The sequence below is a fragment of the Urtica dioica genome, chromosome 8 (assembly GCF_054948205.1).
Source record: "Urtica dioica subsp. dioica isolate 48M chromosome 8, U.dioica_male_clone48M_v1_H2, whole genome shotgun sequence".
Lineage (NCBI taxonomy): Eukaryota > Viridiplantae > Streptophyta > Magnoliopsida > Rosales > Urticaceae > Urtica > Urtica dioica.
Genome location: NC_142763.1, coordinates 7,814,092 through 7,886,180, shown reverse-complemented (window position 1 = coordinate 7,886,180; position 72,089 = coordinate 7,814,092). Strand labels below are relative to the sequence as shown.

Here is a 72,089-nt window from a genome sequence, read left to right as displayed (position 1 = left end):
AAGGATTCAGATCAACTCGAGGTCGTGAACGCAGCATCAAGAGCTCTCTTCAACGATCCGATGAGTCCGTACTTCATTCATCACAGCGATAATCCAGGAGCGGTGATCGTATCTCTGCTACTCGATGGACAAAACTACGCATCTTGGAGCAGATCGATGTTAATTGCTCTTTCTGTGAAGAACAAATTGGGATTCGTTGATGGATCGATCGTCAAACCATCAGATGAGGAGATTGCGACTCTCACTGCTTGGAAAAGAAGCAACACCGTCGTGGTCGGCTGGATCATCAACGCCGTCACGAAAGAAATCGCCGCGAGTATCCAATTTGGAGATTCAGCCCATACTGTTTGGAAAGAACTCGCAGAGCGATATCAACAACGCAATGGACCTCGAATCTTTCAGACTTTACGCGATCTGGTAAATCTCTCGCAGGATCAGCGGTCAATTGCCAACCACTACACGAGAGTCAAAGCGCTTTGGGAGGAGTTTCAAAACTTCAAACCAACTTGCTCGTGTGGGGATTGCAAGTGTGGAGCGGCTAAACGATTGACGGAATTCAATGACAACGTCTATGTCATGATCTTCTTGATGGGCCTCAACGACACCTACGCCAATACTAGGAGTCAAGTCTTGCTCATGGATCCAATCCCTCCCATCACTAAGGGTATGTTTGGTTGGATGGAATCAAGCTGGAATAGAATGGAATGGAAAGACAAAAAATACATTGCATTGTTTGGTTTTCTTAATTTTATGAGAATCGTCATTCTGTAGAATGGTCATTCAGTCATTTTGATGTAATCCCTATTACCCCAGTAAGTGGGAGGAATCCCTTATTCCATCAATAAAAATTCATATTTCCCAAATTACCCAATCAGTACTTTTCAAAATAATTTTATATATCATATTCCTATACACTATTTTTCAATCTCGTTTCACTTCATTGACGACTCTTGTAAAATACCCTGTTGACTAGCAAAGTACTCCGCTTATACTCTCCGGCAACTGGAAAAGTATTCCGGTCACACATCCCGGGGAATTTCTGGGCGAGGTGGGAGTTGATAGAGGTGATGGTTTTTTTTTCTAACTTGCTTTTCAGGCCCGAACATCGACAACTCCGGCGACTGAAAAATTGCTCAGATCATGCTCTCCGGCGAACTTCCTGGAAAGGTGGGAGTTGTGGGGGATATATAATTTTTTTTTCTAACTTCCTTTTCAGGCCCGAAAAATCGGGATGAGACAACGCACTTCTTCTTTGATGCTCTTGACAAGAACTTGCAGAAAAAAAAAAGATAAAGAATTTAACCACTTTTTTTTTTTCAAATCTGCCTAAACCTATTTTTAATAAGATGTATTTACTGGACTATTTATTTTAGTTGATGTTTTGGATTACTCGATGTATTCCTTTGTTGAACAATATGATTTCGTTGAGTAACAGATTTTGATTGATTAAAATAGTTCTTTGTTGAAGAAATGGGTTTGGAATATTATCAAACGAGGAAGATGAATTATGAGGATATTTTTGTCCAAGCAAAAGTCATTCCATTCTCAGTTTTTTATCTTAAAAAAACAAACCAAACAAAAGAAAAAAGTTTACTTTCCATTCTCATTGCGATTCTCATTCTCATTCACATTCCATTCATCTTTTCATTTTTAACCAAACATGCCCTAAGGTGTTTTCTCTCATCACTCAAGAAGAGCAACACAAGACAATGGGAATGGAAGCAACACGATCGGATGGAGTCAATTCGATGGCGATGGTGGCCAAAGAAGACTCAACGAACAAGAAGACTACCAAGAAGGATCGGCCGTACTGCACTCACTGCAAAATCACGGGCCACACGGTGGATAAGTGCTACAAGATTCACGGATATCCACCAGGCTACACTCCTAAGTCCAAGATCCAGGCGAATCTGACGCAAGCAGGACAAGATCAACACTCAGGAAGATTGGATAGTCTCACACCAACCCAACTTCACCAACTGATCGACGAATTGTCCAACAGACTCGTGGCAACGTCCAACAACGCAACTGAAGTCAACCTCACCATGAGTGAAATAGGTTATAGTTGCTTCGTTGAAACCTTGAAGTCTATAAACAATCTCAATGGAGATTGGATTTTAGATTCAGGTGCTTCGAAGCACATATGCAACCAAAGCAAACTTTTCTTGCAACTCAAGAAAATAACCAATGCTACAGTGACCCTCCCAAATCACACAACCATACCAGTCAACTTCTTTGGTGATATCAAGATCAATTCTCAGTTTATATTACATGATGTTCTTTTTGTCCCTAATTTCAAATTCAACTTGATGTCAGTCAATGCATTGACATCATTGACAAATATTGAGGTCAATTTTAAAGGCTCTGGTTTTTTGATACAGGATACGAGCAAGAAGAAGATGATTGGGAAGGGTAGAAAGATAGAAGGCCTTTACGTGCTGGAGAAGGAAGCTGAAGACTCACCGTGGACTCATGTCAACCAAGTCTCAACAGCCACCTGGCACAGCAGATTAGGCCATCCATCAACTGCTAAACTCAATCACCTTAGAGAAGTTCTTCATCTCCAATCTCCTCATAACACTAGTCCTTGTTGTATTTGCCCTCTCGCTAAGCAATGCATACTCATTTTTCCCTAATTCTCATAGTCTGTCTGCTTCTGTGCTTGACCTTATTCATTGTGATATATGGGGACCTTTTCACACTGTTTCTCATTGCAACAACAGATACTTTTTTACTCCGGTTGATGATCATAGTCGATATACTTGGTTGTTCCTTATGAGACAAAAATCAGATGTCAACTTCATTATTCCTAAGTTCTGCAATATGGTTGAGAATCAATTGTCCACCACTATCAAATGTTTCAGGTCAGACAATGCAAAAGAGCTGGTTTTTTCAGACTTCTTTTGGTAAGAAAGGTATTGTGCACCAATACTCTTGCGTAGAAACACCACAACAAAATTCTGTGGTGGAACGCAAACACCAACACATTTTGAATGTAGCAAGGGCTTTATTTTTCCAATCACATTTACCTGTAAAATTCTGGAGTGATTGTGTGGTTACAGCTGTGTACCTGATCAATAGAATTCCCACTGATGTTCTAAGAAACAAGACTCCCTATGAAGTCTTGCATAACAGGCCAGCCACCTACAATCATCTCAGGAACTTTGGATGCCTAGCCTTTGCATCAACACTCAAAGCCAACCGAGATAAATTCCAGCCAAGAGCTCGCAAATGTGCCTTCATTGGGTACCCACAGGGAGTAAAAGGATACAAACTCTTAGACTTGCAAAGTCAAGAGGTTTTTCTATCAAGAGATGTGGTTTTTCATGAACATCTTTTCCCTCTTGCAAGTCAAAACAACCCTGTCCAATCCCCTGATCCTTTCCCTGACATTGTACTACCCAATATTGGTTCATACAATGAACCTGTCACACAACCACATCACACTGAACAAACCACCCCTGAATGCTCAACCTTGCCAGAAAATTCAACTCCTGCACCCCAAACTGAGCACACTGAACCAACACAAATACCTCAGCCTACCAGAAAATCAAGTAGACCACAAAAACCACCAAGTTACCTACAAGACTACCACTGTGACATAGCACAAATTACCATTGATGTCAAATATACTTCTCCACACCACCTGTCTAAAGTGATTGGATATGATTCTCTATCTGCTTCTCACAGGGCTTTTGTTCTCAATGTTTCCTCTGAATATGAACCTACTTACTACCACCAAGCTGTAAAATATGCTCACTGGCAGCAGGCTATGACCGAGGAACTTGATGCTATGGCTGCCAATCAGACATGGTCCATTGTCCCTTTACCACCTGGAAAGAAGGCAATTGGTTGCAGGTGGTTGTACAAAAACAAATACAATTCTGATGGTATTTTGGCTAGAAGAAAAGCCAGGTTGGTAGCCAAAGGCTATAACCAAAAGGAAGGTTTGGATTATCTTGATACTTTTTCACCTGTAGCGAAACTTGTTAGCTAAACTTGTTACAGCCAAGTTACTGCTTGCCTTAGCCTCATCACAGCATTGGCATTTAGCTCAACTTGATATTAACAATGCTTTTCTGAATGGGGATTTGTATGAGGAAGTGTATATGGATATTCCTATGGGGTGTGCAAAATAGGTTGATTGTTCTAAGAACAAGATGGTGTGCAAGTTACATAAGTCCATCTATGGCCTCAAACAGGCCTCAAGACAATGGAACATCAAGTTCACTGAAGTCTTACTTAGCTTTGGTTTCACTCAATCCAAGTCTGATTATTCCTTATTCACAAACGGAAAGTCTAATAATTTTGTGGCTGTTCTTCTCTATGTAGATGATATAGTTATTGCAGGGCCCTCTCAGACAGTTATTGATCAAGTCAAGGCAAGTCTCCATCTCAAGTTCAAGCTGAAAGATCTAGGAGTGCTGAAGTACTTTCTCGGGTTGGAAATTGCAAGAAGCAAGTCAGGAATTCATGTGTCTCAGCGCCAGTACACTCTCAACATGCTGGCTGACTATGGTTTCTTGGAAAGCAAAGCAGCCAAGACACTTATGGATCCACATGCCTCCTTGAAGATGGTTGATGGTGATCCCATTCCTGATCCCACTGTGTATCGAAGTCTAGTAGGACGCCTGCTTTATTTGACGATCACACGTCCAGACATCATGTTTGCCGTGCATCAATTGAGTCAATTTGTGTCGTCACCCTGCCAAGGACATCTCACAGCTGCCCACCATTTACTCCGATATCTCAAGGCTCAACCTGGTCTGGGGCTTCTCTATCCTTCTCAGTCAAATCTTCAATTGCGTGCCTTTTCAGATGCAGACTGGGCAATGTGTGGAGATACAAGGCGATCCATTACAGGATATTGTGTCTTTATTGGAGACTCTCTTATATCGTGGAAGGCAAAGAAACAGACCACTGTATCTCGTTCTTCTGCTGAAGCAGAATATCGAGCGCTGGGAGTTGTAACGTCAGAAATTCTTTGGCTCCAACAGTTGCTCAAGGACTTTGCTATAGTTGCAACTCAGCCAGCTGCTCTGTTCTGCGACAACCAAGCTGCAATGCACATTGCGAACAATCCAGTGTTTCACGAGCGTACTAAACACCTCGAGATTGACTGTCATTTTGTCAGGGAGCATCTTCGCGCAGGTGCTTTCAAACTGCTTCCGGTGAGGTCTGCTCTTCAATTGGCAGACATGTTCACAAAGCCGTTAGCTTCACCAGCTCTTCATTCACTCATGTCCAAGATGTCACTGAAGAACATCTTCCTTCCATCTTGAGGGGGCGTATTGAGCGAGTTGAGCTGAGCGAGCTGAGCTGAGGAGCGAGCTGAGCTGATGAGCGAGCTGAGGAGTTGAGCGAGCTGAGGAGCGAGCTGAGCTGAGGAGCGAGCTGAGGAAGCCTTAAGCCTTTTTTTTATATAGATAGCGTGACTTACAAGTCATGTTAATGTTTTGTTTCTTTTATGTAAAAAGGCCGTAAACAAAACGAGCGTTTTGTTCACAGCACTACTTGTTTAGGCCTACGTGGCGTTATCTTATTATATATATATATATATATATATATATATATATATATATATATATATATTTCTTTGTTTGCTATCTTTGTACTCAGAATTCTGATTTCAATGAAACAGTATTTTTCATCAAAATTCTTTTCTCTCGATCAGATCTCTCCCGTTCTCAGATCTACAGATCTCGAACCCTAGATTCAAGAATCTATTAGAGAAGGAAAACGGAGGAGAAGCTTCAGAGAGCTGCAGCGGAGCGGAAATGGGCTCGTCGGTGGCGGAGCCGTTGGTGGGCATGTAATTCGAGTCTGAGGAGGAGGCGAAGAGGTTTTACACGGAGTACGCTCGGCGGCTCGGGTTCGTGGTTTTGCGGAAGAACCCTGGCGTGCCGCCTCGGGTGCAACAAGCAGAGCTTCTCTCCCAACAACCACAAGGGCTCGGGCTCGGGCCCCGAGAAGAAGTCCAGGCCCAGCGCCCGAGACGGTTGTAATGCCACATTCTTGGTCAAGATGGAGAAATCCGGGAAGTGGGTCGTCACGAGGTTCGAGAGAGACCACAATCACCCTCTCATTCTCTCTGCCGACGGCTTCGGCACTAAGGTCAGTCTCATCAACTTCTATTTCCGCTACTGATAGAGCAATCTCAGTCTCATCTTAAATCTTTCATATTTCCAATAAAAAAGAAGAAATTTTCCAACCAGAGTTATTAACAATATTTTTCTCTAGTTTTATAATCATTGACTTTCAACTCAATTGGGTCTAGTTTTAATTTTGAAATGCTAGTTCCGATTCCTGACCATTCTGATCATTCTGATTTCTGATAAATAAGGTCTAGAAATTCCATTATTTAGACCTCTTAATTCTACTTTTAGACCCAAATATCCTAACGACGATTTTAAGATTTAAGACCGTTTAAAATCAATCAGAAATGCCAGCATAGCCGTCCGAACAAAGGTCGGACAATCCTCAGACTTACATAAACCAAAATTAAAACAAAGCATAGCCCATTGACATACATGATCAGTTTTCAAGTTAGTCTTCCTAGATGTCCCAAATAAAGGACACTGAGCTCTATTTGTTTTTGCTTGACCCAGAACTTTCTGGAGCTATAGCCAATTAGTATTACTTTCTGGAGCTATCCTCTTCAATTATTAGTATTACTTCTTGAAAATTTCTGAATTTGGTTAACAGGATCACCAAAAACTAATTAAAATCTTAAACGCGTCGCAACCCTTAGAATGAACAAAAGCCATAACTTCTCCTTGCTTCCTCTTTTTTTTTTTTTCACAAAACATTGAAAATCTACATACTTTTGTCTCCTTCCCTCAAGTTGAGGTCAAAACCATATCGACCAGACATAAATATTACAGCGGAACCGTGTACAAGAAAAGACTGGCAAAAATGAGACTCTGCACAAAATAGAAAGAAAGAGGTAATTTGAATAAATAGGAATCTTAATTCACCGGTGAAGAACAAGATTGATTCATAAGTTATAGTTGTCAAGTCCTAAATCCCATAAAGCATCGGTGGCTGCTTCCTTACAGCTCTCGTGGTTTTGCTTGGCCCTCCTTATGTGCTTCTCTATGCCGTGGTTCAACATAAGCGTCCTAATTCATAACACAAACAAACAGAGCGATTCTTTTTTTTTTCTTAGCAACGAAGCCCCAAAAGTGAGAACTTCAGTTAGAGAAGGGAATCAAAGGAAAGACTTGCCTGTTTTCGGGGTTCCTCGCCCTTTGCATGAGTTGCGCCACCGAAAACCTTTGCATTGCTTGGATCGCAAGCTCTCCGGCCCCAGCTTCTACGGCCCGTGCTGCGATTTTCGGTAATCTCAAGCACAGTACAGTGATGATTGACATGATCTGCGACGCAACGTGGAATATTAATAAACCCTAGTGAGCGAAACTCATCGAGATTCAGTAGTTTCTTCTCTACCTCTAGTATAACAGAAGGGTCATCAGAAAATCTGGCAGAGAGATTGATAAGTCTGTCGAGGCCTCTCTTCTCAACGATGATATTCTTGTTCGCATCACTTCCCGCCAACTGAAAAAATAGACCAATAAACGGAAGATTTATATACACATCTAACAGATCTCCATTTAGGTTCATATGAAATTCTGAAATCTACTCAGCTTTTAAGCGGTCAAATAAAAAACATTATTTTGTGTCATTGTGCTACGTCATAAAATTTATTAATTTTTTCAAACCTTGGAGAGTAAAGAACAGCAAACCCTAGCCACGGTTTTGTTTCCCTGCTCGCCACTTTCGTCAATGCTTCGAAGCACTGCATCAATGCCACCATTAATTGTCTGCAATGGATTTACATATTTCTTCCTGAGTAAAAATAGGCCCCGTGAAGAAGAAGGATGGTCAGGTAATAGACATTTGGTAAGAATTGATACTACTGTAATCAATCAATAGCCATTAGATCTCTTCACTTCGCTTACATTAACAGTATCAAGATTCTAGAGAGAGATTGAGAGCTCTAGAGAGGGTAATGAATTGTATTGACTGAAGTTGTAATGTGCAGTACAAACAGAGGTATTTATACTAGGCAATGAAACAGTAAAAAGAGTAAATGTATGCCACGTAGGACACGAGCATGAATCAAAGAGAATGACTATAGCGAGGTAGTAATGCCACGTCACACTGATGCCTTAACAGCCCCCCTCAAACTCAAGTCATCCAAACTGGTGACATAGAGTTTGGAACGCAGAACAGGAAAGGATGAGCTGGAGATAGCCTTGGTAAGCATGTCTGCAACTTGATCACACGCTGGAACATGTTTGACCCGAAGACTACCTTGAGTAACTTTGTCACGAACGAAATACAGATCCATCTCAACATGCTTGGTCCTGGCATGGAGCACGAGATTCACATACAGCATAACAACACTGATATTGTCACACCAGATATCAGGCACTCGAGTGCAAGGCAGTTGCAACTCGTCCAGCAATGAAGAAATCCATGTGACTTCAGAAACCATACCAGCCAGACTCCTGAACTCTGCTTCTGCCGAAGAACATGCCACAGTGTGCTGCTTCTTTGAACTCCAAGCAACCAAGTTGCCACCTAGAAACACACAGTGACCTGAGGTTGAGCGTCGATCATCTGAGTTTGCACCCCAGTCTGCATCGCTGAAGGCAGTAATATTGAAGTGAGAGGCCCTGGAAAGATGCATACCATAATCTAGCATGCCCGCTAAGTAACGAAGAATCCGTTTCACAGCACACCAGTGACTTTGAAGCGGAGAGTGCATAAACTAACAAACTTTATTCACTGAGAATGCAAGCTCAGGTCTCGTGATCGTGACATACTGAAGCCCCCTACAATGCTTCTATAAAGCTGAGCATCAGAAGCTATATCACTGCCATAGGCTGTCAATTTGAGACCACTAGTCATAGGAGTGTTACACGACCTAGCAAACTGCATTTTGGCTTTGCTCAGCAGGTCTTTGATATACTTGGTCTGACACAAAAGGATTCCAGACTCAGTTTTGAGCACCTGAATACCCAAGAAGAAATTCAGAAGACCTAAATCCTTCATTGAGAACATCAAGCTAAGCTGAGTGATGAGTTTCTCAACAGTCTTAGTGTCACTGCCTGTAACCAAGATATCATCCACATAGACCACAATGTAGACCTGAACACCTGAATCAGACCTGATGAACAAGGAATGATCAGTCTTAGAGGCATGAAACCCCAGAGAGAGGAGAGCTTGAGACAACTTCCCAAACCAAGCTCTCGGAGCTTGTTTCAAGCCATACAGTGCTTTCTTCAAACGACACATATGAGTAGGATAGTTGGGGTCTCTAAAGCCCTGAGGTTAAGCCATGTACACTTCTTCCTCTAAGTCACCATTTAAAAAGGCATTATTCACGTCTAGCTGCCTCACAGGCCAGTCACGAGAGAGAGCAACAGTCAGAATAATCCTAATGGTAACCGGCTTAGCAACTGGTGAAAAAGTTTCAGTGTAGTCAAAACCAGCTGTCTGACCATACCCCTGAGCTACAAGCCGAGCTTTGTGTCTATGCAAAGTACCATCTGCATTGTGCTTAAGCTTGAAGATCCATTTACAACCAATTGCTTTCCTATCAGCAGGTAGCTCTGTGAGATACCAGGTCTCATTCCTCATCAGTGCTAAGTACTAATCATTCATAGCAGTGTGCCAATCAGGAGATGACAATGCATCTGATACAGAGGTTGGTTCCACAGAGGCACTGAACACCTTTGGTTTATACACACCATTCTTGGCTCGAGTGACCATAGCATGAGTGTTTTCAGCAGGGATGGAAGCACCAGGAAGAGAGATCACAATATTTCCTGGACCATGCTGAATTGTAGGCACAGGTGTAGCAGGTGACCCAGCTGTAACAAAAGCTGAGGAGCCAGAACCTGCTGTCAATGGCGAGGACATAGGAGAGGAACCATAACCTGCAGGCAATGGTGAGTGCATAGGAGAGGGACCAGATTGAGCATATTGATCAGTCGCAGAGGCTGACACAGGACTGACATTGACAAGAGGAATAGACATGGATGGCAGAGTGCAAGGCTGAGACTGGGAAGAGGAGGGTGAGGACTGGAAAAGAGAAGTATAGGGAAACAAGGACTCATTGAAAATAACATCCCTGGAGAAATAGACTTTTCCAGACTTGTCAAGACACTTGTACCCTTTATGATCAGGACTCAACCCAAGGAAAACACACAATGTGGATCTGAAAGCCAATTTATGATTGTTGTAAGGGCGAGTGTTTGGATAACAAGCACAACCAAAAACTCTAAGATGGTCATACTTGGGTTGTTGATTGAAAAGAGCCTGAAATGGTGTACTGCCATGAAGGATATTTGTAGGCAATCTATTTAGTAAGAACACAGCAGTACGAAAGCCTCATCCCAGAATTTGAAGGGTATCCCGCTAAATTCACACAAACACACACACAGATATGCACGGAAATGACATGTTCTTATTGGATTTTATCCGACTCTCTCATTCCGAAGTCAGCTACATTCATTTTATTTTTTAGCATCGATATTAGATAAGCACACCGTCAGTGGCGGAGTAAGAAATTGAAGTCGGGGGTGGGGGAATCGAAAAAAAAATATAAATTTGGGCTAAAAATATAAAAATTGATAAAAAATAATAATTTAGGGTAAAATTTACCATTTTCAAAATTTCAGGGGGCGCATTTGCCCACCCTAGGCCCCACGTAGCTCCGCCTTGCATGCCGTGGATTGGAGGACTCAGTTGCAAAGTGATTCGAGGCACCAAATTGTCAACATCATGTAAGTCTTATGAACTCAGTAGAAAGTTAACTTTTAAGAGGTCTGCACTGCAAATCTGCAATGGTTTATAGATTCCATTTTGTGTCTCGTATGAATTGGCTTTGTTTACGTCATAGGAGGAGGTCTTCAAGAATGAATATATTTTTTATTTTATTTTATTATGAACAAAACTGAATCATCAACTTATCTGGCGCTATATTTCCTGTAAAGGATTATTACATTAAAGAAAATCGCCGAAGGGTTTGAGGAAGAGATCTACGCTGCAGCCACAAGCGAGGTACTTTCTCTATATTTAAATGTCACATCAACTGTTGGGATTCCCGAGTTTAGGGGAATCCCAACATGCATGACGCTTGGATTCTCGGGGTGAGGAGGCGCTGACACGTGTTAATATGCCCATTACGAGGCAACCGAAAAACAAAGATACTCGAAATATCTCGTCGAAATTTAGGAGAGTCAAACCATTCTCAACAATATGTCTATGCCTACGTTCAACCAATCCATTTTGTTCATGTGTGTGAGGGCATGGTTTTCTGTGTGTGACTCCTAGACTCTCTAAGAACTTAGTAAAAGGTCTAAACTCTCCTCCCCAATCAGATTGCACACATTTGATTTTGTGAGGAAATTGAAGTTCAACATAGGACTTGAAATTTTGAAAAACAGGAAAAGCTTCAGATTTGGCTTTTAGCATGTATATCCATGTGTACCTAGTAAAGGCATCTACAAATGTGATGTAATATTTGAAGCCATTCCTGGACTGTACAGGTGAGGGACCCCACAAATCAGTGACAATAAGCTCAAGAGGTTTGTGATATACAGTTTCTAAGGCAAAATAGGGAAATTTGTGTATTTTTCCATAACAGCAAGCAGAACAAACATCTTTGGCTGTGTTATTCAGAGATTGAGAAATGTTTAGTTTTGTCATGACATTCTGAACAACTTTACAAGCAGGATGGCCAAGCCTGTTATGCCAAAGTTGAAAAAGATCAAGTTTAGGTACACTAGCTGAAATGAAGGCTTTACAGTTTGTTATTTCCCTAGTACATGAATATGACTGAGAGACTCTAGACTTAGGTAAGGAATGGAGTGACACTTGAGCCTTGTCAAATACGTACAGTCCATCTATAAGAATTCCCTCCAAAAGTATAGTCCTGGTACTCTGGTCCTTGACAAAACATCGAGTAGAATGAAATTCAAAAAGGACATCATTATCAGTGCAAAATTTGGACACACTAAGCAGATTTTTGGTAATTTCTGGGACATGCAAGAGACTTTTTAGATCAAGTTTGTGGCTAGTAAAAGGAGACTCAAAAGATGTGTGACCATTATGCTTAATCAAGAGTCCTTTACCATCACCAATATGGAGTTGTTCACCACCATGGTACTCTGACTGTAACTCCAGGTTCTGCAGCTCAGACGTCACATGATTGGTTGTCCAAAACCACGGCCTCGTCCTCGCTAAGCACCACGAATTCCCTGTGATCCTCTGAAGTAACTGTTGTAGCCATGACTTTGTGGACCTCCTGAGAAATTGTATCCACCTCCATTGAAATACTGTTTCTGGCCTTGATAACCAGATCCTCCTCCTCTACGATCATAGTGAGAGTTCATCGACGAATAATTGGCACTGAAAGACTTAGAGCTCTTGGACTGAGGCAAATCCAGCTCAAAACTCTTCTTCTCAATTCTAGCCTCTTGAGCAAGGAGTAAAGCTTCAATTTCATCCACTGAAAACTTATCATTGCGAGTAGAGGTTGCCAATATAAACGTTTCATACTCATCAGGCAATCCATCACAAATTGCTTCCACATGATCTTTCTCTGTATAGGATTCTCCGACTAGAACTAGCAGATCAACTAGACTTCTAATCTTTAGCAGGTACTCATTCATTGTGATATCAATTTTCTTATTTCGAGAGAGTTGAGTTTTGAAAAAGTCTAATAGAATCCAATCAGAAAAAAGTCATTTTCGTGCATGTATAAAATGCAACTCAGGAGAGACAAAAAAAATACCTAAAATTCTGATTCGTTTATATTTTTCATTACTGAATCTTAATCTATTATTTTAGCGCACACAAATCGGTGCGTTCATAAACATAAGTCCTAAAAGAACTATTTCAGCATGGTGTTTAGAGTTAGACTGGATAATTGAGGCATTCCAGATGATGATAAGCTAGAATAGCTCTGAACTCCGACCGGATTCGCAATATTTTTTATCAACTCTGAACTCAATACTCTTGCACATTTTGTAAATTTAGGACAATTTCACTAAATTTAAGCAAACCTCAACTATCTTACAAATTCATTAATTTTTTTCAACTCTTTAGCTATAAACACATTTACAATCGTTTTTAACAAAACATCACCATGCGAGTAAGAACTCCTTCAGTCATTGACGAGAGAAGCCACGAGACCAACAGCTGATCTTGTCTCTCCCAAATCCGATACGCTGGAGTAACAACCTCCAGTTCTTCGTCTCCGAGCTCAGCAAACTTCACCGGTGCTCCGCCAGTGCTTGACAGAAGAAAATCTTGCAGATCATGTCCTCTCACTGTTGAGAGAACTTGTTTTCGCCAAACAAGAAAGTTATTGAGATCGAGTTTCATTCCAATTGGATTGTTGAACACAATTGGACTCACTCTCGCAGAATTGTATCCTGTTGTATCATCCACCACAGTCGTCGACTCTGTCGCCATGATTGGATCTCCCTTTCCGAAGCCGGGGTTAGGGCTCTGATACCATATCAAGATTCTAGAGAGAGATTGAGAGCTCTAGAGAGAGTAATGAATTGTATTGACTGAAGTTGTAATGTGCAGTACAAACACAGGTATTTATACTAGGCAATGAAACAGTAAAAAGAGTAAAGGTATGCCACGTAGGACAAGAGCATGAATCAAAGAGAATGACTATAGCGAGGTAGTAATGCCACGTCACACTGATGCCTTAACAAACAGAAAGTGCCCTTAAAGCAGTGCTAGCTGAAACCAAACTCGGAGAGCTAAGCTTGACCTGCAATGAACCCACGAGCGCTCCCGCTATTCGTATCTTAGCAAACTTCCTTGCATAGCCATACACCTGTAATTTAAAAAACTATCACAATCTTTCTTTTGCAGGACCAATCCATATATAATCTACCGGATCAAGAACTAAGCCTCAATAATGAAAAAAGAGCACATCTAATTCACCCTAGTTATAAGGAAAAAGTGTCTTACTTGTGAAGCCACAACACGATTATCGTCGGGCGTTAAGAGAACACGTATCGCATCATACAAGCTTTGGACGCTTCCGTTGCCGTGCGTATCAAACGCTCCCATGATTAGCACGTCTATTTTGAGCTCCACGAACGACTCTTTCAAAACCTCATTTCCGGTTGAAGCCGCAGCAACCACAGCGAAACCGGCATCGAGGATATCTATATTCTGGGCACAGTCGTTCATAATACCCACCACGATTGAAGGCCCACCACTGGCCCGGAATATTTCCGTGCTTTGGAGATCTGGAACGGGATAAGCATACATATTCAACACCAGGAACAAGCTCACACAGTCTGAGCAGCAATTTTATGCCTTCGAAATTTATATTATAAACGAACAAAAAAAAAAAAAAAAAAAAAAAACAAAGCCCCAAAACCACCTCCTATTTCCACATTCATATCTTCCATACACCTAGATCTAAGTGGTTATTTCAAACACTAGTTTACGTACATAAATATCACCATCCAAACAACTAGTTGTGAAAGAAAGAAAGGAATATTGTCCATAGACTGAATGGAAAAAGTGACGATCACATACCATGAAGCAAAACTGCCATCGCTTTTAAAGCCGAAAAAAGAGCTTTTTTATGCTCGACTCGAATCTTGCCCAAGGAACACACCAACTCCAGCGCTCCGTTCCTTGTCGCTATCGCCGCCGCGTTCCCGGATCCTTCTTCGCAACAGAGCTCGGCGAGATCAGCCAGAGATTCCTCGATCGAATCGAGACGATATCCGACATTTCGATCCTCGGAGGAGTCACAGTCCAGAATTCCTTCAAAGTCAAAGTCAAAGTCAACTACCGGCGAGACGAAGGCCCGCCACGATGCCGGCGGTTGACACGGGCCTTGCGAGCCTCGTTCCGGATCCGACGCTTCTGAGTCTCCTTTTCCATCTCTTTCACTGCGGTGACGCCGCGCCTCTTGTACATCTTGAAAGTGACCCCTCTCTCCGCGGCCATCTTCCGGACCTTCTCGGTGAGCTCGGCGGCGACGACCCTGTTGTAGAGGCTCTTATATATTATGAACCTCATTATTAACAAAAATCATTGGATATATTATTTCGAAAATATATGAAATTAGACTTTTGTCATTTTTAAGTAAAAAATGACAGTTTAAATCGTTTTTTTTTAATTATATTTTCATTCATACATTTTATATTTTTTTATCATGTGAAATATTATAAGCTTAGATTACAAATAAATTGCATATTGTTTTTGCGAGGGCTTGAATCCATGTCCTCACGCATGAGTGAGTAGACTTCACAAATAAAAGTTAGTGTCATCTAAAGTAGATGTTTGGACGTTAGTTTTTATCTTCGAAAATCATTGAAAACCATCGAAAAAAAAAATTAATCGTAAATTTAAAAGATTATAGATTTTTTTTAAAGAATTTTAGGTTTAAATACTCTCAAAATCATATATTTTTTTTATGGTAGACTCTCAAAATAATATTATTTTTTCCAAGGAAGCGGTTATTCGTGATATTTTATCAAGTATTAGGTATATTAAAATAATATTTTTTTCTCGCTGAACTATAATGACTTTAACAACTATCTCTCGAAATTTTTAAAAAATGCATTTTCCCCCTTTACGTTAGACATTAATTTCTTTTTAGTCCTTTTGTCAAGTTTAATGTTAAAATAGCCTGAAAATGGCCACGTGCTTCTAACGTGTGGCCTAAAAGTGGGTATTATGGTAAACGTATTTGCAATGTAAAATAAAGTTCTCTCTCTCTCAACGTAAAAAAATATTTTGTTTTCTCCTCCACTGGGCCCAGCAGAAGCTCCTCCCAGTGGTCGTCTATTTCCACGGCGGTGCTTTCCTCATCGAGTCGGCCTCTTCGCCGACTTACCACCCCCTCCTCAACTCCCTCGCCGCCGCCGCCCCCGCCGTCGTTGTCTCCGTCGACTACCACCTCGCCCCCGAATACCCCCTCCCTGCCGCCTACGACGATGAATGCACTCGCCGCCCTCCGCTGGCTCCCCTCCGCCGCCCTCCCCCGCGCCGCCCTCACCCGAATCTTCCTCGCCGGATACAGCGCCGGCGCCAACATCGCCCACCGCGCCACCCTGCTCTCCGGCGGCGTCGGGATCCGCGGCGCGGTGCTGGTTCACCCTTACTTCTGGGATCGGCCAAGTGGAAAACGTGATCGGACCCTCGAGACTCCAACATCTCGACCGTCCCGGCCCAGCCGCTCTTCTCCAAGGTCTCCTTGTAGAACCAACCCCTCTCCCTAAGCCCGTCCTTCTCCGCCACGCACACCAAGACCCTCTTGCACCCGAGCCTCCCCAAACTCCGGTCCTTGGCCGGATTCATCAACACATCGTCCGACCCGTCCCGACTCCCGGGGCACGCGAACCGCCATATTCCCTCCGCCATCGCCCTCTTCTCCGGCTCCATCCCGACCGCCTCCGAGCCCCAGAAATAGGGATGCACCAGCACAACTCCGGCCAAAACCACCCCCATCGCCGCCAGAGCCGCTTCTTTCCCGGCTCGGACGGCGAGGTTGTGGGCTATGTTGGCCCCGGCGCTGTCGCCGCCGAAGTAGACTCGCGAGAAGTCGGCCCAGGAGTTCAGCCACTCGTCCGGGCCGGCTCCTCCCGCGTGGGCCGCGGCCCAGAGGACCGCGGCCCACGAGTCTTCGTAGGGGATCGGGACGGGGTTCTCGGGAGCGAGGCGGTAGTCGACGGAGATCGCGACGGCGTTGGACTCGGCGACGAGGGACGTCACGGCGGAGTGGTATTTTGCACAGAACGGGGTTTCGACGCAGAATCCCCCGCCGTGGAAGTATATCACCACCGGGAGTTTCTGATTGCGATGATCTTCTCTTTTCGCGGGGAGGTAGAGCCTGGCGGAGAGGTCGGTCTCGGCGGAGATCACGGCGTCTCGGGACTCGACGCCGGTTTCGGGGTCGAGCGAGGGAGGGACGAAGTCGACGCCGACGAGCCGCTCGATGTGGCCGTCTTTGTAGATCTTCAGGAACAGAGAGAAATCGCGAGCCACTTCTTCACTGGGAGACATGGTTGTTGTTGTTGTTACTGTGGTCTTGATCTCGCTGCATGGGTAAGTTGGATATCGGAGATGTGGTTGTTATTAGAGAGTGAGCTCGGATTGAGCTTGACAGCAAATACATTATTCGTGGAGATAATTGTTTTGGTGTCACTAGTACAATTGATAGCATCAGGTGCGACAAAAGTCGCACCTGAAAGCATAAATGTCGCACCTGAAAGTATCATCAGGTGCGACTTTGGATGCGACAAAGTCGCATCTCCTGATGATATTAGGTGCGACTAGTCGCACCTGAAAGTCATCACTATCAGGTGCGACATTTTAGGTGCGACAAGTCGCACCAAACGTCGCACCTAAATATCCCTCAAAATAAGAAATTAAAGCGTGAATTATAGTATCAGATGCGACTAGTCGCATCTGATACTCTTCCCGCGAAAGTATCAGATGCGACTAGTCGCATCTGATAGTAATTCCCCGCGAAATATTTGGCGGGTGTTAGTACAATCCGATGCGACTAGTCGCATCCGATACTCTTCCCGCGGAAGTATCAGATGCGACTAGTCGCATCCGATTGTCTGTAGTATTTTTTTTTAAAATGCTGATTCTATTAGAATCAGCCATTTAAATATATAAAAATTATAATTTAAAAAATTAATTAAATAATTTTTTTTGTTATATTAAATAAATAATTTGAATAATATTAATTAGAATAAGTATATAAATAATAATATTAAATTCATAAAATTTGATAATTTACATTCAATAAATTAAAAAAATTACAATTTATTCTTTTTGTTTCCCTTTTTCATTCGAAGTCTGCCAATTCTGGAATGCACGGCCTCCTCTTCCGCCAGATCTTGCTCGTGTGCCTTGGCGGCCTGATGCGCTGCCGCTCGAACGATGTCGCTGAAATTCTACCGAACCTGGCGTCTGATCAGCATTTGGCATGGAAGCGGATGGCGGCGTCTGAACATTCGGCATTGAAGCGGATGCCGGCGTCTGAACATTCGGCATTGAAGCTGATGGCGGCGTCGTGGCAGGGTGCATCATCGCGGGGGATGTCTGCATGGGAGACGGATGCTGCTGTGTGTAGGCAAAGAACTGTCGCTGAAACGCCTCCATCTGAGCTTGTTGTGCGGCCAACGCTGCTTGTAGCTCGCTAATCACTGGATCTGGAACGCGCGTCGATGAAGAACCTGAGGACGAGCTGTCGTCCTGAGCCTGAGCCAAGAGATACGAGGATCTCGGGATCGAGGGACCTATCCCGACATACCAATCTCGACGTTGCCCGAGAACAGTATCCATCGCAAACTGCTCCGCCTGGTCTATGTCAAACATTTGGCCTGACTCCGCTGCTTGTCGCTGCATATCCTCGACTTGAGTCATAATTCGCGCCTTCAAACATATGTTAAAAAAATTATTAAGATTATCGAAACTTGATTATTAAGTAATTAACACAAGTAACTTACAAATGCTTGTTGCGCCCAAGCTGTCGTCCAATTGCCTTGATCGTCTTGATGTTTTTTCTCCCACGTGTTTAACGCCGAGGCCAAAGTCCCATCTTCCCTACTCTGCAGTTCTTATGAAAATATGAGTAATGTATTTATTGCAAAAAAAATTACAAAATTAGAATAAACTTACGTTCAAATGTCGATGAGCCAAAAAAGAAATCGACCCTTGTGTGGACTTCGCTCAAGAGATCCAAATGCTCGCTGTTATTAAAAACATTACTTCAATAGCAATATATAAAAAAGAATGAATTGAAACACATTCCCAACGATAACTTACGTCAAATATGGATCCACTTCAGGACAGTTGGTATAGATGTACCACTCCGCGTTCTCTTTCTGTTCATCGTCTAATACTATCGGTTTCATCATCCCATAAGGCACACACATCTCGGATCGAAAAACAGAGAGCTCTTGCACTTGAACTTCATCTACACTTTTTTTATCTTCAAGATACCTTGCAACGAACGTCAGAGCTTCTTCTACAACATAAGCTTCCGCAATAGATCCTTCTGGTCTAGCTCTATTTTTGACAAAATGTTTTAATGTCCCAAGGTATCTCTCAAATGGGTACATCCACCGCATATGCACCGGGCCGCCATACAACGCTTCATCTGGTAGATGAATCGCCACGTGAATCATGATCGTGAAAAAAGCTGGTGGAAATATCATCTCAAGCTTACACAAGATCTCGATGATAGACTCTTGCGCATTTTCAAGATCTTCTACTCTCAAGGTTCTCGAACTTATCAGCTTGAAAAAGTTGCAAAGCTCGGAGATCGTCTGATGTATTTCTTTTGGCACAAAAGGACGAATACCAACAGCCAACAACCTCTGCAAGATCACGTGGCAATCATGCGACTTCAAACCTGTGAGTTTTCCATCAGCAGTCACATTTTTCTTCAAATTCCCAGCAACCCCATCTGGAAATTTGACAGATTGGAGGAACTCGGTAAATCGCTGCCTCTGAACAAGGGTTAAGGTGTAAGATGCTCGCGGTTTGTACCACGAATCCCCTTGTTTTTTCAAGTGGAGAGCGGTCTTGATGCCCAAGTCCATCAAATCAAACCTCGCCTTATCTGTGTCGTAGTTCTTCTTTTCTAAGCTGAGCAAGGTTCCGAGAAGATTCTCGCACACGTTCTTCTCTATGTGCATGAAGTCCATGTTATGCTTCAACTCCAAATCTGACCAGTACGGCAACTCGTAAAAGATGCTTTTCTTGGCCCAATTTAGTTCGCACTCGGCTCGCTTTCGTTTTCTGCCCACAGAGCCAGCATGTTTGCCAGTTGTCGTGCAAGAGACACTAGCCAACTGAGCGAGTATGTCTTGCGGAGTCAACTTCTCGGGTTTACTGCGTTTCTCGTGGCGATCCTTGTAGTGATCGGTGCTTTTTCTCAATCGGTGACGCATACGCAAGAATCGACGATGGTCGTAGTAGACGATCCTGTTTCTGACTTTCAAAGACGGCGTGTCAAGGTTGCACGTCGGGCAAGCGAGATACCCTTGGCCACTCCATCCCGATAAATAGGATCGAGCTGGAAAATCGTTAATCGTCCAAAGTAGCGCGGCACGCAATCGAAACACTTCATCGTTGGCGCCATCTCGAACGCGGAATCCGGTCTCCCACAGTTCTTTCAACTCTTCGACAATTGGCTGCAAAAACACGTCCATGTCCTTTCCTGGTGAGTGAGGCCCCGGGATCAAAAGCGTCAGCATCAAGTACTCTTTCTTCATGCATAACCAAGGCGGCAAGTTGTACGCAGTTAGTACCACAGGCCACATGCTGTACGATAAACTCATTTCTCCGAACGGATTGAATCCATCCGCAGCTAGTCCAAGCCGCACGTTTCGAGGCTCTGCAGCAAAGCCTGGGTATCTCTCGTCCAGGTTTTTCCACGTCGTACCATCCGCAGGATGTCGTAGAACACCAACTTCCCTGACGCGATCTCTTTCGTGCCACTGCATCAAAAGCGACGTGTGTCGAGACGCGTACAACCGCTTCAATCGATCTTTCAGGGGAAAATATCGCAAAATCTTTTGCGGTATCATTTTCCCAGTTGGCTTCCATCTGCTCTCGTTGCATACTGGGCACACGTCGACTTCCGCGAGATCTTTTCGAAATAGGACACAATCGTTAATACACGCATCGATCATCTCGTATCCCATGCCAAAACGCTTCAGCTTCGCCTTTGCCTCGTAATGCTTCTCCGGAATTCGATTACCAGCTGGATGAGACTTCTTCAAGAGCTGCAAGAGTTCTGTAAAAGACTTGTTCGTCCAATGGTTCGTGACTTTGAGGTGCATCAACGAAACCAAGAACGACAAAGAAGAAAACTCTTTGCATCCAGGGTACAATTCTGCTTCCAACTCGGCGAAGAGGTCTTCCACTTGCTCCTCTGCACGCACCTCGCTCTGGGTCGGCTCCGTAGCATCGTCGAAATCCTCGTGATCCCTGATATCCTCCACAGCACCGTGCAATCCTCCTATTCTTCTCTGATCTGTTCCTCCGATGGAATCTTCTTCATGAGGAAGTACGACATGCTCGAGCTCGCCGTGATGATACCATTTTGTGTAGCCTGGGGTAAACCCCTTGTTCAGCAAATGATTCCTGACAACCCCGATGTCGTGCCATCTCACGTTGTTGCAAGGTTTGCAAGGACACCGATATTTGCCAATTTCGTTCGGGAATCTTCTTGCAGCGCGAATAAACTCGTTAACACCGGTTTTGTACTGCAATGTCACCCGATTATTCTCTGTGATCCAATCTCTACTTGGATTGGACATTTCGCTGAATGAGAGCGAGAAATGAAAGTTTGGAAGAGTTATTGATAAAGGACGACGGAGATCAAAATGAAAGAGAGATTATGAATTATATGTTATTTTGAGCTCGGATTGAATAAGTTGGGAGGTTTTAAACTAATTAATTCGAAACTCTACCGAAATTTCGGCAGAGTTTCCCCTATTATACTGACAAACCAAAAACCTGCAAAATTATTTAAAAACATACACAAACCATCCAGAACTATCCTATAAATTAGCTCAGCCCTAAACCGAACCTCCGTGGTTCGATCACAACATTTATAAATGAAAAATCGAAATAAACAAAATATCACAAACTATCAAACATGTCACAAACTATCAAAGCATGTCACAAAACTATTTTTCTTATTTAAATTACAATTTAATTACATGTTAAATCAACTACGTAAACTTATCACAAATTAATTAACTAATTATAAACTAAGCAACATAAATGTAATTATTAAACTAATTACAATTTCTAGGTAATAATTTACTTACAATTAATCTAAATTAATTAAAAGCAAAAAATTTAAAAATGTCACAAACTATATTTCAAAACATGTCAAAAAACAACTAAAACTTAATTTTAACCTAATATAAACTAATCACATTATTAAACTTAATTATCAAAATCAAACTTATTTTAACCATATATCATATTAATACTAACTAATTTACAATAAATTATCAAAATTAATTTTCAAATTACTAAACATGTTAAATTAATTATCAAATTAATACTAATTAAGTTACACATTATTATTAACTTACATAATTCACATTAATTAACTAACCTAACATATTATATATATACACTAACCTAACATATTATATATATACACTAACCTAACTAACTAATATATACACTAATATATATATACACTAACCTAGGACGGCCGGCCGGGGACTCGGGGACAGCGGCTCGGAGGCTGGGACTCGGGGACAGAGGCTCGGTGTGGCTGGGACTCGGAGGCAGCGGGGTCGGGGCTGAGCGCACGGTGAGGTCCGGAGGCACGAGACGACGGTTGTGAGTTTAAACCGAGTTAGAGAGAGCGAGGCAGAGAGGGAGCGAGGCAGAGAGGGAGTGAGAGAGAGAAATACTGAGTGAGAGAGAGAGTCGGTGGTGACTCGGAGGCAGCGGGGCCGGGGCTGAGCGCACGGCGAGGTCCGGAGGCACGAGACGACGTACGGCTGTGAGTTTAAACCGAGCTGTGAGAGAGCGAGGCAGAGAGGGAGCGAGGCAGAGAGGGAGTGAGAGAGATAAATACCGAGTGAGAGAGAGAGGCAGTGGTGACTGGCGAGGTCCGGTGGCCGGATGAGGCGGAGGTCCGGTGGCCGGGTACGGGTACGTGGCGTGGTGGTCGGCGAAGGAAGAGGCCGAGAAGAGAGGGACGGAGGAGATGGAGCAGCGACAGCGGCGGAGCTCGGTGTGGCTGGGACTCGGAGGCAGCGGAACTTGAGACTCGGAGGCGCAGCTCGGTGTGGCTGGGACTCGGCAGAGCTCGGTGTGGTGGTCCGGTGGTGGTCGGCGAAGTGTTCTTAGGCGAAGGATTAGTCGGAGAAGAGAGGGACGGATGAGATGGATGTGGGCTAATGAGTTTACAACCGGAGAAGAAGAGAAGTTCGCAGGGAGAGAGAGAGTTTTTTTTTTTTTACAGAGTTTGAGCGGCTGGAGAAGAAAGGATCGCGACCTGGGTTTTTAAACAAAACCCTAATAATCAGGTGCGACAGAATCGCACCTGATAATACTATCAGATGCGACTAGTCGCATCTGATTAGTTATCAGGTGCGACTAGTCGCACCTGATTATAAAAATAAAAAATAAAAATTTCATTCGCCACGTCAGACTAATGAAATAAAAGAGGGGGAGATGAGGCCCGCTCAAAATTTTCAAACTATCTGATGCGACATAGTCGCACCGGAAAGTTTCAACATATTTTCAGGTGCGACTAGTCGCATCGGATTGTCAAAATCAAAAGACAATTTGAGCGAATTTTTTCGGCTTCTGAAAGACTATCAGATGCGACTAGTCGCACCTGAAAGTCATTTAGATGCGACTTTTAGGTGCGACTAGTCGCATCTGATAGTCTTGCGCATCAGAAAATCAATTTTGTAGTAGTGTGTAATAATTAATGTGTATGTTAATCGCGTTTTTGGATTAGCACTAAGAACCGTCCGTGGTTCGATCTAGGGCCGGACCCTATGACCGCACGTAGGTTGAGTTTGGTGAAGTTCTTCTCTTCTCGTCGTGTTTGTGTTATTCGGATCTTCGGGTTTCCGAGTCCTTGAATTTTCGGATCTTGGGATCTTTCGTGTTCTTCGTTGAGTTCTTGAGTCTTCAACCCTTTGAATCTTCCACGTTCTTCGTGTTTCTCACGTGTTCGTGTTCTTCGTGTTCATCGGATCTTCTAGTGTCCGGGTCTTCGGATCTTCGAGTCTCCGGTTCTTCGAATCCTTGCACTTTCACCTAACCACAAGAAAACGTGAATCTAGAGGGACGCGGAGGGTTTTCCCTCGTAAGGCTTGATCCGTATGATTGGGTCCCGTGGAACGTGGCCTCGTAAGGCTTGATCCCGTAGGATTGGGTCCCGTGGGACGTGACCTCGTAAGGCTTGATCCCGTAGAATTGGGTCCCGTGGGACGTGGCCTCGTAAGGCTTGATCCCATAGGATTGGGTCCCGTGGGACGTGGCCTCATAAGGCTTGATCCCGTAGGATTGGGTCCCGTGGGACGTGACTTCGTAAGGCTTGATCCGTAGGATTGGGTCCCGTGGGACGTGGCCTCGTAAGGCTTGATCCCGTAGGATTGGATCCCGTGGGACGTGGCCTCGTAAGGCTTGATCCCATAGGATTAGGTCTCGTATGATGTGGCCTCGTAAGGATGACCCCGTGGGGCTGTGTCTCGTAAGACGCGACCTCGTAAGGCTGCTTATTTCTTAACTCTTTTATTTCTCTGAATGCGTAAGTTTTGAAAATTATTCAAAAGCAGCAATGTGAGCGGAAAAATATTATTTCATTGCAAAAGAGGCGTTCGCGATGCGAATTACAAAAGTCGGGCCCTCTTAAGGGTTTACAAAAGTAAAGACATAAAGAAAAATAAAAACATTTCCCAGTGGGGGTTGCGAATTCAAATTTCAAAATAGGTGATCTAGGCCATGGGATCCATATATGGCACGGATCTCTAATTTGATAGACGGCTCTTCAGTTGACGATGTTGAGAGGAGTCGGCGCTCGGTTGTTACGGCCATGTGTTTCTCCATTGGTGGTTGCAGTTTGTTGGCTTGTAGAGGCTCTGGCGTTGTTGATCATCTCAAGGACGAACTCTTACAGTTCTCCTTGCTGGATGAGGGCCTCAATTTGCCTCTTCAGATGGAAGCACTCGGAGGTTAAGTGTCCGTGATCCTTGTGGAACTCGCAATAATTTGACATGTATCTCTTACCCGGTTCCATCCTCAAAGGTTTGGGGGATCTGAATTTCTCATGAGCTAGTACTAAGATTCTTTCAGGCCTCGTGTTTAGCGGAGTGAAATTGGCCTTATCTTGGAATTTGTGCACTAGGCCACGCCTTGGGTCAGTCGGGGGGCGACCATTGGCATCATTTCTCGCATTCTTCCTTCGTTGGTCCTCAGATTCATCTTCTTCCCTTCTACGGCTTCCGTGGTCGTTAACTCTCCGGCCATGAACGAACTCCTCAAGAGTAATGTACTTTCCGGCTCGGGCAGTGAGTTCAATCATTGTTTTCGGCTCCTTCTTGATCATAGAGTCGAGGAAGCTTCCAAGTTGGAGTCCATCTACGATCGCCGAAATAGCGTCGTTGTCATCAAACCTATCAACCTTGTTTGATTCCTCAGTAAATCGCGAGAGGTATTCGCGCATAGGCTCATTCCTTCTCTGCTTGATGGTGCGGAGATGGTTCTTTCCAAGCTTTTGTTCTCTAGAGCCGCTGAAACGAGCAAGGAAGCTTTTTTGTAGCTCTTCAAGAGATTGGATGGCCCCAGGCCTCAGTTTGAGAAACCATTGATATGCGGGGCCACTCAGGGTGAGGCAGAATGCCTGACACATGATTGCCGACGAGTGTCTCCCCACCTTCATCCACATCTGGTAATGCTGGATATGAGGAAGAGGATCGGTCTTCCCGTCATAGGCTGACATGATCGGGAGGCGAAACTCACGCGCAAATTCCTCTACCAGGATTTCCGCGGTGAAAGGTGAGGCGACGTTCTCCATCATTCCGCGGATGTCGGGTGTCAAGGTTTGAGCAGCTCGTAGAACTCGCACTTCGTCCCTTAACTCTTGGAAGAGGGTCATCATGTCCGTGTTGTCGAGGGGAGTCGTTGTGGTGTCAATTCTTGTCGTGCGTCCTCTCTCATTTGACGCTTGGTCGAGAAGTGCAATGTGTAGTGGAGTCGGGTTGGCCGGGATTGGTCTCGTTCCCGCTCGGAGATTTGTTGGTTCGGGAGGGGGGAGATTTCGTGGAATCTCCCACCGAGCATTTAGTCGTTGTCTTAGGTCCTCGTCATGGCGGGGCACGGGCCATGGGTCGTGGACGCGTCTTGGTGGCGTGAATCTCCGAGCGTCGGTGCTATCTGCCATGTCTTCTCTGTGGCTTATGCGATCGAAAGCGGATTGACGCGAATGTCTTGTTCTTGACCCGGAGAAGGAGTGAAAGCTTCGCGAGATGGCTTGGTGGTTTCGTGACCTTGGATCAACTGCCGTTCGGCGAGCCTCATGCATCTCGTGATTTTGGTGACGTTCACGATTCTCTCTCGTCTCCGTGAGGACGATGTGCCTAATGTCATGAATACTCGGGTCAGGGGCGTCGTCGCTAACCTCTTGGCGGGGCTCGAGGTCTTCTTCTTTAGGGTTGTGGTCGTTGTTGGGACCTTGGTCCAAGTCTTGCATCTCGGGTCCCAATGGGATATACTCCGGCGCATCTCGCTCGTCTTGATCGTTGAAGGTGTCTTCAACGACAGTGTCGCGGCCTCCAATCCTTCCAACAATGTCGGCAAGTTGGAAGAGACTTGTCTCAATTCGCTCCATTCGTGCGTCTCGGTCGTCACGAACGGGCACGGGGTGAGCCTCGTCTCGATTGGCGTTGTTCTCTTGAGCTTGGCGGGCTCGAGCCCGAGTGTTGAGTGCAACGCCTCCCATTGGAGGGGCACCGCCCTCGGAGATGGCTAAGTGGCTAGCCATTTGTTGTCAGTGAATTTCTTGGTTTCCGCGGAGGAAGTGAATTTGCTGGTGGAGAGCCCGTGGTTGTTCTCGGGAACCCCTCCTTCTAGCGCCAAAATGTTAATCGCGTTTTGGTTCCATCTTTGGTTGAAGCATCTCTCTAATTTAGGATTATGTCTTTGTGTCAGTCGGATTGTCTTGGTCATATCTATTATGGGGTCTTGATTTCACATCTCCTCGGAATGTCTCGGTCGTCTCTGACTTTGAGTCTTTTTTACTTTGTACCCGGTCCGATCGCCTCGGTCGTATCCGTTCCAGAGTCTTGTTTTTGTATCTCGTCGAGACATCTCGGTCGTCTCTGACTTGGAGTCTTTTTGACTTTGTGCCCGGTCGGAGTGTCTCGGTCGTATTCGTTCCGGGTCTAGTTTATGTATCTCGTCGGGACATCTCGCTCATCTCCGACTTGGAGTCTTTTTTACTTTGTACCCGATTGGATCATCTCGGTCGTATCCGTTCCGGGGTCTAGTTTCTGTATCTCATCGAGACGTCTCGGTCATCTCCGACTTAGAGTCTTTTTGACTTTGTGCCCGGTCGAATCGTCTCGGTCGTATCCGTTCCGGGGTCTTGTTTCGTATCTCATCGGGGCGTCTTCGTCGCCTCCGACATGAAGTATTTTTGTTGTGTTCGAGGCAGGGGGCCATTGAATTTTGTTGAGAGAAAAGTCTCCGATCATCAAGGCGAAAGCCTTTGAGGTAAGTGTAAAGGTCGTGGTATAAAGCTCACGTGAAGAGAGCTTTGGCGTCAATCTTCATCGGATTGAAAGGTCTTCCGCGAAGGAAGTTGATTTGCTGGTGGAGAGCTCGTGGTTGTTCTCGGGAACCCCTCCTTCTAGCGCCAAAATGTTAATCGCGTTTTTGGATTAGCACTAAGAACCGTCCGTGGTTTGATCTAGGGCCGGACCCTATGACCGCACGTAGGTTGAGTTTGGTGAAGTTCTTCTCTTCTCGTCGTGTTTGTGTTATTCGGATCTTCGGGTTTTCGAGTCCTTGAATTTTCGGATCTTGGGATCTTTCGTGTTCTTCGTTGAGTTCTTGAGTCTTTGCTTCTTTGAGTCTTCAACCCTTTGAATCTTCCACGTTCTTCGTATTTCTCACGTGTTCATCGGATCTTCTAGTGTCCGGGTCTTCGGATCTTCGAGTCTCCGGTTCTTCGAATCCTTGCACTTTCACGTAACCACAAGAAAACGTGAATCTAGAGGGACGCGGACGGTTTTCCCTCGGCGCGTTCTCCGACGCTCAACATTAGTCGTGTTGTATTGTGTTCTTGGTGAACGATTTGTACTCGTCTCTATGTTTTCTAGAGAGAGAAAGAGTTGTAGTATGATTTTTGTAGAGTTTTGACAAGTTGAGAGAAACTTGTGTTGTGAATGAATGAGGTATTTATAGGGACCAAGGAGTTTGGTGAAAAGTACTTGATTAGGTGGTGGAGACGACCGGGTGGTCTTGGCCGAGTGAAGACGACCGGGTGATCTTGGCCGTGTGAAGACGACCGAGTGATTTTGGCCGAGTGAAGATAGCCGGGTGGTCTTGGCCGAGTGAAGATGACCGGGTGTGGTCTTGGCCGGGTGAAGATGACCGGGTGATATTGGCCTAATGAAGACGACCGGGTGATCTTGACCGAGTGAAGACAACCGGGTGATTTGACCGAGTAAAGATGACCGGGTGATCTTGACCGAGTGAAGATGACCGGGTGATCTTGACCGAGTGAAGACAACCGGGTGATTTTGGCCGAGTGAAGATGGCCGGATGGTCTTCTTTTTTGGCCGGCCGGGTGGTCATTTTATTTGGTCGACCGGGTGGTCATTTTTGTGGTTTTGTGTTGAAGATTTGTCAAGAAGTCTAACTTGAAAACATTCTTTGAGAGTCTTTTGAAAGACATTTCATGAGAGTTGACTCGGAGCTTGGCGCGTGAATTTGCTTGTAGGCTTGGGCCTTGTGTATGGGCTTGATGTTTCGTTTTTTTGCTCTCGGGGTGTTATTTACACCATGTGAAAATAACGGCATAACAGTGTATATATATGTATTTCGAGTGGCCGAGAAAAAAAAAACCTTGTTACGGACTAGGAAGTCGTATTGAGCTTTACTTCTGTGCAGGGATATTTACTCAATACGATCGCGCCTCAATTTCGAAGATAAACCTTACCTATCAATAAAATATAAACATGTGTTGGATCAATAATTTACACAAAATATAAGCTGATCTTCTTCGACAAAAACCTCTATAATTAAATTATAAATCAACCGAAAGTACAATATATATTAATGAGCTATATCAACACTACTTTTTATTTTTTAAAATTTTAAATCGCGACTTGTTAAATCTGTATAGTATGGTGTTATCTTGTGTCTATATTTTGTGGTAGGGCTGATAGATCAATTAAGATCAAGAGACCTCTAAAAAAAATCAAAATAATTAACGTCTAATTTTTAAATTATCAAGCAGTATCGTCGTTGCAGTTGATGAAAGCTCGGATCTTGAGCATCATTTCCGAGGCCGTATGGCACGTGGGTTTAAAGAGATGGAACACGTGACCTTCGCCTATGGTCTCGAAGACCTCCACGGTCCCGCCCCACGCGCTCCTCCCAAGCGCGTCGGCGCTCTATCCCTGAGAACGTCTTCCTCGGCCACGCACACCAAAACCCTCTCGCACCCGAGCTTCCCGAGATCCGGGTCCTTCTCGGGGTTGATCCACGGGTCGTCCATCCCCTCCGTCCCGGGCTTCGCCGCCGTCCATATCCCCTCCAAGAGCTCCGACTTCACGGCGACGTCAGAGCCCCAAAAGTAAGGGTGAATTAAGACCGCGCCGCGTGACTTGACTTCGGATATTAGTGCGGCGCGGTGGGCAATATTGGCGCCGGAGCTGTCTCCGGCGAGGAAGACTCGGGTGAGGTCGGCGCGGGGGAGAGCGGCGGAGGGGAGCCAACGGAGGGCGGCGAGGGCGTCGTCGTAGGCGGCGGGGAGGGGGTGTTCGGGGGCGAGTCGATAGTCGACTGAGATGACAACGGGGGGGACGGAGACGGCAAGGGAGTCGAGGAAGGAGTGGTAAACTGCCGAGGAAGTGGACCCCACCAAGAATCCGCCCCCGTGGAAGTACACCACGAGCGAGTGGGAGGAGCTTCTGAAAAATTAATTTACGGGGACTAAAACAATTAAGTCGGTAGTCTAACAGTCCGATTTTCTTTTGAAAAATAAATAAAAATTATTTTATTAAAAAAATAATCCGTTAAGTCGAAATAAATTAAATTAACTGTTTTAGTTCATTTAATTTATTTCGACGTGTTGGTATATTTTTTTTAATAAAATAAAATTTTTCTTAGAATATTAAATAAAAGTTAAGAGTGGCTAATTTAAACAAATTTGCATTCAAGGTAAATAAAATATTATTGAAATAGGGGTTTACATATTATTTAATAATTATTTTGCAACTAAAATTCATAATTGTTGAGAAATTTAGATCTATCAATTAATAATTTTTATTTTTCAAATTACTGAATTATAGACTTCCAGAATAAACAGACCTGTTCCTCTGTGAGCGGGGGCGAGGGGACGTAGAGGCGAACAGAGAGATGGGTTTCTCCGGCAGAGGTGATGATGACGTCAGAGGATGCGACGCCGGTGAGGGCGTCGACGGAGGGATGTCCCAGAAGAGGTTAGAGAAGATCCGACATTATCCGCGACTTACTCCGGCATTACTCCGCGGCTGACTCTCTGGCGACTTACTCCGCGGCTTCGGGGCAACTTGTTAATTTTTTCCAAATCCGACATTATCTTTGGACGGGATGTCCCAGAAGAGGTTAGAGAAGATCTTGCCTCGCGCCTCGGAGCAACTATCAAGGAGTGCCATCAACGCTATCTCGGTCTTCCTACTCTTACCGGCAAAAGGAAGGTTGAGGTGTTCGCCTATATCCGGGAGAAAGTGTGGGCGAAAATTAAATCTTGGAGGGGTATTTGGTTCTCTCAATTTGGGAGAGAAGTGCTCATCAAGTCGATCCTCCAATCCATCCCGAGCTACGCGGCGAGTTGCTTCCGTCTCCCTAAGACCCTCATTGCCGGTATCCATAAAGCGGTCGCGAAATTTTGGTGGGGTAGTAGTGGTGAGGAAAGGAAAATTCATTGGAGTAAGTGGGAAGCTCTTACAAAACATAAGAGTGAGGGGGGTCTCGGGTTTCGGGATTTGGAAAAATTTAACCAAGCCCTTGTCGCTAAAAGTGTGTGGCGCATCATTCGTAAACCGGGCAGCCTCCTTGAACGCGTGTTGCGGGAAAGCTACTAACCGAAAGGGGACCTCCTCGGAGCTACTTGTTCGTCGACCGGGTCGAATCTTTGGCGCGGGCTGGTTTGGGGGAAAGAGATCATTGCCACGGGGACGAGGTGGAGAGTGGGAGACGGGGAATCAGTCTTCGTTATCAAGGATAAATGGATCCCCCGGGCCAATAGCTTCTCTCTCATTGAGCCACCTTTTATTCCTGATAATATGCGTGTCGCCGAACTAAAAAATTATGACGGGGGGTGGAATGAAGCCTTGGTCCGAGACATGTTCGGGAGCGATGACGCGGAAGCCATTCTTGCTATCCCGACTAGTAGGGTGGGGGTGGCCGACGCTCTTAGGTGGCATTTCTCCAAAGACGGTGAGTATATGGTTAAAAGTGGATATTGGCGTGCTAGCTTGAATTCTCCGATGGCGAGTTCGTCTACCCCTTTGGCGTCCTCCAAGTGGTGGAACACCCTTTGGAAGCTCTCGGTTCCACCGAAGGTCAAGCTCTTTGTGTGGCGGGTTTGCAAAGGGTGGATCCCGGTGAATGTGTGGCTCCACCGACGCAAGATCTCCGAGGACTATCGCTGCCCGCTTTGTCATGGTGGTCCGGAAACGGTTTCGCACGCTATTTGGGGGTGTCAATGGGTCCGTAAGGTATGGAATCTCACTAGCTTCGGGGAGGCTATTAAAGATGCCCACGGGGATGACGCCATTGCCATCTTCTCCAACGTCATGGACTCCGTTGAGGTTAGTAATCTTGAATTCTTTATCGTTTTGGTTTGGGAGATTTGGAATCATAGAAATAAAACCCTCTCCGAGAATACCAAGTGGTCCCCCGACGCGCTTGTGGAATGGTCCGGAGATTTCCTCGAAGCATATAGAGCGGAAAATAGAAACCCTTCTCCCATGGGCAGCAAGAATTCTTACGATTCTTGGCCGCCTCCGAGACCCGGTGTCATGGCGGTGAACGCAGCCATCGACAACAAACGCAGCCAATATGGGACCGGGCGTGTTCTTCGGGACCATAAAGGAGTGGTGGTGGCTTCGGAGGTCTCGGCCAAGGCTCATGGTTTAGCGCCCCCTCTGGCTGAGGCTTCCGCAATTCTCCGGGGCCTCGCTCTTGCTAGAGATTATAATTGCTCACGGGTGGTGGTTCAATCCGATTGCCTTCAAGTGGTGCATGCTATAAAGAACGGAGTCTTTCCTACGACGGAACTAGGCACCATCTTGGAGGATATCAAGGCGAGTTCTCTAGATTTCCTTGAATTTAGTATTATTTTCATTCCTCGTTCTTGTAATATTGTAGCCCATAATTTGGCACGGTTTGCTCTTCATGTTAACTCGGAGGTGCGTTGGACGGGGTTTGTCCCGCCTTGCGCCATCCGGGGAGTTCTTAATGATATTCAATCGACGTAACCACGGTTTTCCTCCGCCATACGTGAGGGTTTTAATAGAGTTCATCGTGGTGCCGACCACTTTTTATATAAAAAAAAAAGAATATTCTAATTTAGAAATAATAATTACCAATGCATTTATTTACTTGTTCAATTATGAAAGAAATTTTGCTTATTAATCTTTATTTATATTTATTTTTTTTATAGGAAATAGCTTCATCAAAATTTGTTTGAGCAATTTCAATAAGATATTTTCCGCAGAAGAACCATTGTCAATGCTTCTCACTAATTAATAGTTTCCGCCTCAACCAGATAGAATTAGAAATCTCGTGTCACCAAACCTTGTTGGAATCAACGAGCTAACCAACTTTAATAAGATTGTGGATAGCTTCATGAATAGTACTAGAGCCATGAGAAATTATTTTAAATAAATTGTTGTACAACATGCTCCTAGCCACAATGAGCGTAATTTGCGCCGTGGCGAGGAGGCTTGGACGACATTTTTTAAGAACTGTCATCCAAAGTGTGTGGTCCAAACCCTAAGACCCTCATTGCCGGTATCCACAAAGCGGTCGCGAAATTTTGGTGGGGTAGTAGTGGTGAGGAAAGGAAAATTCATTGGAGTAAGTGGGAAGCTCTTACAAAACATAAGAGTGAGGGGGGTCTCGGGTTTCGGGATTTGGAAAAATTTAACCAAGCCCTTGTCGCTAAAAGTGTGTGGCGCATCATTCGTAAACCGGGCAGCCTCCTTGAACGCGTGTTGCGGGAAAGCTACTAACCGAAAGGGGACCTCCTCGGAGCTACTTGTTCGTCGACCGGGTCGAATCTTTGGCGCGGGCTGGTTTGGGGGAAAGAGATCATTGCCACGGGGACGAGGTGGAGAGTGGGAGACGGGGAATCAGTCTTCGTTATCAAGGATAAATGGATCCCCCGGGCCAATAGCTTCTCTCTCATTGAGCCACCTTTTATTCCTGATAATATGCGTGTCGCCGAACTAAAAAATTATGACGGGGGGTGGAATGAAGCCTTGGTCCGAGACATGTTCGGGAGCGATGACGCGGAAGCCATTCTTGCTATCCCGACTAGTAGGGTGGGGGTGGCCGACGCTCTTAGGTGGCATTTCTCCAAAGACGGTGAGTATATGGTTAAAGGTGGATATTGGCGTGCTAGCTTGAATTCTCCGATGGCGAGTTCGTCTACCCCTTTGGCGTCCTCCAAGTGGTGGAACACCCTTTGGAAGCTCTCGGTTCCACCGAAGGTCAAGCTCTTTGTGTGGCGGGTTTGCAAAGGGTGGATCCCGGTGAATGTGTGGCTCCACCGACGCAAGATCTCCGAGGACTATCGCTGCCCGCTTTGTCATGGTGGTCCGGAAACGGTTTCGCACGCTATTTGGGGGTGTCGATGGGTCCGTAAGGTATGGAATCTCACTAGCTTCGGGGAGGCTATTAAAGATGCCCACGGGGATGACGCCATTGCCATCTTCTCCAACGTCATGGACTCCGTTGAGGTTAGTAATCTTGAATTCTTTATCGTTTTGGTTTGGGAGATTTGGAATCATAGAAATAAAACCCTCTCCGAGAATACCAAGTGGTCCCCCGACGCGCTTGTGGAATGGTCCGGAGATTTCCTCGAAGCTTATAGAGCGGAAAATAGAAACCCTTCTCCCATGGGCAGCAAGAATTCTTACGATTCTTGGCCGCCTCCGAGACCCGGTGTCATGGCGGTGACCGTAGACGCAGCCATCGACAACAAACGCAGCCAATATGGGACCGGGCGTGTTCTTCGGGACCATAAAGGAGTGGTGGTGGCTTCGGAGGTCTCGGCCAAGGCTCATGGTTTAGCGCCCCCTCTGGCTGAGGCTTCCGCAATTCTCCAGGGCCTCGCTCTTGCTAGAGATTATAATTGCTCACGGGTGGTGGTTCAATCCGATTGCCTTCAAGTGGTGCATGCTATAAAGAACGGAGTCTTTCCTACGACGGAACTAGGCACCATCTTGGAGGATATCAAGGCGAGTTCTCTAGATTTCCTTGAATTTAGTATTATTTTCATTCCTCGTTCTTGTAATATTGTAGCCCATAATTTGGCATGGTTTGCTCTTCATGTTAACTCGGAGGTGCGTTGGACGGGGTTTGTCCCGCCTTGCGCCATCCGGGGAGTTCTTAATGATATTCAATCGATGTAACCACGGTTTTCCTCCGCCATACGTGAGGGTTTTAATAGAGTTTATCGTGGTGCCGACCACTTTTTATATAAAAAAAAAAAGAATATTCTAATTTAGAAATAATAATTACCGATGCATTTATTTACTTGTTCAATTATGAAAGAAATTTCGCTTATTAATCTTTATTTATATATATATATATATATATATATATATATTTTATAGGAAATAGCTTCATCAAAATTTGTTTGAGCAATTTCAATAAGATATTCTCCGCAGAAGAACCATTGTCAATGCTTCTCACTAATTAATAGTTTCCGCCTCAACCAGATAGAATTATAAATCTTGTGTCACCAAACCTTGTTGGAATCAACGAGCTAACCAACTTTAATAAGATTGTGGATAGCTTCATGAATAGTACTAGAGCCATGAGAAATTATTTTAAATAAATTGTTGTACAACATGCTCCTAGCCACAATGAGCGTAATTTGCACCGTGGCGAGGAGGCTTGGACGACATTTTTTAAGAACTGTCATCCAAAGTGTGTGGTCCAAACCATAGTTCGCAGTAGTGTCATGTGTTACTTCTTGTTAGCATCATTTATTGAAACTGAATGATAACTTACAGATTTTATAAAGGTCAAGGTTACTCTGCTATTTAGTTTTGAGATGAAAGCTCATAATACTTCAGACTTCTTTGTCAAATAGTATTATTAGACACCAACCAATGATAACCTGATGAGTCTAACACCTATTTGTTCCTCACAATTGATCACAATACAAAAAAATTGAACTTGATTCTGCCACTCTCCTTTGTGGGCACGTTGTAACGCTGTAAATGTTGATCTATATAATATAATAAGGCAGAATGATCGATTACTATTCATAGACTATTCACCTATATTATAACCAATACTAAACTGCCACATCACCTATAATCTACTTCTTCAATCAACCACACAAAACGTCACCTTCAAATTCAAATAGAGAGTTGGTTTTATTCACTTATTCGTAACAACGCTCATAATACATCATTCTCCTTTCTATTCTTTCTTCATCCGTGTGATCCATGTCGGTGGTTATTTACTTTTTTTTTTCTCTTTTAAAATAGGGCCTCTCCAGTGCCGCGCCGAGAAGGCTTTCCCGTGCGTCTACACCGACGCGGGTTTGCAGACCCTTGCTCTTGCGCTCTTCACCCTGGATCATCGCCGGCAATCCAGTTATATTCTCTTCTCTGATCGCTTCCAGTTTCAGCCCAACGGTGGACTCTCTGTACGTAATTCTTCCCCAATCTTAAGGAACTGATTTCTCGTCGTATATATGCCGTTTTGTATTAGATAGAACAAAGCGATCATTTTTTTTCAGAGTTTTGTTTATGTGGTAGAATTTGACCTAAATTTTCTTTCTTAGGCGATATTTGTAGATGACTCAAGACGTTGTGGATTCTTTCCTGAACAAGTTCTTTCCTCCGGGATATCCGTACAGGTGGGTTAAACTCTTGATTCTAAGTGGTTTCATTTTTTACGGAAATTTTATTGTTGATTTTTCGTTTTTGTTTTATTTTTCTCACCCTGGAAGTTTGTTGGTTTTCCATGGAAATTATATTCGGTTTCGGCTGATATTTGCCTGGGTTTCCACCGAAAACTGTGAATCTCGATGAAAATTTATCACCTCTTTGTATGGTAAATAGGGTGAGAATCAAAGTACACAAGTTTTTTTTTTAACTTTTTTTCTTTACTGTTAAATTTGTATTGAAGGACTTTCCATTTTTTAGATTTCCAAACTATTGCCCGCTTTCTCTAAAGTTTCTTTATTCCTCGCTTTGCCTACAGCTGACGCTGAAGTGCGCCCGGTTTTATATCCCTCTTTCTCGAAAATGATATTAAAATTTTTGTTTGTACAGTGATGATAAAGTGCATGCCCTTTCCGTGGAAACCAGAGCTGGTCTTTACCGGAACCTCTGTCATGATAATTAATCTGAAAACGGAAAGCTTTGCAGCAACGTGGTAACAATTAATTCCTCATTTTCCAATCAATCAATCTTTACAAAATTATGTTGAAACCATTTTAAAATTTACAAAATTCGGACTCCATTGAGAACCATGAGTATTCCTTCGTGGAAGGTTTGTTGGATGTTCTAAAGCAGGTATTATGGACTTCCTTTAAGGATTAAATAATGTGAAAGGGAGATTAAAAGACAGTATCGCAAGGTAATTTCCTTGCAATGATTGAACCAGGAAGTCTATTAATTAAGATGTTTATTTTTTGTAGTTATCACTGCTGGTTCACCCTGACAAATGCAAGCAGCCTAGAGCTAAAGAAGCATTTGGAGGTTCATAGCTCTCCCACTTTTTGCTATTTTATTTAGATATTTAAGTTCTCCATTTCCTTCTTTTGTTTTAGCTTCTCATCAGTTTTTTATCCCGTCAGAGCAGGAAAATAAAAGTATATTGATTTCGATTAAAACATAAAGCACCAGACTTGATTGAACGTCACTACAAATAGAGGATCTGATTGACCTTTACTTCCGACAGAATTCCCATACATAATTGAGATTAACAAATTTGTTGTGCAATGAAAATGGAAGAATTGCTTTGTTTGATTTTTTGAAGTGGTCAATGTTCGCATGTTCCACTTTTGAAAGAAAAATAAGATCCACGTACCTACGCACTCTTTTGTTTCTGCTTCATTGTCAGGGTCGTTGACTCTATTGACGTGTAAAAGCAATAATGGCTTTTGTAGAGTTAAAAGGGATGTCATTCATGTGATTTCTATCTTAGTTTTTTAATTGTACTAGACTATGAATTGTTCTATATTACTGGGAGACTGTCACTAAAAAAAATACAGGGAGGCTTACGGGTTAGTTATAAGAAAAAAATATGTAAGACATCTCACGAGATTCGAATGTTTCCCTTTTTGTAGCTACGATACACACAGTTTCAGGCGCTGCAACACTTCACGAGCGCAACACATTCCGTCTTATCAACTCGGGTCCGCTTCATTTTTGGGTGCTAAAAAAATTACTTAAGATACAATTGGATTTCCTCGTGTTTATTTCAGATATTTGACACTCACAAATTGGATGTGTTCTCTTTTGCAGTCACTTCTATTTTCCGCGGGTTGAGACCCACACCTCCACAAGCCACTGTAGTAAGTGGGTAAGTTGTAAATTAATAGGTAAGTTCTGATTTGAACGGTGACGATACTAATAGTCTTTTTCCGATGCAGGTCTTGAAAGACGGAATGCAACACGTGGGTAATCTCATACGTAGTATAGCATGTTTAGCAAGAATGATGTTTTTTTTTCTTTCTCTTTTGTACTATTGCAGCTGATATAATCTACGACTTCAGAACGGGCTTAGAAGTTGTTTTTCCATTATGTCCGCAATTGTTCCTCCAAATGGCTAGGCTCGGTAATTTCGCAAAGGTCGAGACCACGGAACACCCGAATCCGTATTGAAGATTTTGTCGGGATTATCGACTTAGTACGTAAATCAAAGTCTTATGTTTAAAATCAAGTTTTATCTTTTGAAATACAGGGCTTGGCAATTGTGGCCGCAAGGGCAATGAGGTTGCCTATATATTCCTCATTTGCCAAATAAGGTAATCTGAGTGATCTTTTCGCTAAAGGAGAGGCAATCTCGACACTCTTCAATGTACTCGGAATCGGACCAGGAATTCAACTGGCATCAACAGTCTGCTCAACTATGCAAGGAAAGATATCTGATCCATATGCATTACTGAATTTTTCCAGTTTCGTACGTGTGTTTGGCAAAAATGATTGAATTTATTCAGGCCAAAACTTTTAAATGCACTTGTGGTTCTGGTCTTATGCATCGACATTTGAGTGATCCTTTATGTACTGCATCTTTAAGTGTTTTCTTTGATATAGGTAGAGGAAATGTTGGTTGACTGAAGCGTCTAAAAAATATGAACTGAATTTGCTTTACTCCATGCAGTTGATTGTTGCCCTATACTTTATTTTGTACATGTATGTTGCTGATTTTGTAAAGGCCTGTTTGACATATCCACTGCTTGTGTATAATAGCGATGTTTGTTTATCGAAAAATATCATTCATATTCCTTTGCTTTATTGAAATGATCCATCATATACATTGTATATTAAAGTCGATCACAATCCTCCTCTATGTTTTCTAATTTATTGTAAAATTAACTTTATATTTTATTAGTTGTTAAAATGTATTCCATAATCGACAATTTTTTTTTATCAATCACCGCAATCCACCACTGTCACCGCCGCCAAAAATTACCAGGTAAATAATAGTCCACAAACCATCTTGAGCTTTTATAACTGGTCTTCTCATAATCAATGTTTTTTTTTTCATTTTGTTTTTGTTTGAACAAAAATAAAAGGTTCTTCCAGTAACATCATTGGATAGATCACCGGACGAAAACTGACTTCCACAACTCAAAAGCTTTACAGATGTAATCAGAGAGAATTGGAGAGTGAAAGTTGTGTCTTTCTCATTCATGGTTGCGGGTATTTATACACAAAAATAATAACGTAATTGGTAATAAAATATTCTCTAATAACTACATAATAATCTCCTACGTAATTACATAATATTCTCTAATAACTACGTAATATTCTATAACACTCCCCCTCAAGCTGGAGCAAATATGTTAATCATGCCCAGCTTGTTACAAAGATATTCGACCCGAACCCCATTAAGTGCCTTCGTGAAAATGTCTCCTATTTGATCGCCTGTTTTTACATATGAGGTGGAAATCGAGCCTTGTTGAATCTTCTCACGAACAAAGTGACAGTCGATCTCAATATGCTTTGTTCTCTCATGAAAAACTGGGTTGGATGCGATATGGATGGCAGCTTGGTTGTCGCACCATAATGTTGCTGGCAAAGTGACGTTAAAGCTTAATTCAGTCAATAGCTTATGTATCCACATTATCTCGCATGTTCCTTGGGCCATCGCTCTGTATTCTGACTCCGCACTTGATCTTGATACAACATGCTGCTTCTTGCTCTTCCATGAGACCAAGTTTCCTCCGAAAAATACGCAATATCCAGTAGTTGATCTTCTGTCTATCTTAGACCCTCCATAGTCTGCATCTGTGAAGCATTCAATTCGAGTACGACCATGATTTGAGTATAGGATTCCACGTCCTGGTGCTCCTTTCAAGTAACACAAAATCTGTTCCAATGCTGCCTAATGATCAACTGTCGGGGACGCCAAAAATTGACTTACTATGCTGACGGAGTATGCAATGTCTGGACGGGTAACGGTGAGGTAGTTCAACTTGCCGACCAATCTTCTATATCTTTCAGGATCATCCATTGGTTCTCCCTCCTTAGTAAGCTGCATGTTGGGAGTCATTGGGGCACTGCATGGTCTGGCACCTAATTTTCCTGTTTCGGAAAGCAAATCAAGTACATACTTCCTTTGCGATAAGTATATACCTTTTTTGCTTCTCGATACTTCAACACCCAAGAAGTATTTTAGCATGCCCAAGTCTTTTGTCTGGAACTGAGTGTGAAGGAATGCTTTGAGAGACGAAATGCCGGTAGTATCACTCCCTGTAATTACTATGTCGTCAACATAAACAACTAGGAGAATGACACCATTTTTTGTGCTCCTGAAAAATACAGAGTGGTCAGATTTGCTCTTTCGAAGCCCAAACTCTTCAAGGGCATGGCTAAACCTTCCGAACCAAGCACGAGGGCTTTGTTTCAACCCATACAACGCTTTTCGAAGACGACAAACATGGCCACACTCCCCCTGAGCAACAAAACCAGGAGGTTGCTTCATATACACTTCTTCATGTAGGTCTCCGTGTAGAAATGCATTTTTTATGTCAAGTTGGTGAATGTGCCAGTCATGAGTTGCTGCCAAGGAGATGAAGAGTCGGATGGATGTCAACTTGGCAACAGGAGAGAAGGTATCGGAATAGTCAACGCCGTATGTCTGGGCAAAGCCTTTAGCGACTAAGCGGGCCTTCAATCGAGCAATCGTGCCATCTGGATTCATTTTGACCGTAAAGACCCATTTACATCCAATTGTCCGTTTTCCTGAAGGAAGAGTAACCAATTCCCAAGTACCATTGTCATCTAAGGCATTCATTTCCTCTGTCATTTGCCTTCTGCCAACCACGATGATCTAATGCCTCACGAACAGTTTTAGGAATGGTGATAGAGTCGAGGGATGAAACAAAGGCATATGAGGAGGATGACAAAAGATTATATGAGATAGATGAAGAGATGGGGTAAGTACATTGTCGTTTACCTTTGCGTAATGCAATAGGAAGATCATCGATCGGAGGTGGATCTGATGACGAAGGACCCGGTGTAGGACATGTCTCTGGAGGATCAATGAGCGTGTGTGGTACCGGACGGATACGACGAGTGTAGATCTTGATCGGAGGAGGAGGAGGTGCAACGCTAGGAGCAGGTTCAGTGGTGTTTGTGGAGTCAGGTGCTATGGTGTCTGTGGAGTCAGGTGCTATGGTGTCTGTGGAGTCGAGTGCTAAAGGAGGTGGTACCTGTGAGGGAGATGGAACGTCTGGTGAAGTAATGGAATAGACTAAAAGATCATCGTCCTCGGGAGGTGGCAAGGTTGGTTTCTCAGATGTAAAGTATGGTAAGTGTTCCAGAAAGGTGACATCGATAGACACAATATACCTTTGAAGACTAGGACAGTAACATTGATACCCTTTTTGAAGACGGGAGTATCCTAAAAACACACATTTTAAGGATTTTGGATCTAACTTTGTGAGACCTGGACGAACATCCCGAACAAAACATGTACTACCGAAGATTTTTGGATTAACGGGAAACAAAGGCTTTTGAGGGAATAATGTTTTGTAAGGAATCGCACCTTGAAGAACAGATGATGGCATACGGTTGATAAGAAAACACGCAGTAGAGATGGCATCAGCCCAGAAACACTTTGGAACACCTGTTTGAAATAGCAAAGCTCGTGCAGTTTCAAGAAGGTGTCGATTTTTGCGTTCAGCAACTCCATTTTGGGACGGAGTATCAACACATGATGTTTCATGAAGCATGCCATGTTGGGTCATGTAATTTTGGAATTGACTAGACATGTACTCTTTGGCGTTATCACTACGGAAGGTGCGAATAGAGATATTGAATTGAGTACGGATCTCAGCACAAAAAGAGCAAAATAATGAGAATAATTCCATACGGGTTTTCATTAAAAATAACCAAGTGACACGAGAAAAATCATCTACAAAAGTGACAAAGTATCGAAAACCTGGTTTGGACGTAATAGGACATGGACCCCAAACATCAGAATGAACTAATTCAAACGGAGCGCTAGATCGCTTATTGATCCTAGGGCTAGAACTAAGGCGATGATGTTTAGCAAACTGACATGACTCACAATCTAAAGAAGAAACTGAGCGAAATTGAGGACAAAGAAGCTTGAGAAGAGGAAGAGAAGGGTGACCTAGACGACAACGTTCTTCAAGGGCAGATGTGATGCTGGGGCAAGCAACGGATTTAGGTGCGTCAAGAATGTAGAGACCTCCAGATTCATGTCCTTTACCAATAGTCCGTTTCGTCACGAGATCCTGAAAGACACAAGAGTTGGAAAAAAAAGAGATTGAGCAATTCAATGTTTTTGTGAGTTGGCTAACGGACAAGAGGTTAAATGAAAGGTTGGGTAAGTGCAAGACTTGAGATAATGACAGAAGGAGTAGGTGTAATAGTGCCAGAACCAATAACATTGGAAGGGGATCCATCGGCTAAGGTAACCGTGGAAGCGGAAGTATGATGTGTAAGGGTAGAGAAGAGTTTTGAATTACCTGTCATATGATCTGTGGCACCATAATCAATGACCCATTTGGAGGATGAGGAAAGAAGACACGCATTCGGATTACCTGATTCGACAATGGCAGAGACAAAAGATTTTGAAGTCCTTAGTGATTCTTGATACTCGAGAAATTTGGCATACTCATCAGCAGGGACATGAACCAAATTGTTGTCAGAGGATGCAACATGAGCCGATGAGTTCTTTTGATTCTTGTACTGAAGCTTTCGACACTCTTGGATCGTATGACCTGGTTTCTTGCAATAGTTACAAGTGACTGCGGCAGTGTTTGTTGGACGAGAATCTGAATTTCTTGGAGCTCCAGGTTTGTAATGAGCGGGGCGACTTGAACCATGCGTGATCTTCGAGAGTATCGGAACGATCTCCGACACATTGATGGCTTTATTTTCGGCCATTTTTTTTTAAACACACGGATACTTTTTTTTTTAACAACACACGGATACTGCTGTTTTTTTTTTTTTAGAGTAATAAACAAGGATAAGAAATGAAGGAAAAAGCTTGTTCCGGGAGCTAAGAAATTGAAATAAACCAGTCGAATTGGCTGATTCTTGTAGACAAAGTAGCAGAAAATAACAGAGTCGGGAAACGACGGTGGCACGTGGGCGCGTGCAGCGCACGCGCGGCGGAGGACGTCGGGCGCGTGTGGCGGCGCGTGGGGAAGTTTATGGGTCGTCGATCGGTACGGACTTGGTCGGAATTTGATGCTCGGTCGTTTTAGGAGGGTGGTGAGATTAAGAGATTAGTGAAATGAGTGATTTTGATACGAAACTTGAATATGGAAATAAGGGTTTGAAATTAGGGAATTTTCTGAAGTTTCTGAGAAAAAATGGAGGTGATTTTGAGCAGATTTTCTGAGCTTATGGGAAGACTAATTTCGTGGCTCTGATACCATGTAATAAGAGAGAATTGGAGAGTGAAAGTTGCGTCTTTCTCATTCATGGTTGCGGGTATTTATACACAAAAATAATAACGTAATTGGTAATAAAATATTCTCTAATAACTACGTAATAATCTCCTACGTAATTACATAATATTCTCTAATAACTACGTAATATTCTATAACAACAGAGAAGAGCTTCCATGAGAAGCACTTGAACAAAAGCTCTCTGGTGATCAAATAAGAAACTTAGGGCATTCTATTTACAGGAAATATACTAGACTAAGATTTTTTTTTTTCATTTACTCAATGATTTATGTACAGTTATGAAAAAAAAAAACTCCAACCTTGTTGTACATAAAACTGAATATTCACACCAAGCTATGAAAGGATAGAAAAGGTGTTTATATTGAGTGTCATGTTTTCAATCTTCTACAATTCACATGAAACCAAACAAGATAAAAATTGGAATATTTTAAATATTTTAAACTGTAGACCAAGAATGAGTGCAAATAATCATATACTCTTAGACTGGGAGAAAAGGAGGCAGGGATTGCTTTCCATCTCAAAATCTCACAAAGTCAATTTGTACAATTCTTTTAATAATAACTTGATCATGGTCCGTATCTGTAAAAATAAACAAAGATGTGTGCTTTAAACAATTCATAGCGTTGAATTTAGTGCTACATTTCTTTTTTTTTTCTTCTCTTTTTTTTTTTTATTGAGCAAAAGCTTGCTGGTGATAAAACTTTCGGGACTTTTTTTTTTTTTTTTTTTTGAAGGGCTTGATACAAAAGAAGAAAAAAAACTATTTTATTAATATTAAATCTTCATTCTGCAGCTTTCTCCATCTCTTACTCGTCGTCTCCGTCATACCGTCTTCGTTTGGTACCCCGTCTTACAAAGAATCGCGAGGTTATTTTTCTTTCTCCAATTCATAGTGTTGAATATTGCGCTACATTTCGTTTATTCCGATTGTTATCGATATTTTAATTTGTATTGTGATCGTTTATCTTAACTCATTTATAGATCATTCATTTGTCACAACATATTCCAATTGACCGTATGCTCATCATTCAATTTATCTTGACGGATGGTTCAAACAAGTTGGAAGTTACATGTTTTGGGTACATCGCTGAAAAACTCTTCTCATGCAAGGCTAAACAAATATACAACATTCTGGAACGGATAAATCAATGATATATGTCCGTATGTATTTATTATCTAAATAATTATTTAAAAAAAATAATGGTTCTCCATATATTGTTATACATGGTTCACAAAGAGCTTCTTTGAAACCAATATTTAAGGCCGAAGAAGCTATCACAAAAGCATTTTTGATTCAATACATGAGAAAATTCAATTCAACAGAAATGGAACGACAACTCACTGTCAATCAAGTTTACAAGTTCACCGAGCTTCGTTCTATCAACCAAGAGCTGGAAAACAAAGAAGCACACACTGCTGATCAAGACCAACGAGACATAGGTCAAAAGAAAGAGGAAGATCACTCCCCAACAACATCAACTTCTAACAAAAAGCAAAAAAATTGTGTAAAACATGTCTTCTTAAGTTACTTTTAAACCTTTTGGTTTGTTAACGTTTCCTTCCTTCTATTTGTCTATCAAGACACCTAATTTTTGGCTTTTTATTTACTTATGTCAATTTTTTTTTTAAGTATGTCACCGACTATATATTTCCTTGAAATGTTTGCACTGATTATGAGAGTCTCTCAAAATTTTTACTCCATATCTTTATATTCATTTATAATCTCATGCTTTGAAAAAAATATTGGTAAATTAAAGCATATATATATTTATTAATTATTTACATATTACAACTACAAACACCTTTCAGACTAGTATACATATATGTCTTGTGCAGATACAAGATAAAGGCTTCATCCTCAGCTTTTGAGAACCCTTCTGCCGCGCCTTCCGACCCAATTCGAGATTCCCCTGAAAAGGGTGACCCAGAGACCTCCAAAACCGACCACGGGAAAAGTGAAAACGATGCCAAAACTACACCGCGAGAAGGTTCTGATAAGATCAACGGGCATCAAGAGGAAGCTGAGAAACACGAGCCAGACTCGTGCGAAGCCGGTTCTCAACCAACAAAGCGTCCAAGAACAACCGAATAAGCCGACTCGCGGGTAAGGAATTTGAGGGAGAGAGAGAAGGTTATGACAATGAGTCCAATGAGGAATGGAAAGACAGAGTGGAAAAGTGGAAAGCGAGGCAAGAAAAGAGAGGAAATGTGCTCAGAAAAGACGATGTAAACAACGTTGAAGCCGACGAGGATGATTACATGCAAGTCTCAAATCACCTCTCAATAAAAGAATAAATAAAAATTACTCACAACTAAATAACAAGAGTAGGCCAATTTTTATTTATTATTGAGCTATGATTAAATGGACAATCTTAACATTAAAGTTGTGTACTTGAAAAACAAAGACAAGAAAGTCACCAATAATCTCCACAAGAGCAATTCCCATCTTTATGATACTAACTGAAGAATAGAAGTAAAATGAAACAAGGTGTAGTATACTTGTTGAAAGAAATTACCAATAATCTCCACAAGAACAATCTCCATCTTTGAAATGGTGAAACCTACTAGCGTCCTTGAGAACGATTTCTCTCCCGGCGACCAAAGCGATCAACTTGATCGCGGAGTGGCAATCGCCGCTGACCCGATGGCCCTGCACGATCTGCAGCGGCGTCCCGTCGGAAGTACTGATGATCCCGAACGAGATCGCGAGTTTCTCGCTCTGATGCGACGACCGTTCTTCGCGTTCGTCGAGCACAGAGCCTCGCTCGGGGACGTACCCGAGCTCTGTGATCTCGGCCGTCAGTTCCTCGAGTTTCCGGTAGATTTTTTCGGTTTCCACGTGGGTCTTGTCTCCGGAGCGAAACACGTGAGCCCGTTTCTTCATCTCTATCCAAGTGCACGCCGGGAAAATAATCAGGCCCTTCCTTTTCAGGGTCCGAAGCACGGAAGAAGCTTCCTTTGCCTTTCCTGTGGCCTTGTATATGTTCAAGAGGACTAGATAGCCGTTGAGCAATTCCGGCTCCATTTCGTAGATCTTCTCGGCGGCGATTCTCCCGAGCTCCAAATCCCCGTGGACCCGGCAAGCGGTGAGAAGCGCGGTCCACATGCTGACCGTGGGCTCGAACGGGGCTTTCAGTATCATCTCGTGGGCTTCTTCCAACAAGCCTTCTCTCCCGAGCAGCTCGATCATGCACCCGTAGTGCATCGCCCGAGGCTTGACCTTGTGGTCTCTGCTCATCGACTCGAAGATCGCCCAGCCTTGATTGGAGAGGCCCGAGTAGGAACAAGCCGAGAGGACCGCGAGGAACGTGACGTGGTTGGGGATAGTCTTCCGGTTGTTCTCCCTCGTCATCCTCTCGAAGAGCTCGATGGCCTCGCTCCCGAGCCCGTGGTTGCCGTACGCGGCGATCATCGTGCTCCACGTGATCACGTCCTTGAGCGGCATTTTGTCGAACACGTTGCGGGCGTCCTCGGCGCTGCCCCAGTTTCCGTAGAAGTTGATGAGCGCGGTGTTGGCGACGAGGTCGAATCCGTAGCCGTGGCTCACGAGGTCGGCGTGGGCTTGCTTGGCGTGCGCCAGCGAGGCGAGCCTCGAGCAGATCTTGATGACCATGGAGAACGTGAAATGGTCGGTTTTAACGCCCGAGTCTCTCATCTCGTAGTACGAACTCAGGGCTTCCTCGGCGTGTTCGTGGAGCACGTTCGCTGCGATGATCGAGTTCCAAGCCACCGTTGTCTTCTCCGCCAGCCTGGAGAACACGAGCCGAGCTTCTTTAATGGAGTTGCACTTGCTGTACATGTCGATCAGAGCGCAGGCCACGTAGGCGTTGGCCACCACGTTGGACTTGACCGCGCAGGAGTGAATCTGCCGACCGATCATCACGATTCCGAGGCCCGAGCAGGCTCCAATCACGGTGGCGAATGTGTGGGCTCCGATCTTGGAGAATGTGGATCACGAAGAACAGACTGATCGCCTCGGTGAAGCGCCTCGAATCCACAAGGCCCGCGATCATCATGTTGTATGAGACCAAGTCCCTCTCGGGCAATTCGTCGAACACTTTGCGTGCGTCGATCATCATCCCGCACCGCACGTGCATATGAAGAAACCTCTTCCTCATGTGCAAATCCAATTCAAGGCCAGTCCTGGAAACGAATTCAGAGAGATTTTTCACTCCTCTAACGGAGTTCAATCCGATGCAAGCCTTTACCAGTGAATCGAGAGTACTGGTACGGATTCCATTACAGCCAGCCATCTCCAAAACCCCGAAAAGCTCGAGTGCTTCTCCGTATCTCTTCCCCGAAACAAGCTTCTCTATTTCATCGCAAATTTCACTCATCGACCTCGTAGCCACCTTCGGCTCCTCGATCGATGCCGGTTTTTTCCTCTCGCCAACGTCCACCGCGAAACGTTTCGCCTCCGGGCGTGGCTGGAGAGAGCACTTCGCGCGGGGAGCCACAGCCTTCGGCGGCGATATCAGAGATCTCCGGCGCTCGAAGGGCCGAGTATCGGAGGAAGAAAAACCGAAGACGCAAGAAATTGTGGCGGTTCGAGATCCGAGCGAGATTTCCATGGCTATAGAGATGAGATCGTAGCTTTGGAAACACACGCAGAGAAGAAAGATCAGACCGACTTTCGTTCGGTGATTTGCTTCGGAGAGTACGCAGGCCCGGTCCTAGTAGGCCACTGCTTAAGGCCCATCTGCTTTTGAAAAATATTAAGTCCAAAAAAGGCCCCTTTTGAAAAATAATAAGCCCACAAATAAATGTATTTCTCTAATTATGTTGATAAGACGTCCGCGTTTGAGTTGTGGAGTCTTATATTTAATTATCATTTTGCTATTTCTCTTTTGTCATTGACTCCTCTCTCACACCCTCTCACAGATACCAACATCCATCCAGTCAAAGCAAGTACATGACACATCTTCATAACAAAAAGTACGTGACCTAATCCAGAAAAAAAAAAGTATATCATATAATTATCTTCCATGCAAAAAAAAAAATGAATTGGTACTAATAAATTATTGACCAAAATGATGATAAAAAAAAAAAATATATATATATATATATATATATATAGAAAAATAATATTAAAAAGGAGGAAAATGTTATGGCCTCATTAAATTATAAACCTAGTGATCAATAAAAGAATTAGTGATGACTAAAATGTTACAATGATAAGAGGTTATGGACTATTTACATTAAAAAAAATAATGCCTAATTATTTATTTTCGCTTAAGGCCTCAGTATGCCTTGGGCCGGCCCTGAGACCGACTGTGATACGATATATTATATGCACTGTGTGCGTGAGTGCGTGGATCCTTAATATATAGGCGAGAGATACAGAGAGAGTATAAGTGTCAGCTTTGTTTATATTTATTTTATGATCCAACCACATCATTGAATATGTGGGTTGAATGTGCAATTTCTTTCCTGAAAATATAAACACAGCCAAAATAAGCAAATATTCCTATCGGGAAATATGATAGACAATGAAAAACAACAAAAGTGCATGAATTCGTACGAGATACACGTGGGAGTCGAGACGCAGTAAATAAAGACTAGATAATATAACATATTAGGTCAATGGACGTAACTTATTGTGGGTTGCGTGACTGAAAGAAGTTTTTATTTTATTTTATTTTGGTTATTAATAAAAGCGTGATTATATTTGCTTTGAATCCGGTTCAGTGAGAGAAGAAATCGATATAACGTAGGATACAGAAGTGAAAACCTACCATCCGCGTTAACTTATATATAAGAAGCTCGATATAAGGTCAGACGAAGTTTTGAACTACCAACCTTTCACTCCCATGTTTACTTTTCCCTCTTTTGAATTGTTATAAGCATTTGAGTTCTTATAAATGTTTGTATTTCTCGATCTGTTCATTGGCTAGAATGGAAGATTGGTTAGTCATTTTCACTTATTTTTTTCCGTTGTCCCGACTTTTATTCAGGATCAACAAACTGGACTGTGGAGTTTTGAATTCTCAATTGAAATTTGTAGAAAAAAAAAACACTCGATATGTTTTCCTTGGGAGTTGGGACTCTAGGCCATGAATTATTTAAGCCGGAACTTTTAGAAACCTAGAGATATAACAAAGAAAAACACATTCAATCCAATAACAGTACACAGCTCAAATTGTTTTAGAGCCAACACAGTACTTCCATATATATATATATGTTACTATTACTTTTCAATGACCTGATGAAAGCCAAGGCTCGAGGAGGAGGAAGTTGCCATTAAAGCATCACAGTCCTATCTCGATGATTCTCTTGCACATTGTTTTGGTCAGAGAACTTAAATCTGATGACGAAAACACCATGTTTTAGATGCCAACTGGATTTTTTCCACCTGCAGAGTGGGGAGATTATGAGCTTAAGGGTGTCAATATGTAATCACGGATATTTAATTAATAAATCTCAATTTATTAATTGAGAATATAATTTATATAAAAATGACGGTTAAAGGTAGGATATCAGAATATAAATCTCAATTCACTAATTGAGAGTATAATAAACGCGAGCATATCGAACGGCACAAACTGAAACCAAACGTTTCGGCCGATTAGCAGAATCTTATTCCAATTTGTACCTAAGAGCATCTCCAATATATTGCACAAAACTCTATAAATAGAGTAAAAACTCTAAAAAAAATTATTTGGTGTAAATATTACACTAAATATTTAAGCATTATTTTAATCTAATTAATTCATAATTCTTAATTATAATATATAAGTACATATTTTAATTAATCCAAATTCAATCAATATGTTTGTCGGCTCATATTTCGGAAAACCTAAAGGAAATGGGGTCCAACCAAAACAAAAGCACCTTTGCCTCTCTGCCAGCTGCCAGACCTGTCTACCAACTCCCCATACATGCAAGAAGAGTGCCGCCCACTCTCCTTGCTGCTTCACGCCCAAATGGGCTTGGTGAGCCCGCCCACGTTTTGCATTTTTGTCCGATAACGTCATCCGCTCAAATGCTCACACCAACACAACCCAAACATTATAAATACCCCATTCACTTCACCAAATTCTCTCAAGAAAAGAAAAACCTAGGCAAACTCATGCCAAATTTCTCTCTCACTTCTCTCGTTTGATTTTTCTCCCACAAGAACACTTAAGATCAAAATAACACCACGATCAAAATAACACCACATGAAAAAGAGAACCAATTTTCTCTCATCTCTTTCACCCAAAATAAAGAGAAATAATCTACTTCCATTCTCTCTAAAATGGAAGAAAAAATATTTACCGTCTCAAAAACATTTTTCTCACAAAACAAGGCTGATCAAGCCAAATTAGACTTCCCTCTAAAAGTATTCAAGAGTTTGAAAAATCAATTTTCATGCTCTTCACTTAGTAAGAGAAAAATCCCGTCGACCCGTGATACGATTCAAGATCCTCTGAAGCTCTAGGACACGTTGGACCTTGTCTTAACTTTCCTCGAGCCCTTTGGAATATTGAAAAAAGTGATTTCTCCTCCCAAAACACAATTTAAAAACTCATCCGAAGCTCTCGGTTGCTTTGGGCATTGTCTTAAACTTCATTCAACCCTTTGGAATCTCAAAGAGTGATTTTGGGTCCATCAAAGATTAGGCACGTGACTATTCCAAGTACATCGAGTGTCAACAAATGTTAACAATGTTTTAAATTGTTTGGAGCTTTGTTTATAATTCAAGTTAATTTCTTCAATTCCACTTAAATTAAATCAATAATTAAAAAATTTATATATTTCAAACCAAATTAAACCGATAATTAATATTAATAATGATTTTTAGAAATTTATACTAAAAAAATGTTGTATTATTTATGTAATTAAATTGATTAATTTTCACTTTTATTAATTATTTTTTTATTTTTAAAAATTTGATTATTGATTTATAATATATGTTACACATAATTAATAAATAAAATACAATTACATTTTTATATATGTAATTAGACTTTACAATAATTAATAATAGTAAGACACTTAATCCAAAAATATCTTAGATTAAAAAGCCTAATAAAAAACATATTCTTAAAATATCACCAAAGTTGGTGTAATATTCTTGATAAAAACATAATATCATTGGAGCAAAAAAAATATTTGGTGTAAAAGTTACACCAAATTTAGTGTAAAAATTACATCCAATTTAGTGTGTGCATTGGAGATGGTCTAAGTAACAAGTTTGAACATTCAGTGTTGAAATCGAGCTCGTCAGTTCGCCCTCCCGCGTCAGCTCGACAGCTCGCCCTTCCGCGTCAGCTCGTCAGTTCGCCAGTTCCCCCTTCCGCATCAGTTCGCCCTCCCGCGTCATCTCGCCAGCTCGTCCTTGCTCCTGACTAGCGTGCTTTCCTCCTGACAAGCATGCCTCGGGAGTCCTCACCCCTTGGAACTCATTCCACATGGGAAACTGTCGCATTTATTTCTCATGCTATTTCCTATGACTTGTTCTCTGTGTATATTTATTTTTCTCTATTTCCTAGAAGTAGTTATCACATGTATTTATTACACTCTCTCTTGTATCCACCATATGTATAAATAGGTGATACAAAATTCATATCAATGATAAGAAATATTCAAAGTCTCGGAACACTCTCTCTCTTTTCCGATTCTCCCTTTCTTTATCTTCTCTCCAGATTCGACTCTCTCTCTCTCTCTCTCTCTCTCTAAACTTCAACATGGTATCAGAGCAGAGAAAATCAACCACCATGAACACCACTCAAACCACGCCCACTCAGTCGCAATCCGAATCCTTCTCCCAACATATCACGAGCCACAAACTCAATGGCCACAACTTCCTACAGTGGTCCGAATCTGTGCTCATGTTCATATCGGGACGAGGTAAAGATGACTACCTCACAGGCGTGGCCACATCTCATGTGATCGAAGATCCGACGTTCAAGAGTTGGAAGGCCGAAAACAGCATGGTGATGTCCTGGCTCATAAACTCTATGCTCCCCGAAATCGGAGAAACCTTCCTCCTTTACCGAACGGCTGCAGAAATCTGGCAAGCAGCTAGAGAAATATTCTCCAACTCAGAAGATATGTCCGAGCTGTTTGAAACTGAGAACACTCTCAACGACCTACGTCAAGGAGAGATGTCTGTTACTCAGTTCTTCAGCTCGCTCACACATCTATGACAGAAGATCGACCTCTACGAACAGCACCAGTGGACCAGCTCCGAAGACTCAAAAATCTACCGCAGGATAGTGAAGACCAAACGTGTGTTTAAACTACTATCCGGCCTCAACCAAGACCTTGATGAGGTCAGAGGTCGGATACTTAGTACAAAACCACTACCATCTCTCCGTGAAGCCTTCTCCGCGGTCAGACACGAGGAAAGCAGGAGGAAACTCATGCTGGGAGTTATCCAATCGAGCTCAATTCCGGGCTCATCCTCAGACTCGTCCGCCCTCACCACGCATGGAGACGAAGTACTTGCAGCCCGCGTCTCAATAGAGAGACCTCGCAAACCTCGCCCCTACTGCGATCATTGCAGACGACCTGGACACCTCCGAGAAACCTGCTGGAAGCTGCATGGGAAACCACCGAGCTCGAAGTCAACCCGAGACACTAAGGATCCGAACTCAGTCGGAAACTTAGTATCCACTTCGTCCGCTGCCTCGACCTCGACCTCGGACTCTCCCTTCAGCAACGACCAGATCGCTATTCTCCAAAAGCTTGTCCAACAAGTCCAACTCAGTGGAGAAACCTCCAGCATTGGTCCTCTAGGTAACTCTCCTAGAGACCTCAATGTAAGCTCAGAGAATCCCACAGCATGGATTGTCGACTCCGGTGCCACTGATCACATGACTGGTAATCGAAGTCTATTCACAACTTACTCCGCTTGTAATAAGAGCATATCAGTCACCATCGCCAACGGAGCCAAGACTCAAGTCACTGGTATTGGCACCGTGGTCTTGACGAAATCTATGAGGCTAGACTCGGTGTTCTTTGTGCCTCAACTACAGTGCAATCTCTTATCTGTGCATAAGTTCAACCAAGACTCTAAGTGACGAACTGTTTTTTTATGAACGTTCATGTGTGTTTCAGGAACAGGTCACGGGGAGACAGATTGGTAATGCCGAGCTGAGTACCGGACTCTATGTCATCAAGCCAAATCAGTCCGCCATGTGTCAGCTCGCCCAACATTCACCCCATTACAAAGAGATCATGCTCAATCACCTTAGACTAGGACATCCAAATTTCATGTATCTCAAAAGAATGTTTCCTTCTTTGTTTATCAATAAAAATATCAATTCTATTCAGTATGACATGTGTGAGTTCGCCAAACATTCTCGAAGCTCGTATCACCCCACCTCGTACAAACCATCTCTACCTTTTGCCACGATTCACAGTGATATATGGGGGCTCTCAAAAGTTCCCAATATCAATGGAGTTCGATGGTTCCTTCTCTTTGTTGACGACCACACTAGACTCAGTTAAATATACATGATGAAACAAAAATCTGAAACATCCAATCTATTCAAAACTTTTCACAAAATGGTCCAAACACAGTTCGACACATCCATTCAAATTGTCCACACTGACAACGCTCGAGATTACTTTAATTCTGAGCTCGGCGATTTCTTCAAAACACATGGCATAATTCACTCTAGCTCGTGCGTTCATACCCCGCAACAAAATGGGGTAGCCGAGCGGAAAAATCGACACATTCTCGAGGTCGCCAGAGCCATCATGTTCTCCTCAAACGTCCCATCTCACTTCTGGGGAGAAGCAGTCCTCACAGCCACCTACCTCATAAACAGAATGCCATCTCGTGTCCTTGGCTATAAAATCCTATCTCAAGTCCTACTAGAGACATACCCTCACTGTCGACTCATCTCAACCCTTCCTGCGAAAGTGTTCGGCTGTTCAGTCTTCACCCATTCTTATGGCCAAGGTAAACTTGAACCAAAATCGCTCAAATGCATCTTCCTTCGATATTCAGCAACACAGAAAGGCTACAAATGCTATGAACCCCGATCACGAAAATTCATAGTCTCAATGGATGTATCTTTTCATGAGTTCAGTCCTTACTTCGCCAATTCAGTTCGTCAGGGGGAGAATGACGAAAATGACTTCCCAAATTGGCTCATCATAAACCCAGAATTCAGCTCGCCTCAAAATCCGACCTCACCTATTCCAGAAATTCCCAGCTCGCTCCACAGTCCGACCTCACCTGTTCAAGAAATTCCCAGCTCGCCCAGTCCAACTCATGTTCCCAGCTCGCAAGCCTCTGAACCCTCTCCATGCGAACTGAGTATCACCCAGAGTCCGGTACAAGCTCGCGACCAAGATGTCTCTCCGAACCTGAACCACGACACTATTGAACAAGGTAACATCGAATCTCCAGACTTACCCATTGCAGTCAGAAAACGTGCTCGGTCGTGTGGTCAATACAGGATGGAGGATTACGTGTACTATGGGAACTTATCTACGGGCTACCAAGCCTATGTGGCGAAGTTAGATGAAGGAAAAGTGCCGAACTCCATCGAGGAAGCCCTTCAAAGTCCCGAGTGGCGAAGACGCAAGTCATGCTGAGATCCAAGCCCTCGAAAAGAATGATACGTGGGATATCGTCGAGCTACCACCAGGCAAGCGAATTGTTGGATGTAGATGGCTCTTCACCATCAAACACAATCCAGATGGGACAGTGGAGAGATACAAAGCCCGACTTGTCGCGAAAGGGTACACGCATGCGTATGGCATTGACTATCAAGAAACATTCGCTCCAGTTGCAAAGTTCAATACCATCAGAATCCTCCTTTCACTAGCAGCCAACTTAGATTGGCCTCTCATCCAGCTCGATGTGAAGAATGCTTTTCTAAACGGCGAACTAGAAGAGGAAGTCTACATGCAACTCCCACCAGGATTTGACAAAGATCAAGGAGCCAACAAAGTCTGCAAACTCAAGAAATCACTCTATGGACTAAAACAGTCCCCTCGAGCATGGTTCGGAAAATTCACCAACGTGCTCAAACGGTGTGACTACGAACAGAGTCAAGCAGATCCAACACTCTTCTAAAAAATCTCCACACAAGGCAAGCACACCATTCTTAGTGTGTATGTGGACGATATAGTCATCACCGGAGACGACCTGGAAGAGATCAGGAGGCTGAAGCAAACTTTGTCATCTGAGTTCGAAGTCAAGGACCTCGGCAGCCTACGATACTTCCTCGGCATGGAGGTAGCTCGATCAGAAAAGGGCATCTCTGTTTCCCAGCGCAAGTACACGTTGGATCTCCTCAAAGAAACTGGCATGCTTGGCTGCAAACCAGTTGACACTCCGATGGATGCCAATGTGAAACTTCTAGCTCGCACCAACGAGGCCGCCACCGACAAAGAAAGATTTCAGCAGCTCGTAGGAAAACTCATCTACCTAACTCACACGAGACCAGATATTGGATTCGCAGTGAGTATGGTAAATCGATTCATGAGTAATCCCTCAGAAACTCACATGGACGCAGTCATGAGGATTCTCCAATACCTCAAATCTGCCCCAGGGACTGGTCTCTCCTTCAAGAAAAGACGGAGTCGAGGTGTCGAAGTATTCACAGATGCGGACTGGGCCGGATATGTTCCAGACAAACGATCAACATCAGGCATGTGCACATACGTCTGGGGAAATCTTGTTACCTGGCGAAGCAAGAAGCAGTCTGTGGTCTCAAGAAGTAGTGCTGAAGCCGAGCTCAGGTTTTTAGCAAGCGGAGTATGTGAAGGCATCTGGCTGAAGAGAGTTCTCGACGACCTCAAGATCATCATCGAAGGTCCAATCAAGCTCTTTTGCGATAATCAAGCTGCTCTCAGCATAGCTAAAAATCCAGTCCATCATGACAGAACAAAACATATCGAGATCGACCGATACTTCATCAGTGAAAAGGTTGAAGAAAAAATAATCGATATGGAATATGTTCCATCAGGTCATCAGCTCGCCGACATTCTCACCAAAGCCCTTCCTCGAGCGACCTTCTCCGAGCTATGTAGCAAGTTCGACCTTCTCAACATATACAGTCAAGCTTGAGGGGGAGTGTTGAAATCGAGCTCGTCAGTTCGCCCTCCCGCGTCAGCTCGACAGCTCGCCCTTCCGCGTCAGCTCGTCAGTTCGCCAGTTCGCCCTTCCGCATCAGTTCGCTAGTTCGCCCTCCCGCGTCATCTCGCCAGCTCGTCAGCTCGTCCTTGCTCCTGACTAGCGTGCTTTCCTCCTGACAAGCATGCCTCGGGAGTCCTCACCCCTTGGAACTCATTCCACATGGGAAACTGTCGCATTTATTTCTCATGCTATTTCCTATGACTTGTTCTCTGTGTATATTTATTTTTCTCTATTTCCTAGAAGTAGTTATCACATGTATTTATTACACTCTCTCTCGTATCCACCATATGTATAAATAGGTGATACAAAATTCATATCAATGATAAGAAATATTCAAAGTCTCGGAACACTCTCTCTCTTTTCTGATTCTCCCTTTCTTTATCTTCTCTCCAGATTCGACTCTCTCTCTCTCTCTAAACTTCAACATTCAGCTGCTTAATATTCTGGCTAAAATATTCATGTCACATGGTTTGGAGAGATACACCTTCGGACTTCATGAAATGCAATTAAAATCACCACATATAGATACCATGCCATATATGATATTCCATTCATCCTCTCATTACAATTGTAAACTATTACCCGCAGCGAATTAGCATGGGCAGCCAGCGAAGAAAAGCTGGGAAACGGAATCGGAATCATTATTATTTAATTTAAAATAGCATTCCGTTATAGAGTTCCTTATTAATTATTAGTCTTGTTTGATAAAAGCTACAAGCTTAGCGAACAATTCCACAACCTTCTCACTCTTAGGATTACCGAAATGAAAGCAATGACCTTCTCCGAGAGTCTCTACGATCTCGACGCTCTCGGGCCAATCGCTCTTCCTCAGTTCCTCCACGTAGCGTTTCCCGGGTCCCGCCAGAACGTCCTTCTCCGCCACGAACACCAAAACCTTCTCGCACCCGATCCCACCCAGATCCTCTGCGATCGGGCTCACTGTGGGAATGCCCGTGCCGGCCTTGTTCCCGGGCCACATGTACATAATCATCTCGTCGTAGTGGGTCCCTGCGAAGTAAGGGTGGACTATGGCCGCCCCGGAGATACGGACCCCCGGTAGCCCGGCCCGGCCGAACCGGGACACGATATCGTGGGTTATGGTCCCGCCGGCGCTGTCTCCGGCGATGACGACGCGGCTGAGGTTCGTGTGAGCGTTGAGCCACGGATCGGGAAAATAGCAAGAATATCCTTATGTTTAATCGAAATGCGAGGTTTATCCATTCGATTTCCAAAAATATCAAATATATCCATTCAGTTTAATATAAATGATATATGTCTCTCCTAAAAAATATTATATTGCAAATATAACCCTTTTCATTTATTTTTTACAAAATATAATTTGAACTCCCCAAAATACCCTTAATAAAATAAATATTTATTTACTATTTTATTAAAAAAAATCAAAATCTCTCATTATAAAAAATCTTTAACTTTTTATAAAGAAAGTTTTTAATTTAATATTTGTGTATATATAGTAGAAAATTAAAAATTATTTCATTAAGGGTATTTTGGGGAGTTCAATTTTTTTTTTTGTGAAAAAATAAACGAAAAGGGTAATATTTGCAATATAACATTTTTTTAAGGGAGGTATATGTCATTTATATTAAACCGAAGGGATATGTCTGATATTTCTGAAAATCGAATGGATAAATCTCGTATTTCGATTAAACACGAAAGATACTCTTGATATTTTCCCATTGTATATTGAGGACAAAGCTAAATAGTTTTTTTTTTCTTGTAACTTTATAATTAGTAAAATAAAATGGTATATATATATTTAATAAAATTCTACTAAAATAGAGAAGAATTGTTAAGAGTATCTCCAACCTAATAAAACTCTAAAATACAGTTTTTTTACACTTTAAAATGCAATTTCTATCCCATTATTAATGGATTTATTTTTGTTATAATGATTTTGTATATGAGTGATGAACATATATTGAGATTGAGATATTAAAATATACCCCGAAACTATATCGGCAAACAGGTTTACTTTACACGTGCTTATTTTATTAGTCCTCCTGTTTAATCAATTCAACAAGCTTATCCAACATTTCCACAACCTTCTTACTCTTCATATTCCTCAAATGAAAGTTGTGATCTTATGCGGGTGACTCCACGATCTCAAAACTCCCGGGCCAACCGCACTTCCTCTCCTCAGCTCCTCAACCGCACTTCACGATCTTCAGTTGCACCGTTAAATAAGATTAGTTAAGTATGATGAAAATATACATGATATCCTCATATTAAACACAACTCATTGGCTATTTTTTTTAGCATTGTCTTTTAGCACACATGCACTTTTCATTTTATTTTATATTCTTATATATTCTTTATTTGGTTGTGGCCCATTGACAAAAGAAGCTCAAATGAAATCTACATGGTCTCTCGGATGAAAATCATTTATCATATAACATATGTTTGTCCAAGATAGTCCTAAAGACAATTTCACCACCTCCAAGGGTATTGTACTATTACAGATTATGTTTGGTGTAATTATGCATTACTTGGTGGTTAGTTAACAAAATTAGTTTGCAGCTCACACGCCACTGCCAATTAGTTAAGCAAGCTCACACAAATATATCACATTGATATAATTGATTGATTGATTAATGATAAACTAGCAATCATTCATATCACACTTTTGCGCATTATTATAGTATGTCATGATAGCAATATTTCCTCATTCTTGTTCTCTATTCTAGTTCCATCTACTAATTATTAGTCTGCTCAACTGTCGTTGCTCTATGTGTGTGTTTATGGATGATCAGAGAACGTCAACGATGAAGAAGTCTATCTCGGAAAGAGGCGGTCTATGACATCTAGATTCTTACTTCTTACATTAGTCCCATATATATATAGTCCGTATAGTTTGCATATCCCAACATTGACTACATATTTGTGGAGTCATGCGATGATGATCTCTCAATAATAAATTGGTTTTATTGATAGATCGATCACAGACCTTTGATCTTTGAATTTAATCTTCTCAATTCTGGGACTCACAAAAACAACATTGGGGCCGAATCATTGAGCCAACTTATCTTCCATTCTCAGGTGGAGATTTTAAATACACCAGTCCTTGGCCTCATCCCCGGCAGACATATCTTTTATAATCTCCAAAGCAAACTCTGTTAAGCAGAAATGGGAATTCAATGATAAACATATTGTCAATAAGAGAGAGATTAGCCAAGTCGCTAGTAAACACCAAAACTTCATAACAAAGAGAACGTCGATTTGAGTTCCATGACAAACGTAGAGCTCCAAGTATTTCGAAACTCAAATAGTCAAATGGAGAAAATCTCAACCAAACCGTTAAACCAGAGAGGGTAAATTAGTAATTTAATTTATTTAATTTAGTTTCTTATACGTTGAAATCATATTTTAGTATAAAACAAGTCATCAAGCTATAGGAAATGAGAAACGAATTTATTATTTTTAGTTTTCTTGGTGATAAGAGTAGTCGTGTAATCACACATTATTATTGATTATCATGGGTCGTATCACAAACATCATTATAAATCTATATGTTTTTTTATTTTCCTTTTTCTTTTATCAAACAGAAAAAACAAAAGCTCACCATAAACAATGCAGCTCCAATCAACTCCGTTCTGACCCAACCATCACGGTCTCCGGAAAAGTCAAAGTCAAAGTCAACTACCGGCGGTTGACACGGGCCTTGCGAGCCTCGTTCCGGATCCGACGCTTCTGAGTCTCCTTTTCCATCTCTTTCAATGCGGTGACGCCGCGCCTCTTGTACATCTTGAAAGTGACCCCTCTCTCCGCGGCCATCTTCCGGACCTTCTCGGTGAGCTCAGCGGCGGCGACCCTGTTGTAGAGGCTCTTAAGGCCGAGCATGAGCTTCGCAAACGTGTCGGGCTCGGGCATCTCCCCGGCCTCGGTCATCTGAACGCAGTACGCGCACGCCTCGTCCACGCCGCCACGTTCACTTCCCCTCCCCCTTTCACTATCGTCTCCCACACGTCCTTTGCCATCTCGACCCTCCCTTCCTTCGCCAGCCTGTTCATAAAGGTGGGCAAAATGGTTAACCGCTTGAATCTTTAACCATTAAACTATAAACCATTCAGAACGCCGTGGGTTTTTTTTTTTTTTTTAATGGTTAACCAATTAACCGTTAGTTTCGATATTTATTTTTCTTGATGGTTGGTTAACCGCGATTAACCATGAAATAACCAGTTAATATCAATAATTAATTGAGTAACTAAGCCACTAAAATTTGGAGATTTTCATATGATTATATATCTAGAGAGCCCTAATATTAACCGATTGTTTAATTTTTTTAATAATTTTTTTTAAAGGAATTTACTGCCGGTGGGGATTGAACCCACGACCTCCACTTTGGAGGTGATGTGGAATTACCACTAGACTAAGTTAGCTACCACAACCGCTCGGTTAATTTTGACCAAAACAAACAGTTAAAATGTTAATTAACCGTTTATAAATGCACACTATTACCCGTTGACGAGCGCGTGCATCGTTCCGTACGGCGGGGCCGCCCACATGCCCCGCCCCACCATCTCCTTGAAAAATTGGCACGCCTCAACGAGGTGACCTTGGTTCATGAACGCTCGGATCATCACCGCATAGGAGTCGATCATGGGCCTCATCCCGTTCGCTTCCATCTCGTTCCAGAACCGGACCGCTTCTCTCACCTCCCCGAGCTTGGACGACAGCCGTATCACCGTCCTGTAAATCCCCGGGTCGGGGAAGCACTCGTTCCTCCTCATCTCCTCCATCAGCTCGAGACACTCCTCGAGCTGCTCTCTCCGCTCGTGGGCCAGCATGATGTGGAGATACGTCGTCTCGTTCGGGCGAAACCCTTTCCGGGTCATCTCGCGAAGGGTTCCGTAGGCCTTCTCGACCTTCCCGCACTTGCAGAAGCCGCTGATGAGCGCGGTGTAAGCCACCACGTCGAGCTCGCAGCCGCTCCGCTCCATGTCGGAGAACACCCTCGCCGCCTCTTCGATCTTCCCTCGCTTGCAGAGCGACTGGACGAGGATCGTGTACGACGTGGCGTTCGGCGAGCATTCTTTTTTCCCTTTCTCCCTCATCTCCTCCATGAGGACGTACACGTCGGTCATCTTCTCTGCCGCGGCGTACCCGCTTATGAGGTTGTTGTAGACCACGACGTCGGGCTCGAGCCCGGCTTCGGTCATCTTCCTCAGCACGAGCTTCGTCTCCGTGAGCTTCCCTTCCCGGCACCAACCGTACAGCAGCGATGTGAAGTGCTTGAGATCAGGCTCGAACTTCTCGCGAATCTCCTCGAAGAGCGACGCGGCTTCCCTCACGCTCCCGTTCTTGCACAGGGCGTCCAGAAGGCAGCCGAAGGCGTGCCCGTCGCCGAGCACTTGGACTGCGTTCTTCACCATCCTTGCCGAGGCGAACCTCCTCATCAGGACGACGAAGATCTCGGGGGTTATCATCTGCGGATTCTCGGCCCTCATTTCCTCGAGCAGAGCCCACACGGTGCCGAACTGTCGCATCTTTCCCAAGCATCTGACCATGGATTTGTAGACCCTCGTGCTCGGCCTGAAATCGGGGTGATTCGAAGCCCACGCGTAGAACCGGTACGCCAGATTTCCGGCGTCTCTGCAGCGTCTCAGCACACGCTCCGTCAATCCCCGTCTCATGAGAACGCCGGACTGGCCTAAAGCGAGCTCCAATTTGGGCACCCTGGTGTGGAATCTTTGGAGGATTCCGTACACCCTTTCGATGTCATCCGAGAATTCGTCGAAGCGTGTGGGTTCTTCCGAAAACTCGGGGCCTTCGATGCGAGCCAATGAGGTTTGTTTATTCCCGGTGTTTGGTTTGCGTTCATATGGATCGTTGAACGGACTCGGATCACTCTGTCATTCAGAAAAGTAAAATGAAGAAGAAAAAAATGAGTATCCGGAAATTAAAAGGAAGATATTAATACGTACTTGCCTCCAAACTCCATTGTTGACTTCCAAATGACATTGAATTTGCGACGATAGCATCAATCATGCCCTTCTCATATTACGCAATTTTGTAATGAATTAGGCTGACAATCACAATCAAAATGTAAACGTACTACTAAAAAAAACAATTAAGATTTTTGCCTTTTCTTCGTGATCATCGGTCAGCTCTCTCCTCGAACCATAGCATGTGTCTGATAGTAATATATATGAAGAAAGTATTCAAAATAAATTTGTAATCCACTTAATAAGGAGAGAAAATAGAATGCAAAGAAAGTATTAAAAAAAAATTGAAAGAATTAATTACCGGGTGTTGTATTCATTGGAGTCGTGAGAGTATGGCTTTGACATAGCAAGAATCTGCGGTGGCGAGAGGTAGAGAGAAGCTGAGCTTCGGAGAGAAGACCGCCCCACAGAAACCGCTCTCAGTCTCATCATTTTTCTCTGAAACTCAAAAACTAAAATATGTAAAAGTGTACATTAAGTTTTTCTGAGAGAGAGAGAGAGAGAGGACTGGTTTTCACGGCAGCTATGGTGACCGTCGCAGTGAGATGACTGAGTGAGTGAGAGACGAAGGAGTCTCGATGAGCCCTTGCAATTCAGGGCTTTGCCGAGAGGGTTTGAGTTTTTAGAGGGTATTTCTGTAAATTCGTCAAAGGAAAATAGGAAGAAAAAAATAATATTACGTCTACTCTCTGTGTCATGAATCGAAAGAGGTGCTATTTAGTAGGGAAACTTGATAAACCAAACATTTTGTGACATCACATTTGAAAATAAAGTCATGTTTTTGTACTCTCAGGAAAACTAAGCATTTTTGCTTATGAAAAGTCAAAAATGTCCTCACCTTCCTTCTTCTTTCTTCCTTCAGTAACAGTTAAATGAGTTCAAGAAAATCGAAATAAAAACACGGAGCAAAACCCACGGGACCAAACCCACGTACGGCGAGAAAGGACCAAGCACGAACCGACGAAGCCCGAACCAGAGCGCCGACGCAAACCAGTCCTCCTCGTCGCCGCCATTTCGCTCCTTCCTCTTCTTGTTCACGTCGCTGCACACAGCGCCCAAGCAGGAATGGACGATGCCCACGCCATAATTCCTTTAAACTCAAATTTGTTGAGCCTTCTATGTAGTTAACCACTTGAGAGAAGAAAAATGGGTAAGTTTCGATCCCTAATTCGATGATATTTTGTAAGAAATTTGTTTGATTTGCTGAAAAAATGAGTTTGGATTCGTCATTTGGGATCCAGAAGAAAGTTCGAATTTGTTGTCTGTAATTTCGAACTTTATAGTTGTTATTTCGATTGCATTTCGAACTTTTTAACTTGTACAAATTTGACTTCTAATGTATACTTTTTAACTTTTTAACAGGTCCAAACGTTAATATATGTTGTTTATTTGATGGTACTTGGGTGAACAAGAGGATGGTGAGGAAGACGACGATGATGATATCGATAATAAGAAGTACGCCTTCAGCCATAGCGTCGTGTACTTTTCGTCAGTAGTATTGGATTTTATGTCTTGGATTTCAGACATTTCAGTTATTTTATGTCTTCGATTTCAGATTTTTCAATTATTTTATGTATTTAAGACATTTAAGTTCTTTTATGTAATATATTTCAGACTTTCCAGTTATTTATGTGTTGGATTTCAGACATTTCAGGTATTTTATGTAATGGATTTCAGACTTTTCAGTTATTTTATGTCGTGGATTTCAGACATTTCAGAAATTTTATGTAATGGATTTCATACTTTCCAGTTATTTATGTGTTGGATTTCAGACATTTCAGTTATTTTATATCTTCGATTTCAAAACTTCCAGTTATTTATGTGTTGGATTTCAGACATTTCAGGTATTTTATGTAATGGATTTCAGACATTTCAGGTATTTTATGTAATGGATTTCAGACTTTTCAGTTATTTTATGTTGTGGATTTCAGACATTTCAGAAATTTTATGTAATGGATTTCATACTTTCCAGTTATTTATGTGTTGGATTTCAGACTTTTCAGTTATTTTATATTTTTTATTTCAGACATTTCAGTTCTTTTATGTAATGGATTTCAGACTTTTCAATTATTTTATATCGTGGGTTTCAGACTTTTCAGTTATTTTATGTCGTGGATTTCAGACTTTTCAGTTATTTTATGTCTTTGATTTCTGACATTTCAGTTCTTTTAATGGATTTCAGACATTTCAGTTATTTTATGTCTTTGATTTCAAAACTTCCAGTTATTTATGTGTTGGATTTAAGACATTTCAGGTATTTTATGTAATGGATTTCAGACTTTTAAGTTATTTTATGTCGTGGATTTCAGACATTTCAGTTATTTTATGTCTTTGATTTCAAAAGATTACAAACCCAATTTTCATCTAAAAAACTAGTCTACAAAACTACAAAAGTAATTATCATTAAACATTACAAACCCAATTTTCATCCAAAAAACCCAATTCTCTTCGAAACTACACAATCCAACATAAAATAATTAAAAACCACAAACAACTTTGAAATTGAGAAAATAAACCATTAAATAAACCGATATCATCATCGTCGTCTTCCTCACCATCCTCTTGTTCAGTACCAACAAATAAACAACATATATTAACATTTGGACCTGTTAAGAAGTTAAAAAGTATACATTAGAAGTCAAATCTGTACAAGTTAAAAAGTTCGAAATGAAATCGAAATAACAACTATAAAGTTCGAAATTACAGACAACAAATTCGAACTTTTTCCTGGATCCCAAATGACGAACCCAAACTCATTTTTTCAGCAAATCAAACAAATTTCTTACAAAATATCATCGAATTAGGGATCGAAACTTACCCATTTTTCTTCTCTCAAATGGTTAACTACATAGAAGGCCCAACAAATTTGAGTTTAAAGGAATTAGGGCGTGGGCATCGTCCGTTCCTGCTTGGGCGCTGTGTGCAGCGACGTGAACAAGAAGAGGAAGGAGCGAAATGACGGCGACTGGTTTGCGTCGGCGCTCTGGTTCGGGCTTCGTCGGTTCGTGCTTGGTCCTTTCTCGCCGTGCGCGGGTTTGGTCCCGTGGGTTTTGCTCCATGTTTTTGTTTCGATTTTCTTGAACTCATTTAACTGTTACTTAATGAAGAAAGAAGAAGGAAGGTGAGGGCATTTTTTACTTTTCATAAGCAAAAATGCTTGGTTTTTCTAAGAGTACCAAAACATGGCTTTATTTTCAAATGTGGTGTAACAAAATGCTTGGTTTATCAAGTTTCCCAAAACAAACGGGGAAACTTTTTTTTTTGGGATTTAATCCCGAATTTATCATGTGACATATCCATTGTCATTCATTTCATATATATGCACAAGAAATTTACTATAGCTACTCCGTTTGAGAATATTCAATGCTATTCATTTTGCACAACATCATATTAATATACTTTTATTGGCCAAAATTAGCATTAAGTTGAAAAATGATAAATTTTCCACTTAAAAAAAGAACATACAGTTTTTTTTAGTTCAAGAGATTTGAATTCAAGATCTCTTAGCCAAAGTATGTGTGAGATTACCACTAAATTTAATTTAACTGAACTTTCTCTTTCTATAATGTGGTATTAATATACATATCTAATAAAAAAATATTCAATGCATTCATTTTTCATGAACTTTGTTATAGTATTAGTGTTGTACGTATGATCAGCAATATTAGAATCGCATCACTTACTCTTTATCATAATGTTCTACTTATGAATGTTCCGCGTAATTTTAATCAAACGTCAATGCATCTATTACAAAAATTTAATTAAAAGCTTTAAATTCGAAATCAGCCTGTTAATTTAAATAATAAAAATATTTAATACACATTCATTGAGATAATTGTGGAAATAAAAGTTATTATTTGGTTTACAAATAAAAAAAGAACTCCATTTATACGTTTTTTAATCTGAGATGTTTTTTTTAAAATTAAAATCAAATTAAAAATAATTAAGTTAATAACTAAAGATGACTGTTTGTAAGTAAACAAACTAGTAGTTTTTTTTTTTTTTTTTTTTTTTTTATATATAAATTAAATATAGCAAAACGTTAAAAATTTAAAGAATTATAAATAAGGAAATTCAACACTACAAAAAATGTCAAAATGATTATTTAATAAATATAGAATTAAAAAACTGAGTATTCATTATTTTTAAAACGGGAAATAACATACCATTTATTAATACCCTAAAATCCTTTAAAATAGGAAAGTCAACCGATTAAACCATATTAAAATCAAAATAAAAACCAAAAAAATAATAGAAAGACAAAAAAAAAACCTAAATAATTTAAATTGACTAGTTATTTAAAAATATGGAAATTATGACTATTTATTAATCCTTATAGTAGTGGTTTAGTTTATGAAATTTCTCATAATTAAATAAGCTCTGATAAAAAACAGAAGATAAGATTAAAAAAAAAACAACAAAAAAACACATATAGAGATCGTGGAATTAAATTCATTAGTAACGATATTATCCCCAAAATTCGCTCAGTAATCTAAATAAAATGTAGGAAAATGTTAATTATCCCCAAAAATGCATGAGTTGAAATCGAAATCCTTGAAGTTTATGTGTAATTTTGTAATGATCTATTCTTTATTTTATTCTTTTTATGGTTTAAGTCCCTGATATTTGATCACTTTACACTCGTGATCACATGGAACAAAACTATTGTGAGACAAAATTTTATACTCTCCTTCCCTCATTCTCAGTCCAAGTATCTAGTTGATTTTAAACTCGTACCATTTATTGGATTCATTCTATGAGGAGAAAATTAGCTAATTGCATTTATAAAAAATTGGTTTTAATTTTATACCCTCATCTCATTTTTATTTTCTTTTCTATTTATTTTTTCAGCTCAAAACATCAAAATTACTTATATGCCCACGTTTTTTTTTATTAAAAACAAAATAGAAAACTTGAAAACTCCTATCTCCCTCCCTCCCCTCCCGCTCAGACCTAGCGAACAAGAGTGAACAGAAAAAAAAAATTTCCAAGAAAAAAAGGAAAACTCGAGAGAAAGAGAGGCGTGGGGTGAGTGAGAGGTAGAGCGAGAGTGAGCGGAAAGAGAGCACGCGGAGAAGATTTAAAGTGGGTCGAGAGACACCGGCGGAACGCGGAGGACGAGGTGAAACACCGGCAAAGCGCGGAGTACGAAGGCGGCGCGCGGAGGACGAGGGCAGCGCGTGGAGGACGTGGGCGGCACGCCAAGGACAAGGTAAACTTATTTTTCAAACTTGTATAAAAAAATTGAAGTAAAGACATTAATAGTAGTTTTACTGAGAATTTTAGATAATCTACTGATCGGTAGATTAATTAATCGTGGCCAGTAGAGCCACATTTAATTGATCTACTGACCATTATAGCTGATCTACTGGTCAGTAGATCAATTAATCGTGTTTCTACTGACCATTAGAGCCGATCTACTGATCAGTAGAGCTTGGCGAAAAATTAAGAAGTCTATGACCGTGTAAGCGGGTGAAAGATTTGCCACAAAATAAGAAGTATATAGATGCTATTTACAATGTCTATTTGTTAGGTAATCAACTTTGTGTTATTTTTTTAACTTTTGTTTTTTTGTAAACAGGGGAACGGATTGTGGAATATATGCAATCAAATATATCGAGTTTGATTCCGCCGGAGTAGGCTTTGAAGATATAAACGAGGCTAACGTCCCACTCTTTAAGAAAAAGATGGCCGTTGATATTTTTGAAGGCAATTGGGACCCTTGACTTATATTTAATATATGTACTAGTTAAGTATATTATGTGTCTTGATACTTATTATTATTAGAAATTAATATAATGAACAAATCCTTGAGAAGGTATTTTGAAGGTATTAACGTTTTTATAGAAAATCAAGGTTCTACCGAGCGGTAGAGCTACTCTACTGGTCAGTAGTTTTAGTTGTTCTACTGAGCATTAGAGCTACTCTACTGGTCAGTAGATCAATATTACTAATGGTTCTACTAAACGTTAGAGTTACTCTACTGGTCAGTAGATTAATATTACTAATGGTTCTACTGAGCATTAGAGCTATTCTACTGGACAGTAGATCAATGTTACTAGTGATTCTACTAAGCATTAGTTATTTCCATGTATAATAATTAGTGAACAATAAATTAGAATTAGATTCATCTATAGCATTAGTGACATATTTATTAAAATAAGTTAGTTTCATGTATAATAACAAAGTCATATGAATAATTTAAAATTAATGAGCTTCATCTATGATATGTGTCCTATGATATATTTGATTAAAATTAGTGAACAATTAATTAGAATTAGATTCATCTATAACATTAGTGACAAATTTATTAAAATTAGTTAGTTTCATGTTTAATAACAAAGTCATATGAATAATTTAAAATTAATGAGCTTCATCTATGATATGTGTCCTATGATATATTTGATTAAAATTAGTGAACAATTAATTAGAATTAGATTCATCTATAACATTAGTGACAAATTTATTAGAATTAGTTAGTTTCATGTATGATAAAAAAGTCATATGAATAATTTAAATTAATGAGCTTCATCTATAATATGTGTCATATGATATATTTGATTAAAATTAGTGAACAATTAATTAGAATTAGATTCATCTATAACATTAGTGACAAATTTATTAGAAATAGTTAGTTTCATGTATAATAAAAAAGTCATATGAATAATTTAAAATTAATTAGCTTGATCTATGATATGTGTCCTATGATATATTTGATTAAAATTAGTGAACAATTAATTAGAATTAGATTCATCTGTAACATTAGTGGCAAATTTATTAAAACTAGTTAGTTTCATGTATAATAACAAAGTCATATGAATAATTTAAAATTAATGAGCTTCATCTATAATGTGTGTCCTTTGTCCTATGATATATTTGATTAAAATTAGTGAACAATTAATTAGAATTAGATTCATCTATAACATTAATTAATGACAAATTTATTAGAATTAGTTAGTTTCACGTATAATAACAAAGTCATATGTATAATTTAAAATTAATGAGCTTCATCTATGATATGTGTCCTATGATATATTTGATTAAAATTAGTGAACAATTAATTAGAATTAGATTCATCTATAACATTAATGACACATTTATTAGAATTAGTTAGTTTCATGTATAATAACAAAGTCATATGTATAATCTAAAATTAATGAGCTTCATCTATAATATGTGTCGTATGATATATTTGATTAAAATTAATGAGCTTCATCTACAAATTTATTAGAATTAGATTCATCTATAATATTTTTTAATAGTTTTATACGACTCTACTGAGTAGTAGAGCTACTCTACTGGTCAGTAGATCAATATTACTAGTGGTTCTGAGCATTAGAGTTTCTCTACTGGCCAGTAGATCAATATTACTAGTGGTTCTACCGAGCATTAGAGCTACTCTACTGGTCAGTAGATCAATATTACTAGTGGTTCTACCGAGCATTAGAGCTACTCTACTGATCAGTAGATCAATATTACTATTGGTTCTACTGAGCATTAGAGCTACTCTACTGGTCAGTAGATCAATATTAATATCACTACAATTTAAGAAAATGAAAGCAATAATGTATGGTAACAAACATCCATGGACATACGATAAATAAGTCAATTAAAAAAAATACACATAAGGATTTTTTTTTCTCAGTTCTTGCGTTTTTTTGTTGGTGTCGACCTATCTTCTCCTCCATTCAAAGGGCATCTTGATATATTATGTCCAAATTGATTGCATTTTGAGCATCTATTCTCCTCCATTCTTTTCACTAACCCACTTATGTGCGTCGTCTTCTTCTTTCCACTTTCCATTGTAATAAACCGTTAACGTGATCTCCGTCATTATCTACAAAATTATAATTAAAAATTAGAATACTAGTGATAAATTTAATATACAATATGAAAATTAAAAATTAGAATACTAATGATAAATTTAATATAGAAATTTACTATATAAATCTACTTTGTTCTATTGATATAACTATGCCACTCTACTGCTCTACTGAACTAACTCTGGAACTCTACTGCTTAAATCATACTCTACTGCTCTACTGATCTACCTCTGGAACTCTACTGCTCTACTGATCTACCTCTGAAACTCTACTGCTTAAATCAAACTCTATAGCTCTACTGATTTACTGCAAATTAACCAGGATCAGTAGAGTTCGACGATCATCTTCAACATTTGAAAATATTTTCCAATCAAAGTTTCATTGAGTTAGATACATATTTTTCTGGTTCAAATCTAACAAAGTTTTCAATATAACACAACAAAATAAGTATCAAACTCGAAATATAAAAATTTCATGGATGAATTTACCTAAAACAAAGCCCTAGTTTGTTTAGAGCTTGAGTTTTTACAACGTCAATACCGTTCAAGTACAGTCTGATCGTTGCCAAAACTCGCCGTCGCCGGAACTCGTCGTCGCCGCCGGAATGTCAACTTCCGCCCGAATGAAGCTTTGATGGCTGGTGTGGTGAACGAGCCCAAGCACGAGAGCACCTTCTCAGGCTGTTTTTTTTTACAAAAAAATTAATAAAAAAAGAAAAAGAGAAGGGTATATTTGAGAGATGAGGTATTATTTGTTTAAGAAATGTATTCACTTAAAATCGAAACTTTTAAGGGCATGTAACAAAATGTGGTAATTTTTAAGGGTAAGAACCAAAATCACCCTTCTATGAGATGGGTTGGTAAAAAAGATGGGCTCTTAATATGCCGCCAAAAGATCAAGATGTTCATTTGGATTCATTCTATAAGATTGGTTTGTTGTAGATTAATTTGTAGTCTGGTTGTCAAGGGATCATCAAGAAACTTCAATGATGGGTACAATATGACTCATCAATTTGAGTTGATTTTTAATAACATTTTTATGGCTTTTAACAACGTACGCAAAGTTTAAATTTCTGATTGCATGCTCTAGTGTTATTAACGAAGCTACCCATGATCTTGTTAAGTTTGTTTGCTCGTTGATTCCAACAAAGTTTGGTGGCCTGAGATTATAATTGTATTTGGAAGATTGTTAAGGCGGAAACTTTTAATTAATGAGATTCATGGACATTCTTTCTTCTACCAAGATTATAATTGTATCGGATTTGCTAATGCAAATTTTAACGAGGCTATTTTCTTTAAAAATAAAATTAAAAAACAAATATTTAGCGATATAAACTACATAAACGTTTGCGCTTTAACCAACGTTTTGTAAATTTTTCGTAAGTAGTAATTTTTGATGTAACCAACGTTATTTGCACATAATTACTATAAATTTACTCTGCGTTTTTTTTATTTATCATTTTGATAGCGTAAATATATTTCCGTGACTATTTATAAAAAAATTAACAAAACGTTGGTTATTTGAAAATTTCTAACGATTTATATATAGCGCATAAATAAATGCATTTGTTATTTCTAAATTAGAATATTAAAAGGATGAGCATTTTGCATAAATTATTTACGATACTTATAGTAAGATTACTTGACACTCCAAAATCCAAACAATTAATAAATATATCATTGAATGAATGGACATATTATGATAAATAAGCGATGGCATCAACCAACCAAATGAGTTTGATAAAGCATCTACTACGTTGCCATATTCACATGTCGCAAAATTTATCAACTAGCATTTTTGGCAATTTTTTTTCTTAAACAATAATTGACTTGAAGAATTAGTACTTAGTTCTCATAGCATCCCAAAAAAGGGGAATTACAGCTATGCCTTGTATTGTTTCATTGTATCAAGAGATGCTTTAAACAAGTTGATGGTTCAACTTTTTTTTTTTTTTCTTTCTTTGCGTTTTGTGGTATTTATGAGAAACTATTGACCATGTTAAATAAATAGATTGACCTTATAAAGAACAGCGCTAAGTAAAAAAAATAATAAAACTAATAAAT

The 72,089-nt window shown here is 41.5% G+C and overlaps 2 protein-coding genes, 1 long non-coding RNA gene and 3 pseudogenes across 4 annotated transcripts; 1 reads left to right on the top strand and 5 right to left on the bottom strand.

Moving 5' to 3' along the window:
- Nucleotides 1–13,596: 13,596 nt before the first annotated feature.
- Nucleotides 13,597–17,070, bottom strand: LOC149387764 (uncharacterized). The gene is made up of 4 exons (XM_089622246.1): nucleotides 16,167–17,070; nucleotides 14,587–15,057; nucleotides 14,008–14,291; nucleotides 13,597–13,870 (listed from the first exon to the last, which is right to left on the bottom strand). Exons 1-4 carry the CDS (start codon nucleotides 17,065–17,067, stop codon nucleotides 13,739–13,741), a joined length of 1,788 nt encoding a protein of 595 aa, XP_089478372.1. The 5' UTR covers nucleotides 17,068–17,070; the 3' UTR covers nucleotides 13,597–13,738.
- Nucleotides 17,071–17,139: 69 nt separating this feature from the next.
- On the bottom strand, nucleotides 17,140–18,716 carry LOC149387763 (uncharacterized). Its single transcript, XM_089622245.1, has 4 exons — nucleotides 18,697–18,716; nucleotides 18,525–18,626; nucleotides 17,925–18,450; nucleotides 17,140–17,162 (listed from the first exon to the last, which is right to left on the bottom strand). The coding sequence occupies exons 3-4, from the start codon at nucleotides 18,439–18,441 to the stop codon at nucleotides 17,140–17,142; spliced, it is 540 nt and encodes a 179-aa protein (XP_089478371.1). The 5' UTR covers nucleotides 18,442–18,450; nucleotides 18,525–18,626; nucleotides 18,697–18,716.
- A 10,281-nt stretch (nucleotides 18,717–28,997) lies between these two features.
- Nucleotides 28,998–30,710, bottom strand: LOC149387762 (putative carboxylesterase 2 pseudogene; annotated as a pseudogene).
- Nucleotides 30,711–35,432: 4,722 nt separating this feature from the next.
- LOC149387761 (uncharacterized) lies at nucleotides 35,433–38,430 on the top strand. Its single transcript, XR_016300769.1, has 7 exons — nucleotides 35,433–35,677; nucleotides 35,816–35,890; nucleotides 36,309–36,411; nucleotides 36,677–36,737; nucleotides 37,328–37,396; nucleotides 37,506–37,832; nucleotides 37,945–38,430. It is a non-coding gene; the product is annotated as an uncharacterized LOC149387761 (long non-coding RNA).
- Nucleotides 38,431–45,618: 7,188 nt separating this feature from the next.
- LOC149387760 (pentatricopeptide repeat-containing protein At5g50390, chloroplastic pseudogene) lies at nucleotides 45,619–47,778 on the bottom strand (annotated as a pseudogene).
- An 11,449-nt stretch (nucleotides 47,779–59,227) lies between these two features.
- On the bottom strand, nucleotides 59,228–62,199 carry LOC149387759 (pentatricopeptide repeat-containing protein At3g49730 pseudogene; annotated as a pseudogene). Its single transcript, XR_016301012.1, has 4 exons — nucleotides 62,179–62,199; nucleotides 60,717–62,107; nucleotides 59,821–60,260; nucleotides 59,228–59,371 (listed from the first exon to the last, which is right to left on the bottom strand). The product of XR_016301012.1 is annotated as a pentatricopeptide repeat-containing protein At3g49730 pseudogene (transcript).
- Nucleotides 62,200–72,089: the final 9,890 nt, after the last annotated feature.

What these genes read in the sequence shown, in the direction of transcription:
- LOC149387764 (XM_089622246.1), bottom strand. Translation starts at nt 17,067, where the DNA reads ATGTCTCCCAGTGAAGAAGTGGCTCGCGATTTCTCTCTGTTCCTGAAG. An exon ending in CCACTTGGCCGATCCCAGAA is followed by an intron (nt 15,058 to 16,166) that starts GTAAGGGTGAAC and finishes ATAATATATAAG; the next exon opens with AGCCTCTACAACAGGGTCGT. An exon ending in GATGGCAGTTTTGCTTCATG is followed by an intron (nt 14,292 to 14,586) that starts GTATGTGATCGT and finishes ATCCCGTTCCAG; the next exon opens with ATCTCCAAAGCACGGAAATA.
- LOC149387763 (XM_089622245.1), bottom strand. Translation starts at nt 18,441, where the DNA reads ATGACTCAAGTCGAGGATATGCAGCGACAAGCAGCGGAGTCAGGCCAA. An exon ending in CAGCGCATCAGGCCGCCAAG is followed by an intron (nt 17,163 to 17,924) that starts GCACACGAGCAA and finishes TTTGCTGTCAAG; the next exon opens with CTCAATCCGAGCTCACTCTC.